A 72,089-nucleotide genomic window follows, 5' to 3' on the forward strand; every position below is an offset into this window, starting at 1 on the left:
GGCTCAATGCTCTGGGTTCCTGGGAGATATATTATACAATAATTATAATTATAATAAGGCTCAATGCTCTGGGTTCCTGGGAATTGTTGTATTATTATTGTATTGTCAAAGGCTTTCATAGCTGGAATCACTGGGTTGTTGTAAGTTTTTTCGGGCTATATGGCCATGTTCTAGAGGCATTTTCTCCTGACGTTTCGCCTGCATCTATGGCAAGCATCCTCAGAGGTAGTGAGGTCTGTTGGAACTAGGCAAAAGGGTTTATATATCTGTGGAATGACCAGGGAGGGACAAAGGACTCTTCTCTGCTGGGGCTAGGTGTGAATGTTTCAATTGACCACCTTGATTAGCATACAATGGCCTGACTGTGCCTGGGGCAAAACCATATATTCCACACACTGACTACGATTTCGGAGGAATGAATTGAACCAATTGAGGGCCTGACCGCAAACTCCGGACATGGCGAGACGGTGGATCATTAAATCGTAGTCAACGGTGTCAAACGCTGCGGTAAGATCGAGAAGTACCAGAAGCGCCGATCCGCCGCTATCAGATTGACGACAAAGTTCATCTGTAATAGCAACCAGGACCATCTCTGTCCCATGACCGGGGCAAAAGCCTGACTGGAAAGGGTCCAGGCCGGCCGTTTCATCCAAAAATTGCTGCAATTGTCCCAATACAGCCCGCTCTATCACCTTACCTAAGAATGGAAGATTAGAGACGGGACGATAATCGGCAAGGGTCATAGGGTCCAGGTTGGGCTTCTTCAACAAGGGACGGACCCTTGCCTCTTTTAGGTTATCTGGGAAAACCCCTTGTTCAAGAGGGCTTTGCTGGTATGTTCCTGCCTGGCAGAATGGGGTTGGGTTAGATGGCCTTTGGGGAACTTGTCCACTCAATGGGATATTATGTTGAATATTTGTGGCTATTGTGTCCCTTTCCAACCTCCTTTCCTCCTCTTCCATGAAACAATTCAACACACCAAAATTGAGCTAAGGAGCAAACGGCCTCTCTTTCTTTTTCGGTGCGGCCGGCTGGGCTAATTTTAGGTAGGTTGCCAAGGGTACCACCAGGCCAAGCCAGAAGCCATGCTTTCTAATTATAGAGGGAAATTAATTCCTCTCCTGCCCAGAGCAAAGCAAAATGTCAACAGAACGGAGTTGAGTCTGTAGGTAAAATTCCCCCAAGATACGTCACATAACATTTTGGGAAAAAAATTAGACTTAATTAAAACATTCAGCGTTCTTATGGCTGATGACTGCCTGTCCTACAGTTTCATATCCAAGCCAAAAAGCCAAATATTCCACTTGGGCCTTGACCCAAGTGGAATTTGGGATTTTTTTTCTCCTGTTACTTACTTAGGGGATGCCTCATTGGACGAGTAGGATAGTCTTCCATGATTAGTATTCTTGTGGATCCGTAGGTGGCTGTGGAGCCCTTTTCTTGACCTGCATCTTCCCCCACAGTGAGGTCATTGGTTTCCAGGTGGAAGGCTGTCTCGGTTGGGGTTGGCTTGACACGCCTTCCTCCTGGTACGTTTCTCTCTTTCGCCCTCCATTCGTGCCTCTTCAAATTCTGCAGCACTGCTGGTCACAGCTGACCTCCAGCTGGAGCACTCAAGGGCCAGGGCTTCCCAGTTCTCAGTGTTGATGCCAGAGTTTTAAAGGTTGGCTTTGAGCCCATCTTTCAATCTCTTTTCCTGTCCACCAACATTCCGTATGGACCAAACTTGCCACGAATATTCCATATGCCCAAATATGAACACAGATGGAGTTTGGGGGAAATAGACCTTGACATAGAATCATAGAATCAAACAGTTGGAAGAGACCTCATGGGCCATCCAGTCCAACCCCCTGCCAAGAAGCAGGAATATTGCATTCAAATCACCCCTGACAGATGGCCATCCAGCCTCTGCTTAAAAGCTTCCAAAGAAGGAGCCTCCACCACACTCCGGGGCAGAGAGTTCCACTGCTGAACGGCTCTCACAGTCAGGAAGTTCTTCCTAATGTTCAGATGGAATCTCCTCTCTTGTAGTTTGAAGCCATTGTTCCGCGTCCTAGTCTCCAAGGAAGCAGAAAACAAGCTTGCTCCCTCTTCCCTGTGGCTTCCTCTCACATATTTATACATTTATACATTTGGGAGTTGTAGTTAGTAAAGGTAAAGGTTGTCCCCTGACATTAAGTCCAGTCATGTCTGACTCTGGGGGTGGTGCTCATCTCCATTTCGAAGCCGAAGAGCCGGCGTTGTCTGTAGACACCTCCAAGGTCATGTGGCTGGCATGACTGCGTGGAGTGCCGTTACCTTCCAGCAGGAGCGGTACCTATTGATCTACTCACATTTTGCATGTTTTCGAACTGCTAGGTTGGCTGAAGCTAGGGCTGACAGCGGAAGCTCACGCTGCTCCCCGGAATCGAACCTGTGACCTTTCGATCAACAAGCTCAGCAGCTCAGTGCTTTAACCCACTGTGCCACTGAGGGCTGTACTGGGATTTATAGTTCACCTACAATTAAAGAGCATTCTGAACCCCGCCAATGACAGAATTGGGGCAAACTTCCCATGCAGAACCCCCATGACCAACAGAAAATACTTAAGGCCATCCAGTCCAACTCCCTTCATCAGGGCAAGAAAACATAATCAAAGCCCTCCTGACAAAGAGCCATCCAGGTAGAGATATAGATAGATGTATATGATTCACACACACAGAGATATAGTATCATAGATTTGAAAGGGATCCTTAAAGAAGGACAATGATATGTTGTATGTTCCAGGGTGGGCAATCCAGACACTCTCCACATCAACACTGACAAAGAAACAGCAAGAAATACTGTTTACCCACAAGCAGAAAGAAATTACATATATTAGAAACCAACACTTTCTCATTATTTTATTTTCCAGATCATCAAACTGGGCCACAGCAATGCGTGGCAGGAAACGGCTAGTAATAAATAAATATTTGAGAGGAAGTCACAGGGAGGAGGGAGCAAGCTTGTTTTCTGCTTCCTTGGAGACTAGGACGCAATGGAACAATGGCTTCAAACTACAAGAGAGGAGATTCCATCTGAACATGAGGAAGAACTTCCTGACTGTGAGAGCCGTTCAGCAGTGGAACTCTCTGCCCCAGAGTGTGGTGGAGGCTCCTTCTTTGGAGGTTTTTAAACAGAGGCTGGATGGCCATCTGTCACGGGAGCTTTAAATGCAATATTCCTGCTTCTTGGCAGAATGGGGTTGGACTGGATGGCCCATGACTGTGAGAGCCGTTCAGCAGTTGAACTCTCTGCCCCAGAGTGTGGTGGAGGCTCCTTCTTTGGAAGCTTTGAAACAGAGGCTGGATGGCCATCTGTCAGGGGTGCTTTCATAGAATCATAGAATCATAGAGTTGGAAGAGACCTCATGGGCCATTCAGTCCAACCCCATTCTGCCAAGAAGCAGGAATATTGCATTCAAATCACCCCTGACAAATGGCCATCCAGCCTCTGCTTAAAAGCTTCCAAAGAAGGAGCCTCCACCACACTCCGGGGCAGAGAGTTCCACTGCTGAACGGCTCTCACAGTCAGGAAGTTCTTCCTCATGTTCAGATGAAATCTCCTCTCTTGTAGTTTGAAGCCATTGTTCCGCGTCCTAGTCTCCAAGGAAGCAGAAAACAAGCTTGCTCCCTCCTCCTCCCTGTGACTTCCTCTCACGTATTTATACATGGCTATCATATCTCCTCTCAGCCTTCTTTGAATGCATTATTCCTGCTTCTTGGCAGAATGGGGTTGGACTGGATGACTGTGAGAGGTGTTCAGCAGTGGAACTCTCTGCCCCGGAGTGTGGTGGAGGCTCCTTCTTTGGAAGCTTTTGAACAGAGGCTGGATGGCCATCTGTCAGGGGTGATTTGAATGCAATATTCCTGCTTCTTGGCAGAATGGGGTTGGACTGGATGGCCCATGAGGTCTCTTCCAACTCTAGGATTCTATCATTTAAGAGTTTCCTGACCGTGAGAGCCGTTCAGCAGTGGAACTCTCTGCCCCGGAGTGTGGTGGAGGCTCCTTCTTTGGAAGCTTCTAAACAGAGGCTGGATGACCATCTGTCAGGGGTGATTTGAATGCAATATTCCTGCTTCTTGGCAAAATGGGGTTGGACTGGATGGCCCATGAGGTCTCTTCCAACTCTAGGATTCTATAATTCTCCCTCTCCCATTCAGTAAAGTCTTTGCTGGAAAAATGCGGCAAGCTAATGACAACAATGAGGAGGAAATTCAGCCAATGGGAGCACCTCCCGCTGACGTCTCCACCTTTCCCGTCCAATTAGAATACACTATAGCTGGCCAATGAAACGCTGGAGGCGGGATCTTGGAAAGGCAGAGAAATCCGCCTTACTTTTTGTACGCCCCGCCCCTTCACTCTCAGTGACCCAATCGCGTTTTAGCTCCCATATTGTGGGCGGAGCCGAGGAGGAAGGCGGGATTTCGGAAGACGGACAGGAAGAGAGGCGGATAGGTCTTTAGCTCCGCCCCTTCACGATCCGTCACGCTCAGTGGCCCAATCGCATTTTAGCTCCCCGATTGTGGGCGGAGCCGAGGAGGAAGGCAGGATTTCGAAAGACGGACAGGTAGAGAGACGGACAGGTCTTTAGCTCCGCCCCTTCACTCTCAGTGACCCAATCGCGTTTTAGCTCCCATATTGTGGGCGGAGCCGAGGAGGAAGGCAGGATTTCGAAAGACGGACAGGTAGAAAGACGGACAGGTCTTTAGCTCCGCCCCTTCACGTTTCGTCACTCTCAGCGGCCCAATCACATTTTAGCTTCCATATTGTGGGCGGAGCCAAGGAGGAAGGCAGAATTTCGGAAGACGGAGAGGAAGAGAGACGGACAGGTCCTTAGCTCCGCCCCTTCACGCTGAGTGGCCCAATCGCATTTTAGCTCCCCGATTGTGGGCGGAGCCGAGGAGGAAGGCAGGATTTCGGAAGACGGGCAGGAAGGGAGACGGACAGGTCTTTAGCTCCGCCCCTTCACGCTGAGTGGCCCAATCGCATTTTAGCTCCCCGATTGTGGGCGGAGCCGAGGAGGAAGGCAGGATTTCGGAAGATGGGCAGGAAGGGAGACGGAGAGGTCTTTAGCTCCGCCCCTTCACGACGCGTCACGCTCAGTGGCCCAATCGCATTTTAGCTCCCCGATTGTGGGCGGAGCCGAGGAGGAAGGCAGGATTTTGGAAGACGGACAGGAAGAGTGACGGACAGGTCTTCAGCCCCGCCCCTTCACGCTCAGCGATCCAATGGCGTTTTAGCTCCCGATTGTGGGCGGAGCCAAGGAGGAAGGCAGGATTTCGGAAGACGGACAGGTCTTCAGTCCCGCCCCTTCCCGCTCATTTACCCAATCGCATTTTAGCTCGCCAATTGTGGGCGGAGCCGAGGAGGAAGGCGGGATTTCGGAAGACGGACAGGAATAGAATCCGTTTGGGTGTATAGAAGGGGCGTGTCCAAGTTAAAGGGAAAGAGCCAATGAGCGTCGAGGGGCGGGGCTAGAGGGTTCTAGCAGGTTCCAGAAGGCGGGGTGGGAAGAGAAGCAGGCGGCTCGACTCAGTGAGGGAAGTGGCAGCGAGGAAGTCCGGCCGGCGCGATGGAGAAGGTCGGGCCTAGCTTGGTGTGGCGGGGAAGCCGGGTGGAGGGGGGAAAGGGGGCCTGAGGGGGACGCAAAGGATCTCGGGAAGGCCGCGTGGGGTGGGGGAGGGGCTCGGAGGGGGTCCCCTTAACGGAAGTGGGTTCGCGCAAGGCATGGCGGGAAAGGGAAGCGTGGGCCTGGGAGGGGAGCTTCACAGAACGTGTGAATGTCAGATTTCAAGGGGGGATTCCTCTTGGTGGAGAGAAAGGGGGTCAAAAGCAGGGCCTCCAGAGTTGAGAGGATCTTTGAATATGAAATAATAATAATAATCCACTTCAATGCAAAACATGGAGTCTCCTCCTCTGGAGGTTTTGACTCGGAGGCTGGATGGCCATCTGTCGGGAGGGCTTGGGTGGTGTCTTCCTGCCTTGCAAAAGGGGGGATGGACTAGATGGCCCTTTGGGGTTCTCTTCCAACTCTGATTCTACTGATTATATTATAATGTAATACAATCTTCTATCTATATCTATATATATCTATATCTGCTCTCTGCTATCTATATCTTCTATCTATATGGGGTTCTCTTCCAACTCTGATTCTACTGATAATATTATAATGTAATACTATCTTCTATCTATCTATCTTCTATCTATATCTATCTATCTATCTAAATGGGGTTATCTTCCAACTCTTATAATGTAATGCTATCTTCTATCTATCTTCTATCAATCTATCTATATCTATCTATCTATATGGGGTTCTTTTCCAACTCTGATTCTACTGATAATATTATAATGTAATACAATCTTCTATCTATCTATCTTCTATCTATATCTATCTATCTATATCTATATATCTATATGGGGTTCTCTTCCAACTCTGATTCTACTGATAATATCATAATGTAATACAATCTTCTATCTATCTATATCTATCTATCTATCTATATCTATATATCTATATCTTCTATCTATATCTGTCTATGTATATGGGGTTCTCTTCCAACTCTGATTCTACTGATAATATTATAATGTAATACAATCTTCTATCTATCTATCTTCTATCTATATCTTTCTATATGGGGTTCTCTTCCAACTTTTATAATGTAATACTATCTTCTATCTATCTTCTATCTATCTATCTATATATCTATCTATATCTATATATCTATCTATATCTATATCTATATGGGGTTCTCTTCCAACTCTGATTCTACTGATAATATTATAATGTAATACAATCTTCTATCTATCTATCTTCTATCTATATCTATCTATCTAAATGGGGTTCTCTTCCAACTCTTATAATGTAATACTATCTTCTATCTATCTATCTATCATCTATCTATCTATCTATATCTATCTCTATGCGGTTCTCTTCCAACTCTGATTCTACTGATAATATTATAATGTAATACAATCTTCTATCTATCTTCTATCTGTATCTATCTATCTAAATGGGGTTCTCTTCCAACTCTTATAATGTAATACTATCTTCTATCTATCTTCTATCTATCTATCTATCTATCTATATCTATATCTATCTCTATGCGGTTCTCTTCCAACTCTGATTCTACTGATAATATTATAATGTAATACAATCTTTTATCTTCCATCTATCTATCTATCTATATCTTCTATCTATATCTATCTATCTCTATGGGGTTCTCTTCCAACTCTGATTCTACTGATAATATTATAATGTAATACAATCTTCTATCTATCTATCTACTATCTATCTATATCTATATATCAATATCTTCTATCTATATCTATCTATATGGGGTTCTCTTCCAACTCTGATTCTACTGAGAATATTATAATGTAATATAATGTAATAATGTATCTTCTATATATCTATATCTTCTATCTATATCTATATCTATCTATCTATCTATCTATATCTATATATAACAATGCTTTGTGCCTAATAAGTTCCTTAAAAACAAAAGAACCAATGAATGAAATCACACCAAATTTGGCAACAAAACGTCTCACAACACAAGGAGTGACCATCACTCAAAACACTATGACTTTGTCATTTGGGAGTTGTACTTTCTGGGATTTATAGTTCACCTATAATCAAAGAGCACTCTGAACTTCACCAATGGTGGAATTGAACCAAACTTGGCACACAGGACTCCCTTGACCAACAGAAAACACTAGAAGGGTTTGGTGGGCATTGGCCTTGAGTTTTGGAGTTGTACTTCACCTACATCTAGTGTGGACAATGATGGACCTGGACCAAACTTGGCACGAATACTCAATATGCCCAAATATAAACACAGATGGAGTTTGGGGGAAATAGATTTTGACATTTGGGAGTTGTAGTCACTGGGATTCACAGTTCACCTACAATCAAAGAGCATTCTGAACCTCACAAACAACAGAATTGGGGCAAACTTTCCACACAGAACCCCCATGACCCACAGAAAATACTTAAGGATATCCAATCCAACTCCCTTCATCAGGGAAAGAAAACATAATCAAAGTCCTCCTGATAAAGAGCCATCCAGCCATAGATAGAGATAGATAGATAGATAGATATGATTCACACACAGATAGAATCATAGAATCAAAGAGATGGAAGAGACCTCATGGGCCATCCAGTCCAACCCTCTGCCAAGAAGCAGGAATATTGCATTCAAAGCACCCCCAACAGATGGCCCTCCAGCCTCTGCTTAAAAGCTTCCAAAGAAGGAGCATCCACCACACTCCGGGGCAGAGAGTTCCACTGCTGAACGGCTCTCACAGTCAGGAAGTTCTTCCTCATGTTCAGATGAAATCTCCTCTCTTGTAGTTTGAAGCCATTGTTCTGCATCCTAGTCTCCAAGGAAGCAGAAAACAAGCTTGCTCCCTCCTCCCTGTGGCTTCCTCTCACATATTTATACATGGCTATCATATCTCCTCTCAGCCTTCTCTTCTTCAGGCTAAACATGCCCAGCTCCTTAAGCCGCTCCTCATAGGGCTTGTTCTCCAGACCCGTGATCATTTGAGTCGCCCTCCTCTGGACACATTCCAGCTTGTCAATATCTCTCTTCAATTGTGGTGCTCAGAATTGGACACAATATTCCAGATGTGGTCTAACCAAGGCAGAATAGAGCATGGGGAGCATGACATCCTTAGATCTAGACACTCTGCTCCTATGGATGCAGGCCAAAATCCCATTGGCTTTTTTTGCCGCCACATCACATTGTTGGCTCATGTTTAACTTGTTGTCCACGAGGACTCCAAGATCTTTTTCACACGTACTGCTCTCGAGCCAGGCATTTCCCCCATTCTGTATCTTTGCATTTCATTTTTTCTGCCTAAGTGGAGTATTTTATTTATTTATTTATTTATTTACTACATTTCTATACCGCCCCTCTCAGCCCAAGAGCGACTTGGATATCTTGCACTTGTCCCTGTTAGCATTTTTCCCCATCATCTCTCTCATTGTGAAGATCGTTTTGAATTCTGCTCCTGTCCTCTGGAGTATTGGCTCTCCCTCCCAATTTGGTGTCGTCTGCAAACATTGAACTGGATTATATGGCAGTGTGAACTCAAGATTATCTAGCTCAAAGCAGATACTGTGAATTATCTACCTTGATACTCTGGGTTATATGGCTGTATAGAAAGGCCTTTAGATGCCTGTTGCCAGTAGAATCACCGAGTTGGAAGAGAACCCCAAAGGGCCATCTAGTCCAGCCACCCTTTACTTTCCATCTTGTCTTTACTAACAATATAATATAGGATATTGTATATACATATAATATTTATAATATTGTAATATAATATTGTAATATTATAATGTAATACAATACTAGTAATAATACAATATTATAATTATATATTTACATTACATTATATTTACATTACATTACCCAGAGTCGGACACGACTGGACTTCATGTCAGGGGAAAACCTTTACCTATGTTTATATTCCTCTCGCTCTCACCCTGAAGGGGACTCAGAGCAGCTTATGATATGGCAATATTCAATGCTGCATATAAGGAGGGAAGGATATTAGAGTCAAAGATGAATTACTTTGGCCATAGAATGAGAAGACAGGAAAGCTTGGAGAAGAGAATGATGCTGGGGAAAATGGAAGGAAAATGGACCAACTAAGGGCAAAGTGGATAGATGGTATCCCTGAAGTGACTGGCTTGACTTTGAGGGAGCTGAGGGTGGCCACAACCGACAAGGAGCTCTGGTCCATGAGGTCACAAAGAGGCGGAAGTGACTGAACAAATAAATAATAACATATAAGGTAACATTAAGTCTAGTTGCGTCCGACTCGGGGTGGCGGTCCGCATCTCCATTTCTAAGCCGAAGAGCTGGCATTGTCCATAGACACCTCTAAAATCATGTAGCTAGTATGACTGCATGGAGTGCCTGCAGATGCGGTACCTATTGATCTACCCACATTTGCATGTTTTTGAATTGCTAGGTTGGCAGAAGCTGGGCCTAACAGCAGGAGCTCGCCCCACTCCCCGGTTTTGAACTGCCGACCTTTCGGTCAGCAAGTTCAGCATATCAGCGGTTTAACCCACTGCACCACCAGGGGGCTCAATAGAATCATAGAATCAAAGAGTTGGAAGAGACCTCATGGGCCATCCAGTCCAACCCCATTCTGCCAAGAAGCAGGAACATTGCATTCAAATCACCCCTGACAGATGGCCATCCAGCCTCTGTTTAAAAGCTTCCAAAGAAGGAGCCTCCCCCACACTCTGGGGCAGAGAGTTCCACTGCTGAACGGCTCCCACAGTCAGGAAGTTCTTCCTCATGTTCAGATGGAATCTCCTCTCTTGTAGTTTGAAGCCATTGTTCCATTGCGTCCTAGTCTCCAGGGAAGCAGAAAACAAGCTTGCTCCCTCCTCCCTGTGGCTTCCTCTCACATATTTATACATGGCTATCATATCTCCTCTCAGCCTTCTCTTCTTCAGGCTAAACATGCCCAGCTCCTTAAGCTGCTCCTCATAGGGCTTGTTCTCCAGACCCTTGATCATTTTAGTTGCCCTCCTCTGGACACATTCCAGCTTGTCAATATCTCTCTTGAATTGTGGTGCCCAGAATTAAACACAATATTCCAGATGTGGTCAATACAAACAAATAAAATACATCACATCATATACATTAAAAAAACCAAATTAAAATATATAAAACCCGTAAACTCATTAAAACTGACACCTAGTCCAGAGGTCGTCCTTTGTATTGCTACAATTATGCCAATTGTGTATTGCATTATCCAAACACCCGATCCCAGAGCCACATCTTCACTCTTTCCCTGAAAATCAGGAGCGAAGGGGGAAGTCTGATATCATTAGGGAGGGAGTTTCATAGCTGAGGGGCCACCACTGAGAAGGCCCTGTCTCTTATTCCCACCAAATCGTGCTTGCAGATGGGGTGGGACTGAGAGCAGGGTCTCCCCAGAAGATCTTAATGCTCTCAACGTGTGGGTCCCCAGGTGTTTCGGCCTACAACTCCCAGAAATCCCCGCCAGTTTACCAGTTGTTATGATTTCTGGGAGTTGACGGTCAGAATATCTGGGGACCCACCACTGCTCTAACTGATTCATAGGCAGACAGGTAAATGGACCAGAACCATTTAGGGCTTTATAGGCTAAAGCCAACACTGAACTTTGCTTGGTAGAAGATCGGCAGCCAGTGGAGATGACAAAAGAGGGTGGTTGTGTGCTCCGTGTCCATCACTCCTGGGTTATTCCATACCATTGGTTATGTGGCTATAGCTCAAGCATGGGCAAACTTGGGCCCTCCAGGAATTGTGGGAGTTGGAGTCCAAAACATCTGGAGAGCCGAAGTTTGCCCATGTCTGCTATAGCTAGTAAGAGCTACAGATCGGCAACATCTGGAGAGCCATGCATTCTCCAGCATGAATGCATATGAAGAAATGTTTGAGGGCCCTTCCACACAGCCATAACATCCAGGATATCAATCCACAATATATGCTTTGAACTGGGTTATCTGAGTCCACACTGCCATATTTTCCAGTTCGCTGTGTGCTCTTATGAGCTCCCTGCAAATAATTGGGGAGATGGTGGTGGGGTATAAATAAAGATTATTATTATTGTTATTATTATTATGTGGATTTTATACAGTTGCGTGGAAGGGGTCTGAGAGGTCATTTGGATGAGAAACAGTAGTTTTTGATTGATTTGGGTTGAGAGAGTTTTACACTGTCGAGGTTGTCCCTAAGAGTTCTCAAGTGTCAGAACTTGTTTGGGAAGTTAGATATTTGACATTTATGGGACTTGGCTTGTGCAAGAAAAGGCAAGCTAGCTTCGGAAAGAGGAGGAGGAGTTTGGGAGCCTTATGGCGCCGGCGTTCGATTGCAGAATCACTCTATGAAAATAGGCAAAGGATAGTGGTTTCGTGTTGGAGAACTTGGTTTGCGATAATTCTAATCTCCCACCATCTCTAAATAAAGCTTTCCTAGCTTTATTTATTTATTTCCTAGCTTTATTTATTTCTTATTATTTATTTGTAAATAATATATTTTTATTTTTTTATTATATTTATTATTTACAGCTTTTATATTCCACCCTTCTCACCCCGCAGGGGACTCAGGGTGGATTACAGTGTACACTTATATGGCATCGTCCACCTGCGACACTGATGAAGTACTTCCGCATTCCCCGCATGCTTCCGCTGGAGTGCTCTGCAGGAGTCCTTTTTTATGGCCTCATAAATTAGTTAATTTAGCCTTCTTCTGAGAAAAAGAAGTTAATTCTAACACTAAAAGAATATTATAAATCATAAAAAATTACGATTTACAGTAAATAGGATTCTAAATACTGTATGTGTGTGTATAATAATAATAATAATATCATCATCTTTATTATTTATTTATTATTTATTTACAGCTTTTATATTTCGCCCTTTATTTATTTCTTCTCACCCCACAGTGTACACATATATGGCAAACATTCAATGCCAATTTTTGACATACAAACATATACACACATACACAGAGACTATTTAACTTTTTTCTGGCCGCCAGGGAGCTGTCGCTTTCATCGTCCATCTGCGACGCTGATGAAGCACTTCCGCATTCCCCGCATGCTTCCCCGCTGGAATGCTTTGCTGGAGTCTTCTTTATGGCCTCATAAATCAGTTAATTTAGCCTCCCCACACTTTTTTTTTAAGGTGGTACCTAATTTTCCTACTTGACAGATGCAACTGTCTTTCGGGTTGCAGAGGTCGACAACAGGCTACACACAATTGGTTGGAAACCCACTCCAACCCGGGCTGGCTTCGAATTCATGACCTTTTGGTCAGAGTGATCTTAATGCAGCTGACACTGCATATATTATATTTATTACCTAGCTTTATTTATTTCTTCTTCTTATATTTGTAAATAATATTATTTATAAATAATATTATTTCTATTATATTTAGAAATAATATTATTTATAAATAATAATACATTTTTTTTTATTTCCTAGCTTTATTTATTTGTTCTTATTTATTATTTATAAATATTATTATTATATATTTATAAATAATATGATTTATATTATAATATTTATATTATAATATTATTTATAAATAATATATTATTTATTATTATTTATTTATTTCCTAGCTTTATTTATTTGTTCTTATTTATTATTTATGAATATTATTATTATATATTTATAAATAATATGATTTATATGATAATATTTATATTATAATATTATTTATAAATAATAATATATTGTTTATTATTATTTATTTATTTCCTAGCTTTATTCATTTCTTCTTGTTCTTTATTTATAAATCATATTATTTATATTATAATATTTATAAATAATATGATTTATAAATAATAATATATTAATTATTATTTATTTATTTCCTAGCTTTATTCATTTATTATTATTTATAAATCATATTACTATATTTATAAATAATATGATTTATATTATATTTATAAATAATGTTATTTATAAATAATAATATATTATTATTTATTTATTTCCTAGCTTGATTTATTTTCCTTTCCTAGGATTGCTCTCCCCATGAGAAACAGCTACTGGTCAGTTTTTAGTACACAGTTTTTAGTTTCTTGTATCACAGTTTCTGTTGCTTGAAACAGTTGGGAGAATTAAGTGACAGTCACAGAACCACATGTTGCAACATGTTCTGAATTTTCCAGAGGGATACTGTTTGAGAAATGCAGTTGACATACTTCCAAATCATGGGTGAAGTCATTAACTAAAGCAACGTTTCTCAACCTTCCTAATGCCACGATCCCTTAATACGGTTTTCTCATGTTGTGGTGACCTCCAAGCATGAAATTATTTTCGTTGCAACTTCATAACTGTCATTTTGCTACTGTTATGAATAGTAATAATAATAATAATAATCTTTATTTATACTCCGCCACCATCTCTCCAAAGGGGACACGGGGTGGCTTACATGAGGCCAAGCCCGGTAATACATTACAACAAAATAAATACAGAATGACAAAAAATTACATCAAAATAAAATGAGTTAAACATAGGAGCAAAATAAAACAGTGAAAAACAACAAAGTGAAAAATCAAACACAATGGGCGGGCCAAATAAACGACATAAAATGATAAAACTCTGGATGAGATGAGAATGAAAAAGGTATATTTGTAAAGGAGGAGCACGTAGGGGACGAAACAGTGGAGACAGGCCTTCAAAAACATGGAGGGAAGTGCAATATGAGGTCAACAATGATGGGAGAAACAACAGGAAATAAATATATGGTCACTCTGCAAAGGCACATCGGAAGAGCCAAGTTTTTAGATCCTTCTTGAAGGCTGCTAGGGTGGGGGGCTTGCCTAATCTCACCAGGTTGTGAGTTCCACAGCGGAGAAGGCTCTCTCCCTCGTTCCCACAAATATTGTCTGTGATGGAGGAAGGGGTGAAAGGAGGGCCTCCCCCAAGGATCAACAAGATCATGCAGGTTTATGGAAGGAGATGCGGTCACGATTAGGGCTTTATAGGTGATAACCTGCACCCTGAATTGGGACCGGAAAATAAACGGCAGCCAATGGAGCTCCTCAAACAATCATAATGTAAATATCTGATATGCAGGATGGATTTTCATTCACTGGACCAAATTTGGCACATATACCCAATACGCCCGCATTTGAATACTGGTGGGGTTGGGGGGAGAACTGATTTTGTCATTTGGGAGTTGTAGTTGCTGGGATTTATAGTTCATCTACAATCAAAGAGTATTCTGAACTCCACCAGCGATGGAATTGAACCAAACTTGGCACGCACAACTCCCACGACCAATAGAAAATACTGGAAGGGTTTGGTGGGCACTGACCTGGAGTTTTGGAGTTGTGATTCACCTACATCCAGAGAGTACTCTGGACTCAAACAGTGATGGATCTGGACCAAGCTTGGCACGGATACCGAATATGCCCAAATGTGAACACTGGTGGAGTTTGCAGGAAATAGACCTTGACATTTGAGAGTTGTAGTTGCTGGGATTCATAGTTCACCTACAATCGAAGGGTATTCTGACCCACCCACGCCCCTCCGGTGGCGCAATGGGTTAAAGCGCTAAGGTGCTGAGCTTGTTGATAAGAGGTCACAGGTTCAAATCTGGTGAGCGGCGCGAGCATCTGCTGTCAGCCCCAGCTTCTGTGAGCCTAGGAGTTCAAAAACATGCAGATGTGAGTAGCTCAATAGGTGCCGCTTCGGCAGGAAGGTACTGACACTCCATGCAGTCATGCCGGCCACATGACCTTGGAGGTTTCTATGAACAACACCCGCTCTTTGGCTTAGAAATGGGATGAACACCACCACCACCCCCTCCCCCCCAGAGCAGGACACAACTATACTTAATGTCAAGGGGAAACCTTTACCTCTTACTTAGCTAAAAGAACTATCTTTTCCTAAGAGGAGACACCTCTTCCAGCTTTGCTTGCAGAGTTTTTCCTCCATAGATTAATTGCCAAATTATTTTTAAAACAAAAATATATCACTAAATTAAATCTTTCCGTGCATCATTATGCAGTTGTGTCTTCCCTAAAGCCAATCTGATAGGAGCTTCCTTGAGTCCTGACATATAGCCTGGATGTTTCTCCCCAATCAGTAGAGATTCATTTTGTCAGCCATCTGTAATTTCAGCTGTCAGTCCCTGTTTGGATGGAATGGTGATTCAGGAGGAGCCGCCTCCAGCTTGCCATTGCCTCCAGGAGCAGCCTCGCATGCCACAGAGACATGGATGTATTTACATTGGCAGATTGCGAGCTGCAAATTCATGCAGGTTGGCAATGCTGTGGCCTCCCCTGCTTCTTCTGGAGCTCATTAATGGAGGGAGCTACCTGAGGAAATAGTGACTCAGACCTAATAACATGTCAGTCCCTCAGGCCCACTGCATTCCTTTATGGGGCTGGTGGTGCAGCTTACACATTGTATATGGATAATAATAGTAATAATAATAATAATTTTATTTATACCCCGCTACCATCTCCCCAAGGGACTCGGCGCGGCTTACATGAGGCCAAGCCCAACAGTACATCAATAAACAAAAGCAATAACAAAAACAATACAATACAATACAATTAATATAAATCACATAAACAATAAACAGTAACACACAAGAATTTAAAAACCTATGGCCGGGCCAAATGTTCTTTAAGAGAGGAATAGTCAGTTGGATTGCACGCAGAAAGCATAAGGAGCATTCACTTAGATTCCTGCACACTTGGACCACTGACTGTACCGCACAAACCCATGAGTTGAAATCTAATCTTGAAATTTGATGTCAGCAAGTGGCTGAGATTCATTTGCAGAACAGAAAACCTTCAAGATTTAAAACATCTGCTGTAAAGTGAGCTGGTGGACAAGCTGCAGTTAGCCCCCCTCAATTCTCTGGTTAATTGAGTTGATAATACCAATTTGCCCTACCATAACATTATTTCCATTTCTACCTCATAACTGTAATTTTGCTATAGTTCTGAACCATCATGTAAATATCTGGTATGCAAGACGTATTTTCATTCATGGGACCAAATTTGGCACAAATACCCAATACACTCAAATTTGAAAACTGGTGGATTTGGGGGGGGGGGGGGGGGGTTGATTTTGTCATTTGGGAATTCTAGTTGCTGGGATTTATAGTTCCAAGAGCATTCTGAACTCCATCAGTCATGAAATAGAACTAAACACAAGAACTCCCATGACCAAGAGAAAATATTGGAAGGGTTTGGTGGGCGTTGACCTTGAATGTTGGAGTTGTAGTTCACCTACATCCAGAGAGCACTGTTGACTCAAAACAGTGGTGGATCTGGACCAAACTTGGCACAAATACCCAATATGCTCAAATGTGAACTACAATTCCCAAATGTCAAGGTCTATTTCCCCCAAACTCCATCTGTGTTCATATTTGGGCATATGGAGTATTTGTGCCAAGTTTGGTCCAGATCCATCATTGTTTACAAGCTAAATTTACAATTGTTATGTGTTATGTGTTAAATTGTTATGTGTTATGTGTTAAATGTTTTGATACGGCCGATAGGCCAATCAATAAAACGTATCCAGCTTGTAAATCGCCTACAGCATCTTGGATGGAGGGCAATTAAGAAGTAATTAAAGTAATTAATAATCATTTAAGTAATTAAATGATGATGATGTTGTTTGAGTCCACAATGCTCTCTAAATGTAGGTGAACTACAACTTCCAAACTCAAGGTCAATGCCCACCAAACCCTTTTAGTGCTCTCTGTTAGTCATGGGATTCCTGTGTGCTATGTTTGATTCAGTTCCATCATTTGTGGAGTTCAGAATGCTCTTTGATTGTAGATGAACTATAAATCCCAGCAATTACAACTCCCAAGTGACAAAATCAAATTTTTGTGAGTGAAGGTCACTCCTTGGGTTAGTAGGTGTCTTGTGGCCAAATTTGGTGGCAATTCATCCAGTGGTTTTTGAGTTATGTTAATTCCACAAACGAACATTACATTTTTATTTATATAGACTAGCCATTCCCTGCCATGCGGTGCTGTGGCCCACAGCCACAGGGGGTTCTGTGTGGGAGGTTTGGCCCTATTCTATCGTTGGTGAGGTTCAGAATGCTCTGTGATTATAGGTGGACTATAAATCCCAGCAATTATAACTCCCAAATGTTAGGATTCTATTTCCCCCAAACTTCACCAGTGTTCACATTTGGGCATATTGAGTATTCTTGTAGAATTGGTCCAGATCCATCATTGTTTGAGTCCACAGTGCTCTCTAAATGTAGGTGAACTACAACTTCCAAACTCAAGGTCAATGCCCACCAAAGCCTTCTAGTTAGTCATGGGAGTTCTGTTAGTCATGGGAGTCCTGTGTACCATGTTTGATTCAGTTCCATTATTTGTGGAGTTCAGAATGCTCTTTGATTGTAGATGAACTATAAATCCCAGCAATTCCAACTCCCAAGTGACAAAATCAATTTTTTTTTTAGTGAAGGACATACATTGGGTTGTTAGGTGTCTTGTGTCCAAATTTGGTGTCAGTTCCCCCAGTGGTTTTTGAGTTATGCTAATCCCACAAACGAATATTACATTTTTATTTATATAGATGTGAATATTCTGGTCGGAAAAGTTCATTCCAAATAATACCAGTTCAATACCTTGGACTGTGAGTATGGTGACAACAAGCCTTACAGGACTTGGAAGTAATGTGTCCGGGATGCTTTATGATTGATGAGAAGTAGTTCAGTGGAAAAATAGGTTGCTTTAGTGGGTTACCAGCACACAGAATACTCAATGTTTTTTTCCCCTTTCTCAGGTGAATGAATTGAAGGAGAAGGGTAACAAAGCCCTCAGCTCCGGCAATACAGCTGAAGCGATCAAGCACTACTCGGAGGCCATCAAATTGGACTCTGCCAACCACGTGCTGTTCAGCAATCGGTCTGCCGCTTATGCCAAGAAAGGGGAGTATCAGAAGGCCTTGGAAGATGCTTGTAAGACCATTGAGCTGAAGCCAGAGTGGGGCAAGGTGAGAAGATCTCCAAGTTGGGATATTCGTGATGCAGTTCCTTGTCCTGTTTAGGTGCTGCTTGACCAGAAGTGTTTCTGAATAATATTGCATGCATTAAACACACTTCAGATACAGCCTGGTCGTGTGTGTTTGCTGTTGGGATCCTCCTTATTAAAAGAATTAGTGTGATCAATGATTATTTACTGTATATACTCGAGTATAAGCCGACCCGAATATAAGCGGAGGTGCCTAATTTTACCACAAAAAACTGGAAAATCGTATTAACTCGAGTATAAGCCGAGGGTGGGAAATGCAGCAGCTATGGGCCAATTTCAAAATAAAAAATAGATACCAATAAAATTAAATTAATTGAGGCATCAAGAGGTGAAATGTTTTTGAATTTTTACATAAAACTGTAATTTATGTCAAACTGATTAAACCATTATTTTAACCTTCTTCAGTGTAAATGTGCTTGTGTATCCTTCCATTAATAATACAGAGAGTAAAATAATAAAGGTCATAAAAATAATAATAGAGTAAAATAATGGAAATGTAAATAGACCAAAATAACAATGTAAATAGAGCAAAATAATGAGCAATGTAAATAGAGCAAAATAATAGAGCAACAGTAATAATAGATTAAAATAATAAATGTAATAAAATAATAATAATAGTAATAATAGAGTAAAATAATAGATGTAATGAAATAATAATGGAGTAATATAATATAAATATTATAATAATAATTGAGTAAAATAATACATGTAATAATAATAGAGTACAATAAAAATGTAATAAAATGATAATAAATAGAGAAAAATAAATGTCATAAAATAGTAATAGAGTAAAATAATGGAAATGTAAGAATAACAGTAATAATAATAATAAATAAATAATACATGTAATAATAATAGAGTTCAATAAAAATGTAATAAAACGATAATAAATAGAGAAAAATAAATGTCATAAAATAGTAATAGAGTAAAATAATGGAAATGTAAGAATAACTAATAATAAATAAATAAATAATACATGTAATAATAATAGAGTTCAATAAAAATGTAATAAAACGATAATAAATAGAGAAAAATAAATGTAATAATAATAATAGAGAAAAATAGTAAATGTAATAATGATAATAATAGAGTAAAATAATGTAAATGTAATAATAATAACAGAGTAAAAGATTAAATAATAAATAATACTAATAACAGAGTAAAATAATAAATAACCTTGACTCGAGTATTAAGTCGAGGGGGGCTTTTTCAGCCTAAAAGAGGGGCTGAAAAACTAGGCTTATACTCGAGTATATACAGTAGATTGAAAGGTCACGGATCCATCTTGATCTCCCAGTATGCTCCCTGACCAGGTCCCTTTCTGGTCCTTTTTAGGGTTACTCCCGAAAAGCAGCTGCCTTGGAATTTCTGAACCGCTTTGAGGAGGCGAAGAAGACCTATGCAGAAGGATTGAAACATGAGCCGGGCAATGCGCAACTGAAGGAAGGGCTGCAAAACATGGAGTCCAGGTTGGCAGGTCAGGGAAATGAGAGCCATGGCTGACGTTGTTCCTTTTTATACTATCTTTTTGCCTACTTTTGGAAATTATTCTTTGACTTGTATTATTGTGTATACCATATATATTTGAAGATAAGCCAGGTTTTTCAGCCCTTTTTATGAGCTGAAAAAGCCTCCCTTGGCTTATAATGGGGTCAAGCCGGGAGGGGAAAGAGATGTATTTCATTTCCTCCTTGTTTGTATGGCTCTCTTTCAAATTTACCCATTGAATGGCCTTGCAGCTTCAAAGCAAGGCTGTTTCCTGCCTGGGAGAATCCTTTGATCAGAAAACGAGAAGTCCAGGCAGGAAACAATCAGGGCCAACTAAAACCTCTCAAAAAGGATTCCCCCAGGCAGGATGCAGCCAGGCTTTGAAGCTGCAAGGTTGTGTGGTGCAGTGATTTGGAGAAAGCGCCCTTCTACGTGGGGTTGCCTTTGAAGACGGTCTGGAAGCTTCAAAGTAGTCCAAAGAACAGCAGCCAGGTTGCTAACAGGAGCGGCGCTCAGGGAGCATACAACCCCCTTGTTGCGCCAGCTCCACTGGCTGCCGGTTTGCTACCAGGCCCAATTCAAAGTGCTGGCTTTGGCCTATAAAGCCGTAAACGAACGTATCTCCCCTTACAAACCATCAAGAACTCTAAAATTGTCTGGGGAGGCCCTGCTCTCGGTCTCGCCTTTGTCTCAAGTACGTTTGGCGGGGACGAGAGACAGGGCCTTCTCAGTGGTGGCCCCTCGGCTATGGAACACCCTCCCTAGGGAGATCAGTTCTGCTCCCTCCCTCTTAATGTTTCGGAGGCAAGTTAAAACATGGCTGTTCGAGCAAGAGAAAGGCGATATACAAATACAACAAATAAATAAATAAATAAATAAAGCCTGATTTATATATGATGTTGACTTACATGTGAATATATACGGTATTTCCCTCCTGGCTGTTTCCCAAAAAAGGTGATCAATGTAGGCAGGTAACGACAAACTTGATGCTTTCCACGAGATAATTGTTTTTCACAGTTTGCAGCTCTAAATGGCGGAAGGGAAGAGTAATGTTTCTTTCTTTTCCCCCCTTTTCCCAATCCCAGAAAGGAATTTCATGAACCCTTTCAACATGCCCAACCTGTTCCAGAAACTGGAGAGTGACCCCCGCACCAGAGGCCTGCTCAGTGATCCAAGTTACAGGGAACTGATAGAGCAGCTCCGCAACAAGCCCTCCGAACTGGGAGCGTAAGTGGCTTAAGGAGGGAGAGATTTGGTTGTTTTTGTTTTGAGAAACTTCTGGTGTGAGAGAATTGGATGTCTGCAAGGACGTTGCTCAGGGGAAACGCAGATGTTTACCATCCTGTGAGAGGCTTTTCTCATGTCCCCACATGGGAAGCTGGAGGTGACAGACAGGAGCTCACCCCACTTCCCAGATTCGAACCGCTGACCTTTCAGTCAGCAGTCCTGCTGGCACAAGGGTTCAATTTTCCTAATGCCTCGGACCCTTAATACAGTTCCTCATGTTGTGGTGACCCCCAACCACAAACTTCACTTCCATCGTTGGTGGCGTTCAGAATGCTCTTGGATTATTGGTGAACTATAAATCCCAGCAACTACAACTCTCAAATTGCAACTTCATAACTCTACTTTTGCTACTGTTATGAATCATAATGTGAATATCTGATGTGCAGGATGTATTTTTATTCACTAGACCAAACTTGACCAAAATATGCCCAAATTTGAATACTGGCGGGGTTGGGAGAAATGATCTTGCAATTTGAGAGTTGTAGTTGCTGGGATTTATAGTTCACCAATAATCCAAGAGCATTCTGAACGCCACCAACGATGGAAGTGAACCAAACTCGGCACACTGAACTCCCATGGCCAACAGAAAATACGGGAAGGGTTCGATGGGCATTGATCTTGAGTTTTGGAGTTGTAGTTTATCTACATCCAGAGAGCACTGTGGACTCAAACAATGATGGATCAGGACCAAATACTCAAGGGTTTGATGGGCATTGACCTGGAGTTTTGGAGTTGTAGTTTATCTACATCCAGAGAGCACTGTGGATTCAAACAATGATGGGTCTGGACCAAACTTAGCATGAATACTCAATATGGCCAAATCTGAACACTGGTGGAGTTTGGGGAAAATAGACCTTTTCATTTGAGAGTTGTAGTTGCTGGGATTTATAGTTCACCTATCATCAAAGAACATTCTGAACTCCACCAATGATGGAAATGAACCAAACTCGACACACAGAACTCCCATGGCCAACAGAAAATATTGGAAGGGTTTGATGGGCCTTGACCTTGAGTTTTGGAGTTGTAGTTCACCTACATCCAGAGAGCACTGTGGACTCAAATAATGATGGATCTGGACCAAACTTGGAATGAATACTCAATATGCCCAAATCTGAACACTGGTCGATTTTGGGGGAACTAGACCTTGACATTTGGGAGTTGTAGTTGCTTGGATTTATAGTTCACCTATCATCAAAGAGCATTCTGAACTCCACCAACGATGAAAGTGAACCAAACTCGGCACACAGAACTCCCATGGCCAACAGAAAATATTGGAAGGGTTTGATGGGCCTTGACCTTGAGTTTTGGAGTTGTAGTTCACCTACATCCAGAGAGCACCATGGACTCTTAACAATGATGGATCTGGACCAAACTTGGCACAAATACCCTATACACCTGAGTTTGAATACTAGTAGGGTTGGGGTGTGTGTGTGATTTTGTCATTTGGGAGTTGTAATTGCTGGGATTTATAGTTCACCAACAATCCAAGAACATTCTGAACTCCACCAATGATGGAATCGAACCAAACTCAGCACACAGAACTCCCATGGCCAACAGAAAATACTGGAAGGGTTTGGTGACCATTGACCTTGAATTTTGGAGTTGTAGTTCACCTACATCCAGAGAGCACCATGGACTCTAACAATGATGGATCTGGACCAAACTTGGCATGAATACTCAATATGCCCAAATCTGAACACTGGTGGAGTATGGGGGAAATAGACCTTGCCATTTGGGAGTTGTAGTTGCTGGGATTTATAGTTCACCTATAATCAAAGAGCATTCTGAGTCCCACCAACGATAGAATTGGGCCAAACTTCCCATACAGAACCCCCAGGACCAACAGAAAATACTGTGTTTTCTGATGGTCTTTGGCGACACCCCCTTGCGACCCCCACAGGGGTTGAGAAACGCTGGTTTAACCCATTGGGGGAAGTGTTTATGCTCTTATGATGTAAAAAATTATGTTGCATGCTCATACACAAGGGTCAACTATCCTCTGAATCCTGGCCATTTGCTTCTTAATAGGAAACTGAAAGACCCACGAGTGATGACCACCCTCGGGGTGCTGCTTGGCGTTGACTTAGCTGGTGCAGATGACGAGGACGAAGCCATGTCTCCTCCACCTCCTCCGCCCCCCAAGAAGGAGACCAAGCCTGAGCCGATGGAGGAGGATCTGCCAGAGAATAAGAAGCAGGTACTGCCTGTGGCCCTCGACCAGGAGAAACCATTGGTGCCTAACACCAATAACTCTCTCTGTACCGTTTGTATTTAATTTTATTGCTCTGTTTCGTCAAAAGAAGTCTAGTCCCTCTTTCGCTCTTAACATTTCTCATGGTGGTCATTTTGCCACATCTTATGAATGCTGATTTCAGCATGCCTCGCCTTCTACTCAATTCAGTTTTATTTAATGCTTGGACCAGAACAAATAATTAAGTACATCCGTGGGGGAAAAGTAAATTAATAAATGATAACAATATAAACAATAATAATAGCAATAAAATAAATAAATAATAATATTTTATAATATAAAATAATAATATAAATATTATTTATATAACAATATAAATATAAAATAATAAATATAATAATATAAAATATCTATGTATATAATAAAAGTCAGTGTTTGTAAGCGGAGGGAGGGAGGGCTTTCTGATTCGCTGCCATTTTCACAAGCCACTGTGACCGCTACGAATGGTGAACCTGGACTAAACTTGGCACACATAACCCCCATGACCCACTTTACATCCTGGTGCGGTTTGGGGAAGTTGGACCACGGATTATGGGATTTGTAGCACTTTCAAACGCTTTGGTTCCCACGGACCACTATGGCCCCCCACAAAGACCAATAAAGACCAAACTTGGCACCCAAAGCCCCCATGACCCACGCTACATCCCACTGCAGTTTGGAGGAGGGAGGACCATGGATGATGGGACTTGAAGTACCTCCACTCACTTCCCGAGACTGCTGCGACCCTCATCCAGTTTGGCGTGTTCATTCTCTGTAATTTTTTCCGTCTTGTGATCCCACCATTCTTTGTCGCAAGCAGATGGTCTTTGTGGCACAAGTTCCAATGAATCATCTGAGCAACGGTGTTGTGCCTCTGCTTGTAGTCTGTCTGCGCGATCTTCTTGCAGCAGCTGAGGATGGGATCTATTGTTTCATCTGCTTCCTTGCAGAGTCTACATTTGGGATCTGTCATCGACTTTTCAATTCTGGCTTTGCTGGCCTTGGTTCGAATGGCTTGTTCTTGGGCTGCCAGAATCAGGCCCTTCTTTGTCTCCTTTTTCAGAGTTCCCTTTGTGAGCCACAGCCATGTTTTTTCTTTGTCAGTTTGGCTCTCAATTTTTCCCAGGAACTGTCCATGGAGAGCCTTCTTTTGCCAGTTTTCTCTTCTGCTCTGGATTGTGTTTTTACGGTATTCCCTCTTTGTCTTTTGCACTTTAAGCAGATTATTATTATTATTATTATTATTTTATATAGCAGTGTAGATAGGACCTGAGAGAGAAGGACATGGTAAGTTTCTCTGGCCGAGCGAGGATTCCAACTCTGCAGAATCATAGTCTGTCACTCAAACCTTTTATATAAAAAAGATCTGACTGTAGTCACTTGTAATGAGAGTTGTAATCCAGCACATCTGATTGAGATAGAATGGTATAATCACTCATGAAAAACGTATCTCTTGCTTTTCAGGCTCTTAAGGAGAAAGAGCTGGGGAATGAGGCCTACAAGAAGAAAGACTTTGAAACAGCCCTGAAGCATTATGATAAAGGAAAGGAGCTGGACCCAACCAACATGACTTATATCACTAATCAAGCAGGTGAGGAAGTGGGCCTCACAGAGGGGCCAATGAACGTTTCCTCTCTTAGGTGTATAATCTGAAAAATCTCAGAAACAGACCTCCCCTTGGCTGAGAGGCCAGCCAATCACAGCGGAGGAGGGCTTTTGGTGGGAGGATTTGCCCTCTGTTTCCAAAAAGGAAGAAAAGGACAGGTGGAGAGATCTCCAGCCTTCTCTGCCATAGGGATTCCTAAGACCATCAGAAATATAAGTTTTAATATAATTATATTTATTTAATTTTTCCTTCTTTATATTAAATACTAGCTGTCCCTGCCACGTGTTGCTGTGGCCCACATGGGGGTTCTGTGTGAGAGGTTTGGCCCAATTCTATTGTTGGTGGGGTTCAGAATGCTCTGTGATTGTAGGTGTGCTATAAATCCCAGCAACTACAACTCCCAAATGTCAAGAGTCTATTTTCCCCAAACTCCACATTTGAGTATTCATGTAGAGTTTGGTCCAGATCCATCATTGTTTGAGTCCACAGTGATTTCTGGATGTAGATGAACTACAACTCCAAAACCAAAGGACACCGCCCACAAACCCTTCCAGTATTTTCTGTTGGTCACGGGAGAACTGTGTGACAAGTTTGGTTCAATTCCATCGTTGGTGGGGTTCAGAATGCTCTTTTGATTGTAGGTGAACTATAAATCCCAGCAACTACAACTCCCAAATGACAAAATCAAAATCTTTGAGTGATGGTCACTCCTTGTGTTGTGAGATGTTTTGTTGCCAAATTTGGTGTGATTTTGTTCATTGGTTCTTTTGTTTTTAAGGTACTCATTATGCACAGAGCAGTTTTATATATATAGATAATATATTTATATTATTTATGATCTTGTTTGCTGTGTAGTAATCTTGTTGTGTATCAAATATAATTCCAATTATAAAATACCAAACAATGCAACATTAAAAATAATACATACATTTGTTATAACTCTAATTATTTTATTTATTTATTTAATTATTTTATTTATTTAATTAATTATTTTGGTTATAATTTTAATTATAATTATTATGTATAATCATACATAAATTAGTTAAACAAGATCATTATATAATATAAATATATTATATTTAATATAAATATCACCCCTCTGAAATCCCCTCACAACCCCCCAGGTTGAGAAACGCTGCTCTAATGCCAGATGTTAAAATACGAAGGAAAGCCCTCTTTCCAGCCAATGCCATTTTCCTCCTTCCATGTGTCCATGTGTCAACGTTTCTCCTCTCCCTTTCCCTCCAGCTGTTTATTTTGAGATGGGAGATTACAACAAGTGCCGGGAACTCTGCGAGCAGGCTATCGACGTCGGGCGCGAGAATCGGGAGGACTACCGGCAGATTGCCAAGTAAGTTTTTGTTTATTGTAATGCTATTTTGTTGTGTTTTTCTCATGTAATTCTGATGGTGTTGCTTGTTTATGTTTTGGTTTTATTTTGATGTAATATGATGTTCGGGCTTGGCCCCATGTAAGCCGCTCCGAGTCCCCATCGGGGAGATGGTGGCGGGGTATAAATAAAGTTTATTTGTTGAGATTAATTTCACAATTCAGCAGCAGATCAGTTGCACAACTTCAGTGCTTTCCAGTAGCTTCTCCCTGCACAGTATTTTCAGTCAAGTGCTCCCACAAACTGCAGTCACTCTGGAACTCTTTACAGGCACTTGAGCACATGCCCGGCCATTGTCAGTTTTACTATTGTTTTCCCCTCCAATCTAGATGACACTACAAACTTACCACAGCACACGGTTATATCTTGTCTTAGCAGACAGGTTCTTTTAATCAATTACATAGAGCCTTCGACGAACAGCATCACAGCACAAGGAGAGGAAAATACACTGTACATGACTTCCTTATATACAATTCTGTATATAAGGAAGTCATGTACAGTGTATTTTTCCTCTCCTTGTGCTGTGATTCTATGAAATACACTGTACATGACTTCCTTATATACAATTCTGTAACTTTATACATAGCAATCTCTGATTGGTTCCCAACTCATTAACTTAACTCAGACCCAGGATTACATAATTCATAATCACCTGGACTAGGCCAGAACACATTCCCCAAATGATTCCCCATATACAGTTAATGCATGACTCAGCATTTCCAATAGAAGCCCATTAGCAGTGCATGACTCAGCTATATTACATTACAATACATAGTAAAACCTGGTATCATCATCATCATCATCATTATTATTATTATTATTATTATTATTAGCGGTCCATTAATGCTCAGGGCGTTTACATGCAAATAAATAAAGATGATGCAAAAAAGTGGAACGATGTCAAAGTATTGCATGCAATAATGATGTTGCATCCCAGACCAAGAAACGAGACCATAAGATTAAATCCTCCACACTGGACTGTAGGAAAAACAATCCTTTTTTATTGATGAAAAATTGGTTACAAAAGAAAGTTAAATGCAAAGTCAGAAAGCCACCATAGAAACACAGCAGTCAAGAAAACCTCTGAACTTGAGCAAAATTCCAAAAAAAAACCACAAGACAAGAACCAGGAACCTGTTAGCCTCTCGCTAACCATGTACTTGAAAAACTAGAAGCCTCTGGGATTACTGGCCATGGAACACAGGAATTCTGCCAAGGCACAGCCACAGTCCCAAACATTGCTTGATCTAAGGAGGCACCCGGCAGGCGGCCCCTTATACCAAAGAAACTATCCCTTGACTTTGAAGCCTGAGCCTGTCTCTCCTGTAATCTATTTGACCTTCGTAGGAACTGTGAATCACTTCTGTCTCTAGTTATCTGTTCCCTTCGGTCCTCATTAAAAAACCCAGGTGGAGAGCTATCACGGCTGGATTCCAAAACATTTTCATCCGGCTGTTCAGTTTCGTTTTCCCCGCCGCTGAACTCAGTATCAACACCAGTTTCCACATTGTCAGGGAAAACTACATGTTCAGTGGCTTGCTCAGTTGGAAATACTATCAGGAAGGGCCCAAGTTGCCCCATGCCTGATTCAGAACATCAGAACTGTATCTGAGTTTTTGGCATCTACTCCATGCTTGGTATGTTCTCTTCCATCTTAGAGCTTATGCCCGGATTGGCAATTCCTACTTCAAGGAAGAAAGGTATAAAGAAGCTATTCAGTTCTTCAACAAGTCGTTGGCCGAGCACCGAACTCCGGACGTCTTGAAAAAGTGTCAACAGGCAAGTCTGCGTGTGTGTGTGTATATATATATATCTATATAAATAAAAATGTAATGTTAGTTCGTGCTGCCATCAGAACTCAAAAACCACTGGGGGAATTGACACCAAATTTGGACACAAGACACCTAACAGTCCAATTTATGTCCTCCACTTGAAAAAAATTGATTTTGTAATTTGGGAATTATTGTTGCTGGGATTTATAGTTCACCTACAATCAAAGAGCATTCTGAACTCCACCAATGATGGAATTGGGCCAAACTTAGCACACAGGGCTAACAGACCAACAGAAAAAACTGGAAGGGCTTGGTGGACATTGACCTTGAGTTTGGGAATTATAGTTCACCCACATCCAGAGAGCACTGTGGACTCAAAACAATGATGGATCTGGACCAAACCTGACACAAATATTCCATATGCCCAAATATGAACACAGATGGAGTTTAAGGGAAATAGACCTTGACATTTGGGAGTTGTAGTTGCTGGGATTTATAGTTCACCTACAATCAAAGAGCATTCTGAACTCCACCAATGATGGAATTGAACCAAACATGGCACACAGGACTTCCATGACCAACAGAACACACCGGAAGGTTTGGTGGGCATTGACCTTGAGTTTGGGAGTTGTAGTTCACCTACATCCAGAGAGCACTGTGGACTCAAACAATGATGGATCTGGACCAAACTTGACACAAAAATTCCATATGCCCAAATATGAACACAGATGGAGTTTAAGGGAAATAGACCTTGACATTTGGGAGTTGTAGTTGCTGGGATTTATAGTTCACCTACAATCAAAGAGCATTATGAACTCCATCAATGATGGAATTCAACCAAACATGGCATACAGGACTTCCATGACCAACAGAACACACTGGAAGGGTTTGGTGGGCATTGACCTTGAGTTTGGGAGTTGTAGTTCACTTACATCCAGAGAGCACTGTGGACTCAAACAATGATGGATCTGGACCAAACTTGACACAAAAATTCCATATGCCTAAATATGAACACAGATGGAGTTTGGAGGAAATAGACCTTGACATTTGGGATTTGTAGTTACTGGGATTTATAGTTCAGTACAATTAAAGAGCATTCTGAAACCCACAAACGACAGAAATGGGGCACACTTCCCACACAGAACCCCCATGACCAACAGAAAATACTTAAGGCCACCCAGTCCAACTCTCTTCACCAGGGCAAGAAAATGTAATCAGAGCCCTCCTGACAAAGAGCCATCCAGTCATAAATATAGATAGATATGATTCTCTCTCTCACACACAGATATAGTATCATAGATTTGAAAGAGAGCCTTAAAGAAGGACTATGATATGTTCCATATTCCAGAGTAGACAAACCAGACACTCTCCACATCAACACTGACAAAGAAACAACAAGAAATACTGTTTACTCACAAGCATAAAGGAATTACATATATTAGAAACCAACACTTTCTCATTACTTCATTTACCAGATCACCAGACTGGGCCACAGCAACGCGTGGCAGGGGACAGCTAGTATATATGTAATCTTCATTGCCACAAGCTAGAGAGACTGACTGTGTTTTCTTTTCCAGGCTGAAAAAATCTTGAAAGAACAGGAGAGGGTCGCCTATATCAACCCCGAACTAGCTCTGGAAGAGAAGAACAAAGGCAACGAGTTTTTCCAGAAAGGCAAGGACCTCTTTCTTTCTTTTGTGTGGATTTATTGTTGTAAAAGGTAATAATAATAATAATAATAATTATTATTATTATTATTTCTACCCTGCCACCATCTCCCCGATGGGGACTTGGAGCGGCTTACATGGGGCCAAGCCCAGACAACATAATACAGCAATAAAATCAAACCATATACAACAGATAACAACAACATTATCAAAATGACATTAATAATAATAATAATAATAATAATAATAATAATATAAAAATTCCAATAGACACAATCACAATAGAGATGACAATGGGCGGGCCACATATTCCGAATAAAAACAATTAACAGGCAGGCCATTCAATGCTAATTGCAACATTCACGCTTGCCTCCAACAGACAAGAGTTCTTTCCCCCACCCTGGACATTCCACAGATGTATAAACCCCACTTGCCTCTGAGGATTCCCGCCACAGATGTGGGTGTAATGTCAGGAGAGAATGCTTCTGGAACATGGCCATACAGCTCGGAAAACTCAGAGCAACCCAGTGATCTGGCCATGAAAGCCTTCGACAACACAGTCTGAGGATTATTTGAATTTTTCTGTCCTTTTTCGCAGGGGACTATCCACAGGCCATGAAGCACTACACAGAAGCCATCAAGCGCAACCCCAACGATGCCAAACTGTACAGCAACAGAGCTGCCTGCTATACCAAATTGCTGGAGTTCCCGTTAGCACTAAAGGCAAGTGTTTCTAAGCCAGCAAATCTCCCTCCCAAAAAAAACCTATATAGTTCCCCATATCAGGAATTCCTAGATGTGATCACTTGTGCCAAGCTGCGTGGCTCAGTGATTTGGAGAAAGTGACTCAACATGATTTCTGTCAGAACCTTGTTTTCCCCATCTTGCTCTCTCGAGGTACACAAAGGAGCAGAGCATGGCAGGTGAACAGCACAGTTGTCTGTCACAGTTTTGGAATATTAGAAAGTCTCTTACATAGCAATATTTCTTGGTGATGTTGTTCCAAAGTCGTCGTCGCGAGGGAGGGAGACTATTTCTTTATTTAAAAACCTTTTTACTCTTATAATGATTCAGTTTCTTTTTTTATCTTGGCTGGGACTTTCTGTGTGCTGTTTAACCTTTGTACGGGCACTGAGACACACTTCTGTATAACAAAGTAACACAGTTTATAACTTCTGGCTCCAATGCTTGTGGTTACATTTGTATTTTGTTGCAATCTTGAGGCTTACAGTCATTATAATATACTTGGTTTACTTTTCTGAAATAGACTTTCAATGTTTCACATTCACAAACATGTTACTTGCTTTACACACACTTGACTGAAATTATATTCTGACTAAAGCACCACTGGCTTTCTTTATGTTCCTAAAACTTGAGCTCTATTTAACTAACTGCTTCTATATATCAGAAGTCTTTAACACATCTGCATAACTACTTATTTCTAACAGGAGTTCCTAACTCTTTTCTCTCACAGAAGTTCCTAACTGTCTCTCACAAACAGGAATCCCTAACTCATCTCACAACCAGCAATTCCTAACTCACTCTTTTGACTCTTTAACTGCCTATTTTTTAAACTTTGGCTCCGCCCCTTTGGAATGTTTAGCTCTGCTCTTCCCAACTGTCACTTTGACCTAGCAACCTTTTCAAATCCTGGGCCTACGCTAATCTGCATATGGCCAATCGGCTTCCATATGCAAATGACTCCTATCTCTGCTGTTGCTACCCTGTCTGTGCCTATTCTTCCCTATCTGCCATATGTAAACATAGAGCTATACACCAAAAAATTAACATAGAATAGCAATTTCGCTACAGTCATAAATGAACGATAGATGTTTTTCCAGCCTGAAACATCCTGGCTTCATCTTAGTTCCTGGCAGACGTTGTTGACTCTTCTTAATTGGTGTTGGTAAACGTAAGGAGCCTTGTGTTGACTTCCTTCCTAACGTAAGGAACCTTGTAAACATTTCTTTAACTAAAAGAGCCATTGTCTCTGGTAATGTAAATACGTTGTTTCCCCCCAAAAGTTAATCAAGTCAGCAGTGTCAGCAGTTAATCACTGGTCAACAAATGTTAGCAGTTCAGCAACTTTTAATTACAGTCCATCCATGAAATCTTCACCTCCTTCTTATAGTTTTCCGAGCCTCATTTCTTAGGATGGCATCTCCAAAATGAATAGCTCTCATTCATTCATTCATTCCTTTCATTCAGTTCATTCATACCCACATTTATCAAATCTATACATCATATATTTTGATCCATCACACATGCAAGCAGATATCACTCTTAATTTTAAATACTGCCAACTCAGGCATCTGAGACTGTTTCTGGATTTCTGATTTCTTGTTTTCAAAAGCATATTGGTGATCATATCAGGCTTTCAAGGCCTTGGGAATTTTTCGCCTTTTGGCTCCTACATCATGCATTTGAATTGCAGTAAGTGTCGTGACCTGGTTTTGTGTGAAGCCAGGAAATTAGGCCATGCCTTAAAGCTGGCCTGTGTGTATTTGAAACAAGGGCGAGGGTTGCCATGGAAACTGGAAAAATGAAGGGGAGTGGCCAGTATGAGGGATAGGAGGTGGAGGGAAATAAACTGGCAGTTGGAATTTTGTTGCATACCCAAGTTGTATGCTTTTGAATAAAGCCTTCTGTAGCGAGGGAGAGAGACTATTTCTTTATTTAAGAAAAACCTTTTTGCTCTTATAATGATTCAGTTTCTTCTTTTAAATTAGCTGGGACTTTCTGTGTGCTCTTTAACCTTTGTACAGGCACTGAGGCACACTTCTGTATAACAGAGTAACACAGTTTATTTATAACTTCTGGCTCCAACGCTTGTGGTTACATTTGTGTTTTGTTGTAATCTTGAGGCTTACAGTCAGTATCATATACTAGGTTTGGCATGAAGCCAGAAAATTAGGCCATACCTTAGAGCTGGCCTGTGTTTATTTAAAGCAAGAGCGAGGGTTGCCATGGAAACGGGAACAATGAAGTGGCCAGTGTGAGCGATAGGTGGAGGGCAATAAACTGGCAGATGGAATTTTGTTGCGTACCCAAATGTATGCTTTTGAATAAAGCCTTCCCACTTTGTTCGTGAGGTAATTCCTTCATCATAAAGCTACAGATCTGGACAGTAATGTTTGGTGTGAAGCCAGGAAATTAGGCCATGCCTTAGAGCTGGCCTGTGTATATTTGAAACAAGGGTGAGGATTGCCATGGAAATGGGAGTAACGAGGGGAAGTGGCCAGCATGAGGGATAGGAGGCGCGAGGGAAATAAACTGGCAGTTGGAATTTTGTTGCGTACTGTAATGTATGCTTTTGAATAAAGCCTTCCCACTTTGTTCGTGAGGAAATTTCTTTGTCAGAAAGCTACAGATCCAGACAGTAAAGTTTGGTGTGAAGCCAGGAAATTAGGCCATGCCTTAGAGCTGGCCTCTATATTTGAAACAATTGTGAGGATTGCCATGGAAATGGGAGCAATGAGGGGAAGTGGCCAGCATGAGGGATAGGAGGCGTGAGGGGAAAAAACTGGCAGTTGGGATTTTGTTGCGTACTGTAATGTATGCAACAAATTAGGAAATTAGGCCATGCCTTGGAGCTGGCCTGTGTATGTTTGAAACAATGGTGAGGATTGCCATGGAAATGGGAGCAATGAGGGGAAGTGGCCAGCATGAGGGATAAGAGGCGCGAGGGAAATAAACTGGCAGTTGGAATTTTGTTGCTTACTGTAATGTATGCAACAAATTAGGAAATTAGGCCATGCCTTGGAGCTGGCCTGTGTATATTTGAAACAAGGGTGAGGATTGCCATGGAAATGGGAGCAACGAGGGGAAGTGGCCAGCATGAGGGATAGGAGGCGCGAGGGAAATAAACTGGCAGTTGGAATTTTGTTGTGTACTGTAATGTATGCAACAAATTAGGAAATTAGGCCATGCCTTAGAGCTGGCCTGTGTATATTTGAAACAAGGGTGAGGATTGCCATGGAAATGGGAGCAATGAGGGGAAGTGGCCAGCATGAGGGATAAGAGGTGCAAGGGAAATAAACTGGCAGTTGGAATTTTGTTGCGTACTGTAATGTATGCAACAAATTAGGAAATTAGGCCATACCTTAGAGCTGGCCTGTGTGTATTTGAAACAATGGTGAGGATTGCCATGGAAATGGGAGCAATGAGGGGAAGTGGCCAGCATGAGGGATAAGAGGCGCGAGGGAAATAAACTGGCAGTTGGAATTTTGTTGCTTACTGTAATGTATGCAACAAATTAGGAAATTAGGCCATGCCTTAGAGCTGGCCTGTGTAAATTTGGAACAATGGTGAGGATTGCCATGGAAATGGGAGCAATAAGGGGAAGTGGCCAGCATGAGGGATAAGAGGCACGAGGGAAATAAACTGGTAGTTGGAATTTTGTTGCGTACTGTAATGTATGCAACAAATTAGGAAGTTAGGCCATGCCTTAGAGCTGGCCTGTGTATATTTGAAACAAGGGTGAGGGTTGCCATGGAAATGGGAACAAAGAGGGGAAGTGGCCAGCGTGAGCGATAGGAGGCGTGAAGGAAATAAACTGGCAGTTGGAATTTTGTTGCGTACTGTAATGTATGCAACAAATTAGGAAATTAGGCCATGCCTTAGAGCTGGCCTGTGTATATTTGAAACAAGGGTGAGGATTGCCATGGAAATGGGAGCAATGAGGGGAAGTGGCCAGCATGAGGGATAAGAGGCGCGAGGGAAATAAACTGGCAGTTGGAATTTTGTTGCGTACTGTAATGTATGCAACAAATTAGGAAATTAGGCCATACCTTAGAGCTGGCCTGTGTATATTTGACACAATGGCGAGGATTGCCATGGAAATGGGAGCAATGAGGGGAAGTGGCCAGCATGAGGGATAAGAGGCACGAGGGAAATAAACTGGCAGTTGGAATTTTGTTGCGTACTGTTATGTATGCAACAAATTAGGAAATTAGGCCATGCCTTAGAGCTGGCCTGTGTATATTTGAAACTATGTTGAGGATTGCCATGGAAATGGAAGCAACGAGGGGAAGTGGCCAGCATGAGGGATAGGAGGCGTGAGGGAAATAAACTGCCAGTTGGAATTTTGTTGCGTACTCTAATGTATGCAACAAATTAAGAAATTAGGCCATGCCTTAGGGCTGGCCTGTGTATATTTGAAACAATGGTGAGGATTGCCATGGAAATGGGAGCAATGAGGGGTAGTGGCCAGCATGAGGGATAAGAGGCGCGAGGGAAATAAACTGGCAGTTGGAATTTTGTTGCATACTGTAATGTATGCTTTTGAATAAAGCCTTCCCACTTTGTTCGTGAGGAAATGTCTTCATCAGAAAGCTACCGATCCGGACAGTAAGGTTTGCCTGCAGATCATCTAGATCACATAGAACTTGAGACGCGACAATGCCCAGCTTCCCATTCCCCACATGGCAAACCAGGGGGCAAAGAAAGAAGGCAATGGCAATAATTAAGTGTCTAAGCTAGTTTGATTGAAAGGACTGGAGAAGAGTTGCCTGGGTCCCTCAAACTGTGTTCTCTTCCTCCTGCAGGACTGTGAAGAATGTATTCGCCTAGAACCCACCTTCAGTAAGTACATGGAATTGGATTGGCTTTGAAGGGTGGGATTGGAAAAGGAAACAAAGGTTTCCCATCGTGATCCCTGTGAATCGCACATATGGTAGTTTCTGCACCAGAGCTCAGGTGCAGAAACTACCTTATGTGCGAATTCACAGGTGATCACTCGGGAAACTACGGTTACAGGTAAGCAACCTATATATCTCAAGTCAAAGGGATGGAAAGAGACTGGGGTTTTACATTGTTTACAAGTCCCTAGTAGCCTCTTCTCTTGCGGAACTCGCCCTGAATTGAGGAGAGAAGGGGGAAATGTGGTCAATCAGGGTGTGGGATCTCATACTTAAAGGACTGGTGTTGATTTTCAGTCAAGGGATACACGCGCAAGGCGGCGGCACTGGAAGCCATGAAGGATTATACCAAAGCCATGGATGTCTATCAGAAAGCCCTAGAACTGGAGTCCAACTGCAAGGTGAGCTTTTGGTGGGATATCATTATTATTATTATTATTATTATTATTGACACAAAAGCACAGTATGTCACAGCAAATGAGATCTATATGCTGGATTTTGTATCACAAAATCACAAGTCGAACACTTCCCAAACGTCTAGGACTATTATTATTAGTATTATTATTATTATTATTATTATTAAAGCAGTATTTCTTGCTGTTTCTTTGTCAGTGTTGATGTGGAGATTGTCTGGTTTGTCTACTCTGGAACATGTAACATAGAATTGTCCTTCTATAGGGGTCCCTTTCAAATCTAGGATACTATATCTGTGTGTGTGTGAATCATATATATCTATGTCTGGATGGCTCTTTGTCAGAGGGCTTTGTTTATGTTTTCTTGTCCTGGTGAAGGGAGTTGGACTGGATGGCTTTAAGTATTTTCTGTTGGTCATGGGGGTTCTGTGTGGGAAGTTTGCCCCAATTCTGTCGTTCGTGGGCTTCAGAATGCTCTTTGATTGTAGGTGAACTATAAATCCCAGTAACTACCACTCCCAAATGTCAAGGTCTATTTCCCCCAAACTCCATCTGTGTTCATATTTGGGCATATGGAATATTCGTGCCAAGTTCGGTCCAGATCCATCATTGTTTGAGTCCACAGTGGTCTTTGGATGTAGGTGAACTACAACTCCCAAACTCAAGGACAATGCCCACCAAACCTAGTGTTTTCTGTTGCTCATGGGAGTCCTGTGTGTCACCTTTTGTTCAATTCCATCATTGGTGGCGTTCAGAATGCTCTTTGATTGTATGTGAACTATAAATCCCAAGAACTGCAACTCCCAAATGACAAAATAAAAAAAAATTGAGCGAAGGACATACGTTGGGTTGTTAGGTGTCTTGTGTCCAAATTTGGCGGCAATTCATCCAGTGGTTTTTGAGTTCTGTTAATCCCACAAACGAACATTACATTTTTATTTATATAGATGATGATGATTATTGTTATTATTGTTGTTGTTTGTATTGTCAAAGGCTTTCATGGCTGGAATCACTGGGTTGTTGTAGGTTTTTTCGGGCTATATGGCCATGGTCTAGAGGCATTCTCTCCTGATGTTTTGCCTGCATCTATGGCAAGATGCTTGCTATCCTCACTACCTCTGAGGATGCTTGCCATAGATGCAGGCAAAACGTCAGGAGAGAATGCCTCTAGACCATGGCCATATAGCCCGAAAAAACCTACAACAACCCGTTGTTGTTGTTGTTGTTGTTGTTATTATTATTATGAGCTTCTCTGAGACATCTTTGGGAGAGAAGAAGCAGGATATTATTATAATTATCATTAATACTTACTAACTTAGGCAATCCTTCATCGCGTGAGTATGATGTCCTTCTAAGTGTAGGGTCTTTCTTTAGGTGGATACGTAGGTGACTGTGGAGACCTATTATTGACCCGCATGCTCTTCCTCAGTGAAGACATCGGTTTGCAGACAGAAGGTGGTCCTGGTCAGGGTTGGCTTGACGCACCTTCCTCTTGGCACGTTTCTCCCTTTTGCCCTCCATTCGTGCTTCTTTGAATTGCGCAGCACTGCTAGTCACAGCTGACCTCCAGTTAGAGCACTCAAAGGCCAGAGCTTCCCATTTCTTGTTGGGTTAAAACAACAACAAAACTTTATTTATATACCCCAAGGAGACTCAGAGTGGTTTCTAACTCACATAATCAATACATACAAAAAGAACAGCATAAAAATAAAATTAACAAGACAATATATGCATTAAAAACCACAATAGCACATATATTTAAAATAATCCTGCCTGTTCAAGGCCATTCAAAAGGCCGGGCACCTAGTTCGATTTTAGAGGGCCTGGGAAATTAGGAAGAGTCAATGGCTGTACATTTCCAGGGCCTAAGAGAAGAAAGTGACCTGGGTAACTGGTAGAAAAAGATGTGGCCAATGTCAACAGTATCTGGGGCAGAGCTGGAACTAGTCGTTCTCAAAGGTTTGTTCAAACTACCAGGTTTTCAGGTTCTTACGAAAGGAGTGGAGGGATGGGGCCTGTCTTATTTCTCCAGGAAGGGTGTTCCAGAGGCGGGGGGCCACCACCGAGAAGGCCCTCTCTCTTGTCCCCACCAGACGGTGGTGGGAGCGAAAGGAGGGCCTCCCCGGAAGATCTTAAACTAAAGAGCACTGACCACTATATCAAACCTTGTTTCCACTGAGTCTCCCTTCATTGGTTCAATGGCCCTTTGTAGACAACCACAAGGTGGATGTGGTCCTTGATGAAAACGAGTTTGACTCTCTGTCCTATAGGAAGCTGCCGAGGGCTACCAGCGCTGCCTCATGTCCCAGTACAACCGCAACGACAACCCTGAGGATGTGAAGCGCCGGGCCATGGCCGACCCCGAGGTGCAGCAGATCATGAGCGACCCGGCCATGAGACTGATCCTTGAACAGATGCAGAAAGACCCGCAAGCCCTAAGCGAGTAAGTGTGGGGAGAGCAAACACACACATGTGGGGCTGAGTTCTGCTTTCATTGCAGAGGGAGGATCCCAAAAGGGTGACTTGCTACGACCTGTGGATCTACATAACACAGGCATGGGCAAACTTTGGCCCTCCAGGCGTTTTGGACTTCGGCCTGCATTGGCCGTTTGGCCATGTGCATGCGCCGGGGACTTTGTGCCTTTGCGCATGCTCAGTTGTTTTGTCCTTTTGTGAGTGTGTTGTTGTGTTGTTTTTTATTTTTATTCAATATGTTTGTACCTTGTGGGTTGAGGTATGTGCATGGGAATTTTGGTTAATTTTCGTTGGGGGGGGGTGTTGAGTTTTGCTGTCCCGTTGGACGCCCCTTACAGATTTATATATATAGATTATTATTATATATTATTATTATGTTTATTATTATTGGAAGGATATGTAAGCACATTTACATTGAAGAAGGTAAATAATCATTTAATCAGAGTTGGACAGTCTTATCTTAAATTACCATTTTTGTAAATAATCCAAAATATATAACCTACCGATTCCTCAATTAATGTAATTTAATTGGTATCTATTTTTATTTTGCAATTTACCCATAGCAGCTGTTTTTCTCACCCTCGGCTTATACTCGAGTCAATCCGTTTTCTCAGTTTTTTTGTGCTAAAATTAGGTGCCTCGGCTTATATTCGGGTCGGCTTATACTTGAGTATATACGGTAGTTAATTTAGCCTCCCCACACAAGGTGGTACCTTATTTTCCTACTTGACAGATGCTACTGTCTTTAACTTTTTCTGGCCGCCAGGGGAGCTGTCGCTTTCATCGTCCATCTGCGATGCTGATGAAGCACTTCCGCATTCCCCGCATGCTTCCCCGCTGGAATGCTTTGCTGGAGTCTTCTTTATGGCCTCATAAATCAGTTAGTTTAGCCTCCCCACACTTTAAGGTGGTACCTTATTTTCCTACTTGACAGATGCAACTGTCTTTAACTTTTTCTGGCCGCCAGGGGAGCTGTTGCTTTCATCATCCATCTGCGACGCTGATGAAGCACTTCCGCATTCCCCGCATGCTTCCCCACTGGAATGCTTTGCTGGAGTCTTCTTTATGGCCTCATAAATAAGTTAATTTAGCCTCCCCACACTTTAAGGTGGTACCTAATTTTCCTACTTGACAGATGCAACTGTCTTTAACTTTTTCTGGCCGCCAGGGGAGCTGTTGCTTTCATCGTCCATCTGCGATGCTGATGAAGCACTTCCGCATTCCCCGCATGCTTCCCCGGTGGAATGCTTTGCTGGAGTCTTCTTTATAGCCTCATAAATCAGTTAGTTTAGCCTCCCCACATTTTAAGATGGTACCTAATTTTCCTACTTGACAGATACAACTGTCTTTCGGGTTGCAAAGGTCAACAACAGGCTACACAATTGGTTGGAAGCCCACTCCAACTCAGGCTGGTTTCGAACTCATGACCTTTTGGTCAGAATAATCTTAATGCAGCTGCGGCCACAATCCCGCCACAATCCCTCCTTTGATAGAGGTGCCACTCTTGACAAGTCCCTTCCTTCTCTTTCCACAGACACTTGAAGAATCCCGTCATTGCTCAGAAAATCCAGAAGCTCATGGACGTCGGTTTGATTGCCATTCGGTGATGTTTCTGATCCTGCGCCCTCCCTCCGTTTCCCTGTTGAAAAGGGCAGCTGGGACTTTGGGATGCTGGGCAGCGCCGTCCAAGGGGCGCACCCCTCTGCCAGAGGCAAAGACTTGTACAGTCCCGTGGGGTGTGGCTTTTTTTTTGTCACTTGCACACGCGTGTGCTCACACCAGACCATCCTGTCAGCTCCTTCTGGGCCTGGCCTATCCAATATCATGGCTCGTTGACCTGTCCCAGCAGTTCTTCCCACTTGTGAGCTGCCCTCTTCTTCTCTTCCTCCTCCTTCTCTCTTTCCCTTCTTGCAGTTTTAATTCTCCTGGCCTGTGATGATGGCCCCGAGAAGCTCATCATTCGTTGGTTGTCTGATTTCGTTCGGCTCTGAGGCTGCATCTTTTTTTTTTTTTTTTTTTGTCTGCTGCACATGCAATAAAAAAGCAAAGTTAGTGGCCTTGGCTGCTTGAGTTCACCTTCCTTCATTTCCAGATAGGAAACTATTAGGTCCAGGTAACACCTCCCAACAAAGGATTCACCCAGGCAGGAAGCAGCCAAACCCTGAATTCCAGATAGGAAACAATTAGGGCCAGCTAACACCTCCTAACAAAGGATTCACCCAAGCAGGAAGCAGCCAAACCTTGAATTCCAGATAGGAAACAATTACGGCCAGCTAATACCTCCCAACAAAGGATTCACCCAAGCAGGAAGCAGCCAAACCTTGAATTTCAGAGAGGAAACAATTATGGCTAGCTAACACCTCCCAACAAACGATTCACCCAGGCAGGAAGCATCCAAGCTGTGAATTCCAGATAGGAAACAATTAGGGCCAGCTATCACCTCCCAACAAAGGATTCACCCAAGCAGGAAGCAGCCAAACCTTGAATTCCAGATAGGAAACAATTAGGGCCAGCTATCACCTCCCAACAAAGGATTCACCCAAGCAGGAAGCAGCCAAGCCTCGAATTCCAGATAGGAAACAATTAGGGCCAGCTATCACCTCCCAACAAAGGATTCACCCAGGCAGGAAGCAGCCAAGCCTCGAATTCCAGATAGGAAACAATTAGGTCCAGCTAACACCTCCCAACAAAGGATTCACCCAGGCAGGAAGCAGCCAAACCTTGAATTCCAGATAGGAAACAGTTAGAGCCAGCTAACACCTCCCAACAAAGGATTCACCCAAGCAGGAAGCAGCCAAGCCTCGAATTCCAGATAGGAAACAATTAGGGCCAGCTAACACCTCCCAACAAAGGATTCACCCAAGCAGGAAGCAGCCAAACCTTGAATTCCAGAGAAGAAACAATTAGGTCCAGCTAACACCTCCCAACAAAGGATTCACCCAGGCAGGAAGCAGCCAAACCTTGAATTCCAGAGAGGAAACAATTACTTCCAGCTAACACCTCCCAACAAAGGATTCACCCAAGCAGGAAACAGCCAAGCCTTGAATCCCAGATAGAAAACAATTATGGCCAGCTAACACCTCCCAACAAAGGATTCACCCAGGCAGGAAGCAGCCAAACCTTGAATTCCAGAGAGGAAACAATTAGGGCCAGCTAACACCTCCCAACAAAGGATTCACCCAGGCAGGAAGCAGACAAACCTTGAATTCCAGATAGGAGACAATTAGGGACAGCTAACACCTCCCAACAAAGGATTCACCCAGGCAGGAAGCAGCAAAGCCTTGACTTCCAGATAGGAAACAATTACGGCCAAGTAACACCTCCCAACAAAGGATTCACCCAGGCAGGAAGCAGCCAAACCTTGAATTCCAAATAGGAAACAATTAGGGCCAGCTAACACCTCCCAACAAAGGATTCACCCAGGCAAAGAGCATTCCGAACTCCACCAATGATGGAATTGAACCAAACTTGGCATACAGGACTTCCACGACGAACAGAAAATACTGGAAGGATTTGGTGAGCACAGACCTTGAGTTTGGGAGTTGTAGTTCACCCACACCCAGAGAGCACTGTGGACTCTAACAATAATGGATCCAGACCAAACTTGGCACAAATACTCAATATAACCAAATGTGAACACTGGTGGAGTTTGGGGGAAATAGACCTTGACATTTGGGAGTTGTAGTTGCTGGGATGTATAGTTCACCTACAATCAAAAAGCATTCTGAACCCCACAAACGATAGAATTGGGTCAAACTTCCCACACAGAACCCTGATGCCCAACAGAAAATATTGTGTTTTCTGATGGTCTTTGGCGACCCCTCTGACACCCCCTCACGACCCCCTCAGGGGTCCCGACCTCCAGGTTGAGAAACACTGGTTTAGAATATGCACGGGCAACCTTTCCAACTTGGGGGGCTGCACGGCAGGTGGGGCAGGATGTAGGGGCTTCTCCCCAAGTCCCCTCCCTGCCCTTTCCTCTCCTTCCTCTTTTCTTTCGGAGACAGGAAATGTTTAGATCCCAAAAGGGTTGGTCTTGGTCAGGATGAGATGGTGGATGGGAGAGAAAAAGTGTCTCCATGAGACACTGTATTGCCTACTCCTGAAACAGAATCCTAGAGCTGGAAGAGACCCCCAAGGGTCATCCAGTCCAACCTCTTGCCATGCAGTGAGGCACAATCAAAGCACTCTTTATAGACAGCCTGCAAAGAAGGCGACTCCACCACACTCCCAGGTAGCCTAGGCCACTCTCCAACAGCTTTTTACGCTCAGGAAGTCCTTCCAAATGGTCAAAGCCAAGTTCTGAATCACAGAATCCTAGAGTTGGAAGAGACCTCATGGGCCATCCAGTCCAACCCCATTCTGCCTAGAAGCAGGAATATTGCATTCAAAACACCCCTGACAGATGGCCATCCAGCCTCTGTTTAAAAGCTTTCAAAGAAGGAGCCTCCACCACACTCCGGGGCAGAGAGTTCCACAGCTGAATGGCTCTCACAGTCAGGAGTTACAGATGGATGGGAATTTCTCAAGAGTGAAATACTCAAGGCACAATTGCAAACTGTCCCAACAAAGAGAAAAAATAGGACAAGTGCAAAGAAGCCAGAATGGATGTCCAAAGACCTTCTAATTGTGCTAAAACACAAAAGAGACATGCACAAGAAGTGGAAAAAGGGAGAAATCACCAAAGAAAAATTCAAACAAGTAGCCAACACCTGTAGGGAAAAGGTCCGCAAGGCTGGGCACCACAATTGAAGAGAGATATTGACAAGCTGGAATGTGTCCAGAGGAGGGCAACTAAAATGATCAAGAGTCTGGAGAACAAGCCCTATGAGGAGCGGCTTAAGGAGCTGGGCATGTTTAACATTTGAACCCATTACTCCCTTTTCGTAGCCTAGAGCAGCAGAAAGTTAGTCTTCCCTCTTCTCAATGGGAGACCCTTTGAAATCTTGAAACATGGTTCTCGTGTTCCCTCTCGGCCTTCTCTTCTCCCAGCTAAACATCCCCAGAAGGAAAGGAGGAAGGAGAAAGAGAAGGAAGAAAGGCAGGAAGAAAAGGATGAAAGGGAAGGGAAGAGAAGGGAGAAAGAAGGAAAGATGGAAGGAAGGAAGGAAGGAAAGACAAAAGGGAAGGATAGAAGGAGAAAGAGAGGGAAGGAAGGAAACACAAAAAGGAAGGAAGGAGAAAGAGAGGGGAGGAAGGAAAAACAAAAGGGAAGGATGGAAGGAGAAAGAAGGGGGAAGGAAGGAAAGACAAAAGGAAGGGCGGAAGGAGATTGAAGGAAGGAAAGACAAAAGGGAAGGATAGAAGGAGAGGAGGGAAGGAAAGACAAAAGAAGGACGGAAGGAGAAAGGGGAGGAAGGAAAGACAAAAGGGAAGGATGGAAGGAAGGAAAGAAGGAAAGGATGGAAGGAGAAAAAGGGGGAAGGAAGGAAAGAAAAAGGGAAGGAAGGAAAGACAAAAGGAAGGACAGGAGGAGATTGAAGGAAGGAAAGACAAAAGGGAAGGATAGAAGGAGAAAGGGGGAAGGAAGGAAAGACAAAAGGAAGGATGGAAGGAAAGACAAAAGGGAAGGATGGAAGGAGAAAGAGGGAAGGAAGGGAAGACAGAAGGGAAGGAAGGAGAAGGGAGGAAGGAAGGAGAAAGAGGGAAGGAGAGACAAAAGAGGAAAAGAAGGAAGGAAGGAGAAAGTGAAAGGGAGCTAAGAAAAGGAGGAGGGAAGGGTGGAAGGAAGGAGACAAAAGAGGGAAGGAAGGAAAGACAAAATGGAAGGACTGAAGGAGAAAGGCAAGGAGGAAGGAAAGACAAATGGGAAGGAAGGAGAAAGAGGGAAGGAAGTAGAGACAAAAGAGGGAAGGAAGGAAAGAAAAGGGAAGGGAGGAGAAAGGGAAGGAGAGACAAAAGTGGGAGGGAAGGAAGGAGAAAGGGGGAAGGAAGAGGGAAGGAAGGACAAAAGAGTGGAAGGGAGGGAAGGAGGAAGGAAACAGAACAGGAAGGAAGGATAGGATGGTGAGAGGAAGGCGGTCCTGAGAAAAAAAGCCCAAGGGCCCTGGGTTTGTCCTACCTGGAATCATAAAGAGTTGGAAGAGACTCCAGGGGCCATCCAGTCCAGCCCCGTTCTGCCAGGCAGGAAGAGGCAATCAAGGCCCTCCTGGCAGATGGCCATTCAGGCTCTGTTTAAAAGCCTCCAAAGAAAGAGCTTCCACTGAGACTCCGAGACAGAAAGTTCCATTGCTGAACAGCTCCACTTACTGACACAAACATACTCAAGTTTTCTCCTCATTCCTTTGCGTTATGGAAAGAGAACAGGGATTATCTGCTTCCCTCAGGTCTAGTTTAAGGAAGACGTGTTGTCATGACTTGGTATTTATTTATCGTGTCATCAGCAACCAGACATTTGTATTACATTTTTAACAAAAACAAACAAACAAACAGAAAAAACACAAAATTTGCAAGCATGGTAGTTGATTAAATGTCCCTTGACCAGTATCTGGCCAAGAAGGTCCTCCATGGTGCATGTGGCAGGGCTCAGGTTGCATTGCAGCAGGTGGTCAGTGGTTTGCTCCTCTCCACATTCGCATGTCGTGGATTCCACTTTGTGGCCCCATTTCTGAAGGTTGGCTCTGCATCTCGTGGTGCCAGAGCGCAGTCTGTTCAGCGCCTTCCAAGTTGCCCAGTCTTCTGTGTGCCCAGGAGGGAGTTTCTCATTCGGTATCAGCCATGGATTGAGGTTCTGGGTTTGAGCCTGCCACTTTTGGACTCTCACTTGCTGAGGTGTTCCGGCGAGTGTCTCTGTAGATCTTAGGAAACTAGTTGTTGGCGTGCTGGCTGATACCCAAACAAGAGATGAGCTGGAGATGTCTCTGCTTTGGTCCTTTCGCTATTGGCTGCTACTTCCCAGCGGATGTCAGGTGGTGCAAAACCAGCTAAGCAGTATAATTTCTCCAGTGGTGTAGGGCACAGGCACCCCGTGATAATGAGGCATGTCTCATTCAGAATCACATCTGTTTTACTGTGGCGAGATGTGTTCCACACTGGGCATGCATACTCAGCAGCAGAGTAGCATAGTGCAAGGGCATATGTCTTCACTGTGTCTAGTTGTGATCCCCAGGTTGTGCCAGTCAGCTTTCGTATGATATTGTTTCTAGCACCCACTTTTTGCTTGATATTCAGGCAGTGCTTCTTGTATGTCAGGGCATGGTCCAGAGTGACTCCCAGGTATTTGGGTGCGCTGCAATGCTCCAGTGGGATTCCTTCCCAGGTAATAATCCTCAGAGCTTGGGGTGCTTGTCTGTTCTTGAAATGAAAAGCATATGTCTGTGTTTTAGATGGATTAGAGACCAGGTGGTTTTCCATGTAAGAGGCAGTAAGAACACCTAGAGCTTCGGAGAGCTTCTGTTCAACCATCTCAAAGCTCCCTGCTTGAGCGGTGATGGCATGATCATCAGCATAGATGAAACTATGTCTACATACGGACCACCAAACGCAGCATTGCCCAGACACGTATCAAGGAACATGAAAGGCACTGCAGACTACTTCAACCAGAGAAGTCAGCCATAGCAGAGCACCTGATGAACCAGCCTGGACACAGCAGATTATTTGAGAACACAGAAATGCTGGACCACACCAACAACCACCATGTCAGACTACACAGAGAAGCCATTGAAATCCACAAGCATGTGGACAATTTCAACAGAAAGGAAGAGACCATGAAAATGAACAAAATCTGGCTACCAGTATTAAAAAACTCTAAAATTACAACAACAAAACAGCAGAGAGAAAACAACCAGGCACATCTTAACACCTCTCAACAGGGGATTTTCCCAGGCTCAGCCAGGCCTTCAAATGCTAATGAAGGTGGTCAGTTGGAACATTCACGCCTAGCTCCAGCAGAGAAGAGCTCTTTGCCCCACCCCAGCCATTCCACAGATATATAAACCCATTGTACTAATTCCAACAGACCTCACTACCTCTGAGGATGCTTGCCATAGATGCAGGCGAAACGTCAGGAGAAATGCCTCTAGAACATGGCCCTATAGCCCGAAAAAACCCACAAGAACCTATAGATGAAACTCTCTGTCCCTTCTGGCAGTGGCTGGTCATTTGTGTAAATGTTGAACATGGATGGAGCAAGCACGCTCCCCTGAGGCAGGCCATTCTTCTGTTTCCGCCATCTGCTTCTCTGGCTCTGGAACTCAACAAAGAAGCTCCTGTTTTGTAGCAGGTTTCCTATGAGGCGGGTGAGGTGGTCGTCCTTTGTGATATTCTACATTTTTCTCAGGAGGAGGCCGTGGTTCACAGTCTCATAAGCCGCTGCAATGCTCCAGTGGGATTCCTTTCCAGGTCATAATAATAATAATAATAATAATAATAATAATAATAATAATAATAATAATAAATATTTATACCCTGCTCCATCTCCCCCAGGGCACGATCGTCAGCATAGATGAAACACCAGAAGCGACTTACAATAATAGACTGCTGATGGCAGCAGATTGAGTATGCCAAAAATGGCAACTGAGCAACCGCAGTAGTCATAAGAGGATTGTAGCATAATGAAGGGCAAGTTGCTAGGCACTATGTGGGTTGGGAAAGCGGCAACGGCAATCGGTCTCCAGATTCAGAGTGATTCAGACCCAGGATGATTCAAATGGAGACCCTGCCAGCTGTTTTGCAACGCTTCCTCTTTTTCTCGGCTTGCAATCCTACTAGAGAAGTCGTCGATTGCAACAGTGTGCTGTGGGGGAGTTCGCTCACCCGGTGAAGGGGCAAGCGGACACACACGTCGTCATTGCAAGTTAAACATGAGCCAACAATGTGATGTGGTAGCAAAAAAAGCCAATGGGATTTTGGCCTGCATCAATAGGAGCATAGTGTAGATCCAGGGAAGTCATGCTCCCCATGCTCTATTCGGCCTTGGTTAGACCACATCTAGAATATTGTGTCCAATTCTGGGCACCACAATTGAAGAGAGATATTGACAAGCTGGAATGTGTCCAGAGGAGGGCGACTAAAATGATCAAGGGTCTGGAGAACACGCCCTATGAGGAGCGGCTTAAGGAGCTGGGCATGTTTACCCTAAAGAAGAGAAGGCTGAGAGGAAACATGATAGCCCTGGATAAATATGTGAGAGTTGACAAGCTGGAATGTGTCCAGAGGAGGGCGGCTAAAATGATCAAGGGTCTGGAGAACACGCCCTATGAGGAGCAGCTTAAGGAGCTGGGCATGTTTAGCCTGCAGAAGAGAAGGCTGAGAGGAAACATGATAGCCCTGGATAAATATGTGAGAGTTGACAAGCTGGAATGTGTCCAGAGGAGGGCGACTAAAATGATCAAGGGTCTGGAGAACAAGCCCTATGAGGAGCGGCTTAAGGAGCTGGGCATGTTTACCCTAAAGAAGAGAAGGCTGAGAGGAAACATGATAGCCCTGGATAAATATGTGAGAGTTGACAAGCTGGAATGTGTCCAGAGGAGGGCGACTCAAATGATCAAGGGTCTGGAGAACACGCCCTATGAGGAGCAGCTTAAGGAGCTGGGCATGTTTACCCTAAAGAAGAGAAGGCTGAGAGGAAACATGATAGCCCTGGATAAATATGTGAGAGTTGACAAGCTGGAATGTGTCCAGAGGAGGGCGACTAAAATGATCAAGGGTCTGGAGAACATGCCCTATGAGGAGCAGCTTAAGGAGCTGGGCATGTTTACCCTAAAGAAGAGAAGGCTGAGAGGAAACATGATAGCCCTGGATAAATATGTGAGAGTTGAGAAGCTGGAATGTGTCCAGAGGAGGGCGACTAAAATGATCAAGGGTCTGGAGAACACGCCCTATGAGGAGCGGCTTAAGGAGCTGGGCATGTTTACCCTAAAGAAGAGAAGGCTGAGAGGAAACATGATAGCCCTGGATAAATATGTGAGAGTTGACAAGGTGGAATGTGTCCAGAGGAGGGCGACTAAAATGATCAAGGGTCTGGAGAACAAGCCCTATGAGGAGTGGCTTAAAGAGCTGGGCATGTTTAGCCTGCAGAAGAGAAGGCTGAGAGGAGACATGATTAGGGTCATGGGTCAAGATGAGAGGGGAAGCCACAGGGAGGAGGGAGCAAGCTTGTTTTCTGCTTCCATGGAGACTAGGATGTGGAACAATGGCTTCATACTACAAGAAAGGAGATTCCACCTGAACATTAGGAAGAACTTCTTGACTGTGAAAGCTGTTCAGTAGTGAAACTCTCTGCCCCGGAGTGTGGTGGAGGCTCCTTCTTTGGAAGCTTTTAAACAGAGGCTGGATGGCCATCTGTCGGGGGTGATTTGAATACAATTTTCCTGCTTCTTGGCAGAATGGGGTTGGACTGGATGGCCCTTGAGGTCTCTTCCAAAACTTTGATTCTATGATTCTATGGGCAAGCTTCGATCTTATTGGCCCACTAGCAGTCCCCTGCCAAGCGTTGCTGTGGCCCAGTCTGGTGATCTTGAAAATAAAGTAATTATTGGTTTCTAATATATGTAATTTCTTTATGTTTATAGGTAAACAGTATTTCTTGTTGTTTCTTTGTCAGTGTCGATGTAGAGATTGTCTGGTTGGTCTACTCTGGAACATGCAACATACCATTGTCCTTCATTAGGAGTCCCTTTCAAATCTATGATACTATATCTCTCTGTGTGTGAATCATATCTAGTATCTTCTATCTATCTATCTATCTATCTATCTATCTATCTATCTATCTATCTATATCTATAGCTGGATGGCTCTATGTCAGGAGGTCTTTGATTATGTTTTCTTGCCCTGCTGAAGAGAGTTGGACTGGATGGCCTTAAGTATTTTCTAATGCTCATGGGAGTTCTGTGTGGGAAGTTTGCCCCAATTCTCTCATTGGTGGAGTTCAGAATGCTCTTTGATTGTCGGTGAACCATACATCCCAGTAACTACAACTTCCAAATGTCAAGGTCTATTTTCCTCAAACTCCATCCATGTTCATATTTGGGCAAATGGAATATTCGTGCCAAGTTTGGTCCATTATCCATCATTGTTTGAGTCCACAGTGCTCTCTGAATGTAGGTGAACTATAATTCCCAAACTCAAGGTCAATGCCCACAAAACCCTTCCGGTGTTTTCTGATGGTCATGGGACTTCCGTGTGCCAAGTTTGGTTCAATTCCATCATTGATGGAGTTCAGAATGCTCTTTGATTGTAGGCGAACTATAAATCCCACTAACTACAACTTCCAAATGTCGAGGTCTATTTCCCCAAGATGCCATCTGGATTCATATTTGGACATATGGAATATTTGTGCCAAGTTTGGTCCAGATCCATCATTGTTTGAGTCCACAGTGCTCTCTGTATGTAGGTGAACTATAATTCCCAAACTCAAGATCAATGCCCACAAAACCCTTCCAGTATTTTCTGTTGGTTATGGGAATTCTGTGTACCAAAATTGGTTCAATTCCATCATTGGTGAAGTGCAGAATGCTGATTGATTGTAGGTGAACTACAAATCCCAGCAAGTACAACTCCCAAATGTCGAGGTCTATTTTCCTCAAATTCCACTGGTGTTCATATTTGGGCATACTGACTATTCGTGCCAAGTTTTGTCCAGGTCCATCATTGTTTGAGTCCACAGCGCTCTCTGAATGTAGGTGAACTATAATTCCCAAACTCAAGGCATAGCTGATGTGTTTTTCCTCCTTCCCGAAGGGGTTGCATCAGGGGAAGTTGAAGGGAAATCACTTTCTGGCCTCCCTGCCCTCCCCATTTCTCTGAACACATGAGCACAAGCTGGGCTTTGGTGTATGTCAGGGGCCAACGTGGAAAAGAGGAAGTGTTTCCGCATCTCTTTTCGTGCCTTTCATAGAATCATAGAATCATAGAATTAAAGAGTTGGAAGAGACCTCCTGGGCCATCCAGTCCAACCCCATTCTGCCAAGAAGCAGGAATATTGCATTCAAATCACCCCTGACAGATGGCCATCCAGCCTCTGCTTAAAAGCTTCCAAAGAAGGAGCCTCCACCACACCCCGGGGCAGAGAGTTCCACTGCTGAACGGCTCTCACAGTCAGGAAGTTCTTCCTAATGTTCAGATGGAATCTCCTCTCTTGTAGTTTGAAGCCATTGTTCCGCGTCCTAGTCTCCAAGGAAGCAGAAAACAAGCTTGCTCCCTCCTCCCTGTGGCTTCCTCTCTTCCCCTGGTCTTCATCAGATCGGCATTCTGACATGAATGAAAGTCACCTATCCTCATAAACAAGCTTTTTGGGGCCTTCATTAAACCCAAGATTACAACAACAAACTTGGAACTGGTTGCTGTAACGTAAATACAGCCTCTAGACCTCTCAAACTGGGGCCGGGACCCCTGGGAGGGTCACCAAAGACCTTCAGAAAACACACATTTCTGATGGTCTTAGGAAGCCTTTTGGTGGAGAAGGCTGAAGGTCTCTCTTCCTTTTTGTTGTTTGTGAACTACGACTCCCAGCATTCAAAAACAGCTCTTCCCCCAACCCCCAACAATGTTGGCCATGTAGGTAGTGTGCCAAGTTTGTTGCAGATCCATTCTGGGCTGGGTTCAGAATGCTCTTTGATTGTAGGTGAACTATAAATCCCAGGAACTACAACTCCCAAATGTCAAGGTCTATTTTCCCCAAACTCCACCCATGTTCACATTTAGGCATATTGAGTATCTGTGCCAAGTTTGGTCCGGATCCATCCTTGTTTGAGTCCACAGTAATCTCTGGATGTAGGTGAACTACAACTCCAAAACCAAAGGACACTGCCCACCAAACCCTTCCAGTAATCTCTGGATGTAGGTGAACTACAACTCCAGGTCAAGGTCAATGCCCGCAAGATCCTTCCAGTATTTTCTGTTGGTCATGGGAGTCCTGTGTGCCAAGTTTGGCGGAGTTCAGAAGGCTCTTTGATTGTAGGCAAACTATAAATCCCAGGAAGTACAACTCCCAAATGCCAAGATCCATTTTCCCCAAACTCCACCCGTGTTCACATTTAGGCATATTGAGTATCTGTACCAAGTTTGGTCCAGACCCATCCTTGTGCTCTCTGGATGTATGTGAACTACAACTCCAAAATTCAAGTTCAATGCCAACCAAACCCTTCCAGTGTTTTCTGTTGGTCATGGGAGTTCTGTATGCCACGTTTGGTTCAATTCCATCATTGGTGGAGTTCAGAATGCTCTTTGATTGTAGGTAAACTATAAATCCCAGTAAGTACAACTCCTATATGCCTGGAGCCAAGTTTGGACCAGATCCATCATTGTTTGGGTCCACAGCGCTCTTTGGATGTAGGTGAACTACAACTCCAAAACTCAAGGTCAATGCCCACCAAACCCTTCCAGTGTTTTCTGTTGGTCATGGGAACTCTGTGTGCTAAGTTTGGTTCAATTACATTATTGGTGGAGTTCAGAATGCTCTTTGATCGGAGGTGAACTATAAAACCCAGTGAGTACAACTCCCAAATGCCAAGATCTATTTTCCCCAAACTCCACTTGTGTTCTTATTATAGGCATATTGAGTATCTGTACCAAGTTTGGTCCAGATCCATCACTGTTTGAGTCCACAGTGCTTTCTGGATATAGGTGAACTACAACTCCCAAACTCAAGGTCAATGCGCACAAGACCCTTCCAGTATTTTCTGTTGGTCATGGGAGTTCTGTGTGCCAAGTTTGGTTCAATTCAATCGTTGGTGGAGTTCAGAAAGCTCTTTGATTCTAGGCAAACTATAAATCCCAGCAAGTACAACTCCCAAATGTCAAGGTCTATTTTCCCCAAATTCCACCAGTGTTCACATTTGGCTATATTGAATATCTGTACCAACTTTGGTCCTGATCCATCCTTGTTTGAGTCCACAGTGCTCTTCAGATATAGGTGAACTACAACTCCCAAACTCAAGGTCAATGCGCACAAGACCCTTCCAGTATTTTCTGTTGGTCATGGGAGTTCTGTGTGCCAAGTTTGGTTCAATTCCATTGTTGGTGGAGTTCAGAATGCTCTTTGATCGGAGGCGAACTATAAATCCCAACAACTACAACTCCCAAATGCCAAGATCTATTTCCCCCAAACTCCACCAGTGTTCACAATGCCCACGAGACCCTCCCAGTGTTTTCTGTTGTTCATGGGAGTTCTTTGTGCCAAATCTGGTTCAATTCCATCATTGGTGGAGTTCAGAATGCTCTTCGATCGGAGGCGAACTATAAATCCCAGCAACTACAACTCCCAAGTGACAAAATCAATCCTATAACCAACCGCACCAGTATCCAAATTTGGGCGTATTGGATATTTGTGAACGAAAATACATCCTGCATATTGGATATTTCCATTACGATTACAGTTCTGAAGTAGAAACCAAAATAATGTTATGGTTGGGGGTCACCACCCATGAGGAACCGTATTCAGTGGTCACGGCGTTAGGAAGGTTATGTGTTTGTGTGTTTTTGGGGAGAGTATGCTCTTATGTGTATGCTCTTATGTGTGTATGTGAGAGAAGTAGAGAGGTGTTGGTCAGAAAAAGCCATAAAGTTCACAAGATAAACCTTGCAAGTGCAACTTTGGCTCGCCGCCCGATCGGCGCGCTCCACTTCCTGCCACATGCAAACACGAAGTTGCATACAGAGACTTCCACTTTTGAGCAAGTGGCAGTTCCGTTGTATGTGTGCGCCTATGTGTCACCCGCAAGGGAGGAAGTTGATAAGCGGGGAGGAACGCCTAAACCCGGAGCAGAGGCGAGTGCCCTGTGGAAACGACCCAAGCGAAAAGGAAGCTGGGCTCACTTTCTGGTCCACAGCTCCATCCAAGGAGGACTTTGGGTTGAAGGTACGTTGGGTTGGCTCCTGCTTTCTTCAAGGTCCTGTGCATCATGGGATGGGGAGTTCCTTCTCACTCTAGGGCAGGCCTCTAGCCTTTAGGATGTGGCTGGATTATGGGTTTCCCTGGTCCGAGTGGTCCCTGGTCCAAGTGGTCCCTGGTCTGAGTGGTCCCTGGTCTGAGTGGTCCCTGATCTGAGTGGTCCCTGGTCCAAGTGGTCCCTGATCTGAGTGGTCCCTGGTCTGAGTGGTCCCTGATCTGAGTGGTCCCTGGTCTGAGTGGTCCCTGGTCTGAGTGGTCCCTGGTCTGAGTGGTCCCTGATCTGAGTGGTCCCTGGTCCGAGTGTCCCTGGTCTGAGTGGTCCCTGGTGCAAGTGGTTCCTGGTCTGAGTGGTCCCTGGCCCAGTGGTCCCTGGTCCAATTGTCCCTTGTCTGAGTGGTCCCTGGTGCAAGTAGTCCCTGGTCTGAGTGGTCCCTGGTGCAAGTGGTCCCTGGTCTGAGTGGTCCCTGGTCTGAGTGGTCCCTGATCTGAGTGGTCCCTGGTCCAAGTGTCCCTGGTGCAAGTGGTCCCTGGTCTGAGTGGTCCCTTGTCCGAGTGGTCCCTGGTCTGAGTGGTCCCTGATCCGAGTGGTCCCTGGTCCAAATCTCCCTTGTCTGAGTGGTCCCTGGTGCAAGTGGTCCCTGATCTGAGTGGTCTCTGGTTCAAGTGTCCCTGGTCTGAGCGGTCCCTGGTCCATGTGTCCCTGGTCTGAGTGGTCTCTTGTGCAAGTGGTCCCTGATCTGAGTGGACCCTGGTTCAAGTGGTCCCTGGTCCAAGTGTCCCTTATCCGAGTGGTCCCTGGTGCGAGTGGTCCCTGGTCTGAGTGGTCCCTTGTGCAAGTGGTCCCTGATCTGAGTGGTCCCTGGTCTGAGTGGTCCCTGGTCCAAGTGTCCCTGGTCTGAGTGGTCCCTTGTGCAAGTGGTGCCTGATCTGAGTGGTCCCTGATCCGAGTGGTCCCTGGTCCAAGTGTCCCTTGTCTGAGTGGTCCCTGGTGCAAGTGGTCCCTGGTCTGAGTGGTCCCTTGTGCAAGTGTCCCTGGTTTGAGTGGTCCCTGGTGTAAGTGGTCCCTGGTCTGAGTGGTCCCTGGTCTGAGTGTCCCTGGTCTGAGTGGTCCCTGGTCTGAGTGGTCCCTTGTGCAAGTGGTCCCTGGTCTGAGTGGTCCTTTGTGCAAGTGGTCCCTGATCTGAGTGGTCCCTGGTCCAAGTGTCCCTGGTCCGAGTGGTCCCTGGTGCAAGTGGTTCCTGGTCTGAGTGGTCCCTGGTCTGAGTGGTCCCTGGTCCAAGTGCTCCTTGGTCTGAGTGGTCCCTGATCTGAATGGTCCCTGGTCCGAGTGTCCCTGGTCTGAGTGGTCCCTGATCTGAATGGTCCCTGGTCCGAGTGTCCCTGGTCTGAGTGGTCCCTGGTCCAAGTGTCCCTGATCTGAATGGTCTCTGGTCCGAGTGTCCCTGGTCTGAGTGGTCCCTGATCTGAGTGGTCCCTGGTCCAAGTGTCCCTGGTCCGAGTGGTCCCTGGTCCGAGTGCTCCTTGGTCTGAGTGGTCCCTGATCTGAATTTATTTATTTATTATTATTTATTATTTGCACTTGTTAACCGCCACTCTCAGCCCGAGGGCGACTCGTGGCGGTGTACAGAACATGGAAAAGACAACAATTTACAATAGATCAAGACCACAACACAACATCTTACTAATACAACAACTAATTAAACTAAAAATCCGCTTCGTCTAGTTTGGGGTCATAATCAATCTCGTAGTCATAGTCCATTCCGGTGGTCATTCCAAAAACATAGCACTTAGTTGAAGGCCTTTTCGAAGAGCCAGGTTTTCAGGCCCCTGCGGAAGGCCATGAGGGAAGGCGCCTGTCTGATTTCAGCAGGGAGGGAGTTCCATAGCTGGGGGGCCACCACCGAGAAGGCCCGCTCTCTCGTCCCCGCCAGGCGTGCCTGTGAGGCAGGCGGGACCGAGAGAAGGGCCTCCCCAGATGATCTAAAGGTCCTCGTGGGCTCGTAGGCCGAGATGCGGTTCGCAAGGTATTTTGGGCCGGAACCGTTTGAATGGTCCCTGGTCCGAGTGCTCCCTGGTCCAAGTGGTCCTTGGTCAAAAAAAGGTTGGGAGCCACTGCTCTAGAAAGTAAAGTCTTAGTAGGACAGTAAAGATGTAACAGCAAAGGCAACGAAGACTATCAATATGACTGACCCGGGATGACTCATTTTCTTGTCTACCTTCAGATCCAATCAGAATTAATTCTACAAAGTAGAATTAATCACCCCCCGATTAGCATTGTAAGAGGGAGCCTTACACATAGGTTAGTGAATACTCTCCCAAAAAGGATTCGAACATATTATCATTTTTGGCCCTGTTTACAGTCAGCAGTGGTTCCCAACCTTTTTTTTTTATCAGGCACCACTTTGACCATGGGCTACTCTTCAATATTAGTACCAAAAAAAGCGTTACGAATCTGTTTTTGGTCAGCTTTAGATTCGGCTTGGTCATGTGGGGTGCTGGTTCCGAAAATTGCATTGGATAGACCACATCAGCATTGGATAGAAGCTCAACAGAGTCACTTCTTGGCCGTCTGCAAGGACGTTACCCAGGGGATGCCCAGATGTTTTGATGTTTTACCATCCTTGTGGGAGGCTTCTCTCATGTCCCCACATGGGGAGCTGGAGCTGACAGAGGGAGCTCATCCACACTCTCCCTGGTTTTGAACCTCTGACCGATCAGTCCAAGTTTAACCCAGGCATCCTCAAACTGTGACCCTCCATCTCCCAGAAGCCCGAATGAGCTTGTTCAGTCGTCAGGAGTTCTGGGAGTTGAAGGCCCAAACAGCTGGAGGGCCACATTTTGAGGATGCCTGGTTTAACCTATTGCACCATTGGGGGCTTCTAAAACATCAGTTAATGTGTGTGTGTCAACTGTAAAATAAGACGCATGAAGCTGATTGATCAGGCAATTCTTGGGGAGATGGCTGAGCCTGAGACTTTTGAATACTGTTACGTTTTTGTTCAGGCTTGTGCTATGCAAGTCCAGAGAGAGGCAGTTTGAAGATAGAAGGAGAGAGACACACAGTTTGAAGTGTGCTCTTGCTTCATGAACTGGTCAAAAGAAAGACCATTTTAATAATAATAATAATAATAATAATTATTATTATTATTATTATTTATATACTGCTCCATTTCTCCGAGGGGACTCAGAGCAATTCCCAGGTGACATCACAAAACATACAAAGTAAAAACAACATAACGATAAGATTAACAAAACAAAATATAAGCATAAAGATTGTTGCCTTATTTCCCTTGGAAGGGCATTCCAGAGATGGGGGGCCACCACTGAGAAGGCCCTCTCTCTCGTCCCCACCAACCGCGCTTGAGACGGTAGTGGGACCGAGAGGAGGGCCTCCCCGGAAGATCTTAGAGGTCGCGCCGGTTCATAGAAAGAGATGCGATTGCGGAAATAGGCGGGGCCCAAACCGTTTAGGGCTTTATAGGTCATGACCTGCACCTTGAATTTGGCTCGGCAACTTATCGGCAGCCAGTGAAGCTGTTTTAATAGGGGTGTTGTATGCTCCCTATAGTTTGCTCCAGTAAGGAGCCTGGCTGGCGCCCGTTGTACTAGTGTCCTATCTGGATTTCTGACTGTCAAAAGCATATCGTCCGCAAATAAGCTGATTTTGATTTTGTTGTCCATGTCCATTCCCTGTATCTCCTTTTCTTTAAAGGAAATAGTATGTGGAAGGTTTTGTGTGGAAGGCTAGGAGTGCATCTACAGCAGGCCTGGGGCAACTTGGACCCTATAGGTGTTTTGGACTACAACTCCCACAATTCCTAACAACCCCAGGCCCCTTCCTTCCCCCCTCAGAAGCTTAAACGGCTGAGGGAGAAACTTCCAGACCGTCTTCAAGGGCAGCCCCACATAGAGCGCATTGCAGTAGTCTAGTTTGGATGTAACCAAGGCATGGACCACCCTGGCCAAGTCAGACTTCACGAGGTATGGTCGCAGCTGGTGCACAAGTTTGAGTTGTGCAAAGGCCCTCCTGGCCACCGTTGACACCTGAGCATCAAGCGACAGCATTGAGTCCAGGAGGACCCCCAAGCTACGGACCTGTGCCTTCAGGAAGAGTGTAACCCCATCGAGCACAGGTTGCCACCCAACACCCCGGTCGGCCCCGGGGTATTGGGTGGATTTCTGACTGTCAAAAGCATATCGTCCGCAAATAAGCTGATTTTGATTTTGTTGTCCATGCCCATTCCCTGTATCTCCTGACCAGGAGGACCTCTGTCTTGTCTGGATTAAGCTTCAACCTGTTAGCCCTCATCCAGTCCATCACAGCCGTCAGACACTGGTTCAAGGTCTGGGAGGCTTCCTTGGAATTCGGTGGAAATGAGTAATAGAGTTGGGTGTCATCTGCGTATAGATGGTACCCAACTCCAAAACTCCGGATAACCTCACCCAGCAGTTTCATGTAGATATTGAAAAGCATGGGGGATAGAATGGAACCTTGCGGGACCCCACAGGTCAAAGGTCACGGGTCCGAGCAGGTATTTCCCAGCTTCATCAACTGGGAGCGACCCTCCAGGAAGTCTCTCATAAAAGGACATGATGTCAGCTGATGTAACTGATCACATTGTGCATATGTTGTTCTGAACGACAAAGAGTAAACTACTTGTTCTTTGTTGTTCACCTGTGTGGAATATTTTCTTTCTCTGGCAAGGCAGTGTTTGAGCTGATAAAACGGGAACTACACGTGATTTATTTTACATTACACCACAGGCTTGACGAGCCTTCCTCTTCCTCACGTTCCAGATGACAATGACGAGGGAGACCGAAAGGCGCTTTGAGTCTCCTTTGTGGAGAGAAAAAACAGGATATAAATAAACATAACAACAACAGCAACAACTCTTTGGTCTCCCTAGGGCTCATCATGGCTGGTCTGAAAACGGCGACTGGGGAATACATTGACGACTCTTGGGAGCTCAATGCCTTTGTGGAAGACTTGGGGCCAGATGCCGATCCGGTCACACTCCGGGTCTCGGGCAGCATGCATATCGGAGGCGTCATGCTCCAGATCGTGGATAAGTTAAGTAAGTCTGCCAAGGTCTTTCCCATGATTGCTTTTCCTTGTTCACACAAAGCTTGGAAGAAGCCATTGCACTCTGCAAGGTTGTGGGGATCCCGGTCTGTCCAAAGTTTATTTATTTATTACTTCTTTATTTCGGTTACTTCTACCCCACTCTTCTCACCCCGAAGGGGACTCAGGGCGGCTTACAAAGGCACAATTCGATGCCAGCATCTCATAACAGTAATAAAACAAATAGCATCAATTAACAGTTGAACAACCATTCCTGCATTACAACAATAAAACCAATAAAACCAATACAAACCCAATTACTCCTCATTGACGGTCAGCATTCGCTATCTCATAGTCCAAATTCCATTTCCACAATTGTCAGTCCTGTCAGTCCTAATTGTCTGTTTGACCTTATCTAGTTGTCAGATTGCCCAAAGGCCTGGTCCTACAACCACGTCTTTACTTTCCTCCTGAAGGAGAGGAGGGATGTTGATGCCCTAATTTCCCCGCGGGAGTGAGTTCCACAGGTGAGGGGCCACCACTGAGAAGGCCCTGCTCCTCGTCCCCACCAACCTCACTTGTGATAGCGGTGGGGTCGAGAGCAGGGCCTCCCCAGATGATCTCAAACTCCGGAGTGGGATGTAGAGGGAGATGCAGAACCAGCACCTTGATCTCAAACTCCGGGGTGGGATGTAGAGGGAGATGTGTTCAGAAAGATACACTGGACCGGAACCATACAGGGTTTTGTAGGTCAAAATCAGCACCTTGAATTGTGCTCGGAACTGAACCGGCAGCCAGTGGAGCTGACACAGCAGGGGGGGGGGGGTGTGCTCCCTGAATGACGCTCCGGTGAGTAATCTGGCTGCCGCTTGCTGGACCAGTTAAACTTTCCGAACAGTCTTCAAGGGAAACCCCACGTAGAGTGTGTTGCAGTAGTCTATTCGGGATGTAACAAGAGCGTGGACCACTGTGGCCAGATCAGACTTCCCAAGGTACGGGCGCAACTGGTGCACAAGTTTTAATTGTGCAAAAGCTCTCCCGGCCACCGCCGAGACCTGGGGTTCCAGGCTCAGCGATGAGTCCAGGATCACTCCCAAGCTGCGAACTTGCGTCTTCAGGGGGAGTGTAACCCTGTCCAGCACAGGCTGTAACCCTATGCCCTGTTCAGCCTTACGACTGACCAGTAGGACCTCTGTCTTGTCTGGATTCAGTTCCAATTTGTTAGCTCTCATCCAGTCCGACACAGCGGCTAGACACCGGTTCAAGATCTGAACAGCCTCCTTGGTGACAGGTGAGAAGAAGTGACAGATCTGGACATCATCTGCGTAGAGATAACACCTCAGTCCGAAACTCCGAATGATCTCCCCAGCTTTGTCATGTGACATTATTAACCATGGTCATTAACAACCAATAATAGTAATTAACAATGAACTCAAAAATGTAGATTGATCTGATCTAGTGTCCTAGCTGGATTTCTGACTGTCAAAAGCATATCGTCCGCAAATAAGCTGATTTTGATTTTGTTGTCCATGTCCATTCCCTGTATCTCCTTTTCTTTAAAGGAAATAGTATGTGGAAGGTTTTGCGTGGAAGGCCAGGAGTGCATCTACAGCAGGCCTGGGGCAACTTGTACCCTCCAGGTGTTTTGGACTACAACTCCCACAATTCCTAACAACCTCAGGCCCCTTCCTTTCTCCCTCAGAAGAGGGGGGAAAGGAAAGAGGCTGAGGCTGTTACAAATTGTGGGAGTTGTAGTCCAAAACACCTGGAGGGCCCAAGTTCACTCATACCTGCTGTAGATGCACCCTAGGAGTGACTAGCTTGGCTTGGCTACGGGCCTGGTTGTCAGCCAGGAGAGAGGGATTACTATAATCCCCAGTTATGACATGGCTTGGAGGTTGGTGGCTAATCGGAGTGCTGCCAGAAATCCACCGAGGGAAGGGTTGACCACAACGCCTTAGCTGAGTCACTCTGCTCCATTCACACAGTCAGATGGACGAGTCAGATGGACACAGGCGTTTCCTGGACCCGTCCCTCTGCTTTCCTTCCTGGAATGCCGCAGGGTTCCCTCCTGGGCCCGGTCCTGTTCAGGATCTTTATTAATGATTTAGGTGAAGGGTGAAAAGGCAGGATCATCAAGTTTGCAGACGACATCAAATTGGGAGGGAGAGCCAAGACTCCAGAGGACAGGAGCGGGATTCACAGATTAGAGAGATGATTGGCCAAAACTAGCAAAATGAAGTTCAACAAGGACAAAGGCAAGAAACTCCACTTAGGCAGAAAAAAAGGAAATGCAAAGGGACAGAATGGGGGACAATGCCTGGCTCGAGAGCAGGACATGTGAAAAAGATCTTGGAGTCCTCGCGGACAGCAAGTTAAACATGAGCCAACAATGTGATGTGGCGGCAAAAAAAGCCAATAGGATTTTGGCCTGCATCAAGAGGAGCATAGTGTCTAGATCTAGGAAAGTCATGCTCCCCATGCTCTATTCTGCCTTGGTTAGACCACACCTGGAATATTGTGTCCTATTCTGGGCACCACAATTCAAGAGAGATATTGACAAGCTGGAATGTGTCCAGAGGAGGGCGACTCAAAGGATCAAGAGTCTGGGGAACAAGCCCTATGAGGAGAAGCAGAAAACAAGCTTGCTCCCTCCTCCCTGTGGCTTCCTCTCACATATTTATACATGGCTATCATATCTCCTCTTAGCCTTCTCCAGGCTAAACATGCCCAGCTCCTTAAGCTGCTCCTCATAGGGCTTGTTCTCCCGACCCTTGATCATTTTAGTCGCCCTCCTCTGGGCACATTCCAGCTTGTCAATATCTTTCTTCAATTGTGGTGCCCAGCCTTGCGGACCTTTTCCCTACAGGTGTTGGCTATTTGTTTGAATTCTTCTTTGGTGATTTCGCCCTTTTTCCACTTCTTGTGCATGTCTCTTTTGTGTTTTAGCACAGTTAGAAGTTCTTTGGACATCCATTCTGGCTTCTTTGCACTTGTCCTATTTTTTCTCAGTTTGCAATTGTGCCTTGAGTATTTCACTCTTGAGAAATTCCCATCCATCTGTAACTCCTGACTGTGAGAGCCATTCAGCAGTGGAACTCTCTGCCCAGGAGTGTGGTTGAGGCTCCTTCTTTGGAAGCTTTTAAACAGATGCTGGATGGCCATCTGTCGGGGGTGCTTTGAATGGAATATTCCTGCTTCTTGCCGAATGGGGTTGGACTGGAAGTCTCTTCCAACTCTATGAGTCTATGATTCTATGAAATCAATGTTTTTGAGTGAAGGACATACATTGGGTTGTTAGGTGTCTTGTGTCCAAATTTGGTGTCAATTCGTCCAGTGGTTATTGAGTTCTGTTAATCCCACAAACAAACATTACATTTTTATTTATATAGATTTTAAATCTTTAAATCTTGACCATATTCAGGTGATGCTTGGCCACATACGTCTCAGTTTTCACCTCTGGAAGATATGCCACCCTGTGTTTCTTCCTCCTTTCCTCCAGATCTCCAGAGGGACTGGTCAGACCACGCCTTGTGGTGGGAACAGAAGAAGCTGTGGCTGCTGAAGACAAACTGGAGCCTGGATAAATATGGGATTTTGGCCGATGCCAAACTCCGCTTCACTTCGCAACACAAACCGGTGCTTCTTTCGCTACCAAACCGATGCACTGTCCGTGTCCGGGCTAACTTTGCCCAACCTGTCTTCCGCACCGTTGCCGATATTTGCAAGGTGCTTGGTGAGTAAACATCCAAACTGAAGGAATATATGTTTGTTATTGACTTATACTCCAATTACAAGCGACATACCCTAGGTAATTTTCAACGGTAAGCAAACAGTATTTTGGCACCCCTCCCCCCCAACCAATCATTGATATATATTTTCTGTTTGTCGTGGGAGTTCTGTGTGCCATATTTGGTTCAATTCCATCACTGGAGGAGTTCAGAATGTTCTTTGATTGTAGGTGAACTATACATCCCAGTAACTACACTTGCCGCACTTGCTCCCTTGCCTGGCCCGCTTTGGGTCCGGAGGAGTGCCTGAAAACCCCGGCGTGTGCAACAAAAGTCACCTCTTCTCCTGACTTTCTCCTCAGCCATTGGGACCAAGAGAGAGAGAGAGAGAGAGAGGTGGAGATGCCCACCTTTCCTGAAGGTAGGCGCAAAAACAAAAGAGGGAGCGGAGGTGGGAGATACCTCCAGCTGGAGGGCTCTCTCTCTCTCTTGGTCCCAATGGATGAAGAGAAAATCAGGAGAAGAGGCGACTTTCAGTGCGCATGCTGGGGTCTTCAGACAGGCCTCCAGACCCGAAGCGGGCCAGGCGTGGCGGCTCCGCCCCTTGGCCCACCCGCAGATTGGGGAGAGGAGAGGAGGTGGGTGGAGCGCCGGGGGATCGGGAAAGGGAGCTGCTCATGGGGAAGGGATTGAACGCAGAGAACGATTGAGCGCCGGCTCTGTGCACGCACCCGGTGGCCAGGTGAAGCAGGAATGAGAGGGGCTAGGCGAGGCTCAAGGGCTCGGCCCCTTTGGGAAGAGGATCACCCGGCAGCGAGGCAAGAAAGCCGAGGCTCCCCCCGGACTGCTAGGGCTGTTGTGACCTGAGGGGGCGCTCCTCAAGTTGCAGTCGAGGGGCATTTACAGAGGCACCTCTGCACCCCTGGCAAAAAAAGTGTTCTGCGACCGCTTACTTTGTGTATTGGATGAGCCGCCCCTGCATATACTCCAATGACAGAGCGTTGAGGCGAGCAGTAGTGTGGGATTGTATACCCACTGCGCCACTGGGGGCTCATAGGTGGACAGTCAGCTGGGCTGAAGGTTGGGTGCTCACCCCAACCCGGGCTTCGAACTGCCAACACTTCGATTGATAAGATCTACTGCTGCTGGTGATTAACATGGAAGTCAGATTGCTCTCTTAAGATAGGACTAAGAAAAGATACTGGTGGATACGGCCACGGAAATCCTGCCACGGGTAAATATAGCTCTCCTTGGACTCTCCTTTCACAGGTATCCGCCATTACGAAGAGCTATCGTTGCTATGGCCTCCAGAACAGAAGGACAAGCGGAAGCAGAAGGAAAAGGATGGGATCCAGGCAGAAAGCTACGACTTGACTGGAGTTCGGCTGCCAGCAAGTGAGTTAACAGGGGCATTCAGGAATATGGAAAGATAGTGGGTTGCTATGAGTTTTCCGGGTTGTCTGGCCATGTTCCGGAAGCATTCTCTCCTGACGTTTTGCTCACATCTATGGTAGGCATCCTCAGGGGTTGTGAGATCTGTTGGAAATTAGGCAAGTGGGGTTTTATATATATCTGTAGAATATATATATCCGGGATTGTGGCGCAGCTGGCTGAGTGTCAGCTGCATTAAGAGTACTCTGACCAAAAAGATCATGAGTTCGAAGCCAACCTGGGTTGGAGTAGGTTTTCAACCAATTGTGTGTAGCCTGTTGTCGACCTTTGCAACCCGAAAGACAGTTGCATCTGTCAAGTAGGAAAATGAGGTACCACCTTAAAAGTGTGGGGAGGCTAAATTAACTGATTTATGAGGCCATAAAGAAGACACCAGCAAAGCATTCCAGCGGGGAAGCATGCGGGGAATGCGGAAGTGCTTCATCAGCGTCGCAGATTGTCGAGGAAAGCGACAGCTACCTTTGCGGCCAGAAAAAAATTAAATAGCCTCTGTGTGTGTCTGTATATGTTTGTATGTCAAAAATTGGCATTGAATGTTTGCCATATATGTGTACACTGTAAATAATAAATAAATAAATAAATAAATAAATAAATAATAAATGTCCAGAGTGAGAGAAAGAACTCTGATCTATTTGAATGTTGCAGTTGGTTGCCTTGATTAGCATTTAATGGCCTTACCTGGCTGCTTCCTGCCTGGCGGAATCCTTGGATCGGAAAATGGGAATTCCAGACAGGAAACAATCAGGGCCAGCTAACACCTTATTTATTTGTTTGTTTGTTTGTTTGTTTGTTTATAGTATATATATTCCGCCCTTCTCACCCCGCAAGGGACTCAGGGCGGATTACAATGTACATATACATGGCAAACAGTCAATGCCATAGTCACACAACATATATAGACAGACACGCAGAGGCAATTTAACATTCCAGCTTTTTCTTGAGGGTATTCTGGCCACCAGGGGAGCTGTCCCTTCACCGACCATTTGTGGCACTGATGAAGTACTTCCTCATTCTTTGCATGCTTGCTGGAGATTATTATGGCCTCGTAAATTGCAATTGGCCACCTTGATTAGCATTGAATAGCTTTGCAGCTCCAAAGCTTGGCTGCTTCCTGCCTGGGGAAATCCTTTGTTGGAAGGACTGTGGCCAGAGGCGGCCCTAGGTAATTTTCAATGGTAAGCAAACAATATTTTGCCCCCCCCCCCCCAACCAATCACTTATATATATTTTCTGTTTGTCGTGGGAGTTCTGTGTGCCATATTTGGTCCAATTCCATCACTGGAGTTCAGAATGCTCTTTGATTGTAGGTGAACTATACATCCCAGTAACTACAACTTGCATATGTCAAGGTCTATTTTCCCCCAAGAGCGCCTCAAGAGCGCCCCTGGGCAAAATCAACTATACTGTAAAGGCTTACTTTGCGTAATGGTTGAGCCGCCCCTGCGTTGGGTACAGCATCAAGTTGTAGCCTAAAATGAATATACTGTCCAAGCTCTGAATGTAACATGGACTTGCTCTCTGCTCATCATTTCACATTGCACACTTGTGCCTCATGCAGAGGAGATGTCTCTCTCCAGGAAATCTTGACCTGGGAGTAATCAGTTGTGCAACTTGGGGCAAACTATAAATCGTCCAGCTGCAAGAAGGCAGGTCTAATGTACTAGCCTTTGTAAGACCCTTCCTCCTTTTTCTTCTGAGTCAGGTGCAGAACAGCAGCTCTTTCGAGGTATGCCTGCTCACTTCTCGGACAGCGCCAACACAGAGGCCTGCTACCGGATGCTGTCGGTCAGCCAGACTGGGATCACCCCTGACCAGATCATGCGGATGCACCGGCCAGGATCCCTCACTGAGAAGACACAGATCAACAGCAGGTGAGGATGACATCCACCAAGAGGCGCAGTGGGTTAAACTCCTGTGCCGGCAGGACTGAAGACCGAGAGGTCGCAGGTTCCAATCCGGGGAGAGCACGGATGAGCTCCTTCTATCAGCTCCAGCTCCTCATGCGGGGGCATGAGAGGAGCCTCCCACAAGGATGGTAAAAACATCAAAAACATCCGGGCGTCCTCTGGGCAACGTTCTTGCAGACGGCCAAATCTCTCACATCAGAAGCGACTTGCAGTTTCTCAAGTCGCTCCTGACATGACAAAAAAGCAGAATTTAGAGCTTCTGTGCCATCGTGCCTGGGGGCTATAACTCTTAGTGAAAGAGGTATGGACGTGACATCTTTTCCCAGGGGGTTGCTTCTTGCCCTCCTTTAGGAAACTGGAACTCCCAAAGACCCAAACACTGTAGATAACTCAAAATAGGTTTTATTGTTCACAAAGAGTTATCTCTTTAAGGCAATAAGCTGGAAGTTTCAAAGGGGTGGAGGAAAACATACATTACAGTCTCTGGTTGTCTTGGGTCCAAGGAGTTTTGCAGCTGAGAAGCTTTTCCAGGTCCCTTTTTCTCAATGGCTGTGAATGCCAGAGCAATCCACAACCCCAGTCCAAATGGCCTATGTTTGAAGACACAAAGTCTTCCTTTGGTGCCAAAAGAACTGGTTTGAAGACGCTTGAGACTTCCCAACTTCGTTCAGGTTGATCTGAACATGAAGCACAAATCTCAAGGGTAAGAACCTCAGAATTGGTGCTGAGAGGTACCTTAATCAGGGGCTTTTAGAGCCAAGTCTCTTACTCACGTCTATCTAGTAGAAAATCTGATGGTGGAATGAAAAAGGGAAGCACTCCCCTCCTCCAGGAAGAGGTGGAGCCAAACAATTGAGTTGAGAAAGCAATTCAACTGATTCAAACAACATTGATTGACAGCAATAAATAACCAATCAATCCAACTATACATAGGCAGGGTAAAAAGGCAGGATTAAGCATGATACAACAGTTTAAATCTTGCAACTAACAGTTCTACATGAACAGGAACATAAAAAACTTCCAGGATATATTAAATCCAAAATCAAAGCTTGACTTGAACCAGGAAACAGAGAACTCAGGCTTAGCTTCTCACACTAACGCAGCGTTGCCTGAACTGACCTTAAGGTAAAACAACTTGATGTTTGATAGGCACCCATTAAATCATTCCTTTTCCTGTGAATTTGCTTCCCAACTTTCCCATGCAGTCTCTCTGAATCACGCAATCTATTTTTGGCTCTGATTTGTAAACAAAGACTTTTGTTGATCTCCATAGGTGCAGGTGGGTTCTCATGGGAACCTTCCTTATTACTTAGCTCTTCACTCGATTCCTTATCTGCTGTTGCTACTTCTGGCTCCCTTCCCCATGTAATCTCTCTGAACAACACAATGTTTTTTCGGCTCTGATTTGTAAACAAAGACTTTTGATCTCCATAGGTGCAGGTGGGTTCTCATGGGAACCTTCCTTATTACTTAGCTCTTCACTCGATTCCTTATCTGTCGTTGCTACTGCTGGCTCCCTTTCCCATGTAATCTCTCTGAACAACACAATGTTTTTTCGGCTCTGATTTGCAAACAAAGACTTTTGTTGATCTCCATAGCTGCAGGTGGGTTCTCATGGGAACCTTCCTTGTTACTTAGCTCTTCACTCGATTCCTTATCTGCTGTTGCTACTTCTGGCTCCCTTGAGGCCCTGCACTTTCCAAGCTGGTTTTCTCACAGATAGATTTTCCTCCTTTCTCCTTCTCTCAGGTGGCTGGATTCATCACGGACTTTGCTGCAACAGGAAGTCAAGGAGAATGACTGCTTATGGCTACGCTTCAAGTATTACTGTTTCTTTGACTTGGAGCCTAAGGTGAGCATTCCTCTTGAAGCCTTTTTTTAACTCTGGAGGGAAAACCCCTTTTCTACCTCCCTTTAAGAAAGGCAGCTGAACAACTGCTCAAAAACCCTTCTGCAGATCTCGGTTCTAGTTCTCCAGAATAATCACAGGATGTCTTAAACCTACACCTGTTGATAAACTCTACAGGCTAGCTGGCATTGCCCCCCCCCCCCCCCGGATATGCGATGAGAAGGCATTGAATGTTTGCTGTATATATGTTCTGTGATCTGCTTCGAGTTCCCTTCAGAGTGAGAAGGGCGGAATATAAATACTGTAAATAAATAAGAAGGGAGTGCAAAAATATAGTAAGGTCAGAGCAGAGGTAAAGTTCAAACGTGGCGTGAATAGCGGGACCTTCTCCTTCTTTTCTCGCAGTATGACACGGTGCGGATCAACCAGCTCTACGAACAGGCCCGTTGGTCTGTGCTGCTGGAGGAGACGGAGTGCACCGAGGAAGAGATGGTGGTCTTTGCTGCTCTGCAGGTAATGTTTCTTTGCTCCCCCAAATCCAGCGACAGAATGTGTTCTGTCGCGCTCTAGGCCTGTAAAGAATTTCCTTTAGAACAGGACGTGCAACCTTTGCCCAGCGGGAAGCCAGGGGGCCCAAGGAGAAGTTCTCAGAGGTTTTCCACCACAAATGATCTTTAGATGGCTTGTGAAGTATAACAAAGTCTTTTTTTAATGAGCAATCAAACAAAAACTTCTCTTGTCTTCAAAAAGTTAAACAAATGATTCCAGGCTTTTATGCAACTGATAGCTTCCTAAACTTGCCCACGAAGGACAGGCAACTGTCTTCAATAACTTCTTCTTTACTTTAAAGGAAAATCCCCTTTTTAACTTCTGTCAGGCTAACTGTAATCTAAACCTTACTAATGTGGGCTCCGCTACCGGGTCGAACTGTGTCTCGAAGCACCGAGTGGACCTACCAGTTAGGGCTTAGATATTCTCCAGCTGGAGTTCTTTGGTCTTTAGGGCTGTTTTCCTGGAAATCTTTGCAGACTCTTAAGACTGTTCTCCCCCGGAAGGTCTTGATGCTCTTAAGACTGTTTTCCCCTGGAAAGTCTTAAGGGTTGAAGCTTTTGTACAGGGGAAGTTTGCACACATCCTGTACATTAGCTTTCCTTGCTGAGACTAACTAAAAATGGCTCCCTTCCCAATTGCTCTGAGGAGGGGCGGGACCAAACCCTAACTATGATGGACAGGTGACTTGCCCTACGACTGCAACCAAAGGAAGCCACCTATTTGCAGAGTCCCTGAAACCTTGGACTGCAAGCAAACATTTAATACAAAGCAAACAAAATTGGAGCTCCTGGTACAGCCATACCAGAACAGAATGCATGGTTGGGAACTCCTCCCAGATCTTGGTGAGGATCTATTGTTGTGTTCCTTCTCTGAGTCAGGCCATGCTCACTGGGGATGTTGGGAACCATGGTCCAACACAGTCAAAGGAGAAGGCTGGATTGTTGCAATGTTGTTGAGTTTCTTTTAGTTTTAGAACTATGCACAGGATTTTGTCTTCCATGCCCAAAGCTAAATCACACATTCCTTTTGTGGCTTTGTCGTAGTATCGCATCAATCAGCTGTCCTTGAATGCCAGCCCAGCAGAGCACTCTGGTGACGCGGGCCTTGATGATTTAGACAAGGCTCTTGCCAGTCTAGAGGTCAAGCTTGAAGGATCCTCCTCAACACCCAATGTCCTGGTAAGTACCTGTCAAGGTAAGCGCTTCCCCTGAGTCAAGAATGGGCAGCTGTATGGCTTTCCAGATGTTTTCAGATTTTGACTCCCATAACTTCTTAATGTTGGTTAAGCTAACAAGAGCAGACCAGAGAAGTTGTAGGCCATTGTGCCCTGTGCTGAGATACCTGACAAAGCTCTCTCCTTCTCTAGACTGAGAGTTTCTATGGCAGTGCAGGTTCCATTCTGTCTCCCATGCTTTTTAACATCTACATGAAACTGCTGGGAGAGGTCATCTGGAGTTTTGGAGTTGGGTGCCATCTCTACGCAGATGACACGCAACTCTACCACTCTTTTCCACCTAATTCCAAGGAAGCCCCTCGGGTGCTGGACGAGTGCCTGGCCGCTGTGGCTATCTGGATGAGGAAGAACAAGCTGAAGATCAATCCCGACAAGACAGAGGTCCTCTTGGTAGATCACAAACCTGATCGGGGTATAGGGTGGCAACCTGTGCTGGACGGGGTTACACTCCCCCTGAAGTCACAGGTCTGCAGTTTGGGTGTCCCCCTGGACTCATCACTTACGCTTGAGGCTCAGGCGTCGGCGGTGGCCGGGAGGGCTTTTGCACAATTGAGACTCGTGCGCCAACATTGCCTGAACTAACTTTAAGGTAAACAGCTCACTGTTAATAGCTGCTCATGAAGTCATGTAGTTTCCCACGAATTTTCTCTATCTCTTTCCCCGATTCTCTGCTCTGAACTGTAAACAAAGACTTTTGCTTATCTCTTATATTGACAAGCTGGAATGTGTCCAGAGGAGGGCGACTAAAATGATCTAGGGTCTGGAGAACAAGCCCTATGAAGAGCGGCTTAAAGAGCTGGATGTGTTTAGCCTGAAGAAAGGAAGGCTGAGAGGAGATATGATAGCCAAGTGTAAATTTGTGAGAGGAAGTCACAGGGAGGAGGGAGCAAGTTTGTTTTCTGCTTCCCTGGAGACTAGGACACAAAACAATGGCTTCAAACTACAAGAAAGGAGATTCCATCTGTGCTTTGAATGCAATATTCTTGCTTCTTGACAGAATGGGGTTGGACTGGATGGCCCATGAGGTGTCTTCCAACTTTATGATTGTATGACTCTGTAACATCAAGAGATTCCCTTGAGGGGTTTCTGTTTCACTAAATTCTTCTTCACTCAACTCCTTCTCTAATGATGTTGTTTCTGGCTCCTGTGATTGTCTTTGAAGCTCGACACTGTCTGTGTCAATTTCATTTTCCTGGCCTGAATCTTCCCAGGAAATCCCACGATTCCTTCTGAATCATCAGTAAACCAATCAGTCCCTGGCCGCTGAGCCAGAACAGTGCATAGCCTGGTGTTCACTCTTTGTTTTGTGTATCTGTTTTATGACCTATTGGTTTGATTTTTAAAATTACCATCTTAAATGACTTCAACTGCGGCCTGCTTGAAATCATTTTTTTAAAAGTCATAAATGTTTTGGGAACCTTATACAAGGAGAGTGAATATTTGTCTTGTTTGCCCTATAGGAAAGTCTCACAGCTATCCCTGAGCTGAAGGATAACCTCCGAATATTCAGGTGACGTCCTACAATCCATTTCATGGGAACGTGATTCTTGAGGAAACATTTTCATATGGACTGAAAGAATTTCTTTTCATTCGCTGAAGTTGCTCTACTCATTTTACGAGCACTTTTGCAATGTATTGTCGAAGGCTTTCATGGCCGGAATCATTGGATTGATGTAGGTTTTTTTGGGCTATATGGCCATGTTCTAGAGGCATTCTCTCCTGACGTTTCGCCTGCATCTATGGCAAGCATCCCCAGAGGTAGTGAGATCACCTCACTACCTCTGAGGATGCTTGCCATAGATGCAGGCGAAACGTCAGGAGAGAATGCCTCTAGAATATGGCCATATAGCCCGAAAAAACCTACAACAATCCACATTTGCAATGTTATTCTCCTATATTTTTCCACAGCAATCTTTTGGGGTGTGAGCAGCATGCAGTGCCTTCATCGAGAAGGGCTGGTCCCCTAAGGACACTGTACACCAGTTCAAGGGAGATTCTGCCTTGCTTTCCTTAGGTTGCAATGGGAATAATGTATTTATTATAGCCCGGAAAAACCTACAACAACACAATTTATTTATTTATCATGTCAGGAGCAAGCCAAACAGTTGTACTGCATTTTTTAACAAACAAACAAACAAAACACAAAGTTTGCAAGATTGGTAGTTGATTAAATGTCCTTTGACCAGTATCTGGCCACTTGGAGTGCCTCTGGTGTTGCCGCAAGGAGGTCCTCCATTGTGCATGTGGCAGGGCTCAGGTTGCATTGCAGCAGGTGATCTGTAGTTTGCTCTTCTCCAGGATTCCACTTTGTAGCCCCGTTTCTTCAGGTTGGCTCTGCATCTCGTGGTGCCAGAGCGCAGTCTGCTCAGCACCTTCCAAAATGCCCATTTTTCTGTGTGCCCAGGGGGGGGTCTCTCATTGGGTATCAGCCATTGATTGAGGTTCTGGGTTTGAGACTGCCACTTTTGGACTCTTGCTTGCTGAGGTGTTCCAGCGAGTGTCTCTGTGGATCTTAGAAAACTATTTCTTGATTGAAGTTGTTGACATGTTGGCTGATACCCAAATAGGGGATGAGCTGGAGATGTCACTGCCTTGGTCCTTTCACTATTGGCTGCTACTTCCCGGCGGATGTCAGGTGGTGCAATACTGGCTAGACAGTGTAATTTCTCCAGTGGTGTAGGGCGCAGACACCCCGTGATAATGTAGCATGTCTCATTAAGAGCCATATCCACTGTTTTAGCGTGGTGAGATGTGTTCCACACTGGGCATGTGTACTCAGCAGCAGAGGGAATAATGCCCAATGGTGAGAGCAAGGTGTCTTGCCCATTGAGGCCCAAAGCCATGTTATCCATCTGCCCTAATAGGCCTCGCAAACTGACCCTGAAGGGCTACAAGCAGTACTGGGTGGTCTTCAAAGAGACCTCCATCTCCTATTACAAG

At 44.5% G+C, this 72,089-nt stretch overlaps 2 protein-coding genes across 2 annotated transcripts in view; both read left to right on the forward strand.

The window, feature by feature from the left end:
- The first annotated feature begins 5,488 nt into the window (after positions 1-5,488).
- Positions 5,489-40,593, forward strand: STIP1 (stress induced phosphoprotein 1). The gene is made up of 14 exons (XM_060758433.2): positions 5,489-5,602; positions 18,318-18,527; positions 19,901-20,042; positions 21,139-21,280; positions 23,369-23,537; positions 25,035-25,161; positions 26,425-26,527; positions 28,225-28,345; positions 29,916-30,012; positions 30,604-30,728; positions 35,552-35,588; positions 35,942-36,045; positions 38,328-38,500; positions 40,067-40,593. The coding sequence occupies exons 1-14, from the start codon at positions 5,594-5,596 to the stop codon at positions 40,137-40,139; spliced, it is 1,632 nt and encodes a 543-aa protein (XP_060614416.2). The 5' UTR covers positions 5,489-5,593; the 3' UTR covers positions 40,140-40,593.
- A 12,568-nt stretch (positions 40,594-53,161) lies between these two features.
- FERMT3 (FERM domain containing kindlin 3) overlaps positions 53,162-72,089 on the forward strand; it is a 29,425-nt gene continuing 10,497 nt past the window's right edge. The window contains exons 1-10 of the mRNA XM_060758431.2: positions 53,162-53,329; positions 58,270-58,437; positions 61,927-62,160; positions 63,425-63,550; positions 65,310-65,478; positions 67,264-67,366; positions 67,769-67,876; positions 68,959-69,093; positions 70,610-70,659; positions 72,014-72,089. The exon at positions 72,014-72,089 is cut by the window's right edge and continues 49 nt beyond it. Of these exons, the coding sequence (XP_060614414.2) occupies positions 58,278-58,437; positions 61,927-62,160; positions 63,425-63,550; positions 65,310-65,478; positions 67,264-67,366; positions 67,769-67,876; positions 68,959-69,093; positions 70,610-70,659; positions 72,014-72,089 (1,161 nt within the window). The 5' untranslated portion in view covers positions 53,162-53,329; positions 58,270-58,277. The remainder of the gene's footprint in view (positions 53,330-58,269; positions 58,438-61,926; positions 62,161-63,424; positions 63,551-65,309; positions 65,479-67,263; positions 67,367-67,768; positions 67,877-68,958; positions 69,094-70,609; positions 70,660-72,013) is intronic.

This window comes from Anolis sagrei, chromosome 12 (genome assembly GCF_037176765.1).
Source record: "Anolis sagrei isolate rAnoSag1 chromosome 12, rAnoSag1.mat, whole genome shotgun sequence".
NCBI classification, from domain to species: Eukaryota; Metazoa; Chordata; class Lepidosauria; order Squamata; family Dactyloidae; genus Anolis; species Anolis sagrei.

Excerpts from the sequence above, each read along its gene's own strand:
- STIP1 (XM_060758433.2), top strand. Across the intron at positions 18,528-19,900 it reads TGAAGCCAGAGTGGGGCAAG|GGTTACTCCCGAAAAGCAGC; the intron begins GTGAGAAGATCT and ends GGTCCTTTTTAG. Across the intron at positions 36,046-38,327 it reads AACTGGAGTCCAACTGCAAG|GAAGCTGCCGAGGGCTACCA; the intron begins GTGAGCTTTTGG and ends TCTGTCCTATAG.